Below are 72,089 nucleotides of genomic sequence, written 5' to 3'. Positions count from 1 at the left end.
TTTCAACCAGAATTCAACCGACTTGAATTCTGACAATGTTATGTGCAAAGTTCATTGTCCAATTATGTATATATTTTTTTCTGTTTTATTTTATTTTTATTATTTTATGAAATTTTATATCTAAAACTTATTTTATCTTGTTTGATATTTATAAAATTTCTTTATTAATGTGATATTTAAAACTTAAATTCAAATGCAAATATTTTGTCGTGTTACCTTCTTCTATGGATTCCTACAACTCTATGTTTTGTTAGTTTTCTTTTGAGAAATTTGTGTACTTATTTAGGCATTTGTTATTACAACACAAAACAAGGTTCTAACAGAATGTCCAAATAATATACAATTTTATTTTTCACAATATACAAATTATTTTTCTTTTTTCCTTCCTTTTAAACCAGAAGTGGTTCAAGATATTTACCTTGAGAAATAGAGATGCATTATGTATCCATCACTTTCTCTCTATAGTATGTGGTGATGGAGAGAAAGAAGAAAAAAAGAAAAAGATAAATATTTTAGGTTTCAAAAAGTCCAACTTGCTTTGGCTTAACATGCATGCCATCTCACTCACATGCATGTAACTTTCCACATATATATATACTGTTAAAAGTATTATTTCTTGTGGAAATTTCCAAGTCTTAATGTGTTATCAACATAACGTGTGGAATTCAAATTCATACCAAAAATCTCAAATTAAGATTTTCCAATATTATTTCACATCATATTATTTCTCTATAACGCGCGTATTAACTTAAAGTTGTTCATCTTACGTTAGTAGTATAAATAAGCAAGATGTCCTAATAAGTTAAACGGGCAATTGCCATGAGGAAGGGTGCTTATGCGCGTTGAAACTAATTACAAAGCCGAACCAACCTCATAAGCTAGATACATTAAAGTAACAGCTATTGTAATTGAGTCGGACACAATTTTAACAAGTTTGGACGACCTCATGTAATCAACAAAACTATGATTTTTATTGTATAATCCTTTTAAAGAAGTAATCAAGTATATAAAATGAATTTAGGGGCTGTTTGGTTCATTCATATCTGAATGAGTCAGATCTGAATGAGCCTCTGTCCCATTCAGCAACAACAATAAGTCTGAATGATTAAGACCTAATTTTAACCATTCAGATGTTTTTTTTTGTTTGGAAACAAACAGCCTGAAGTCTGAATGAATCAGATGTTTACATCTGAATGGTTCTATTCAGATATAAACAAACAGCCACTTAATATTAAAGTTTAATAAAACTAAATTCATTGATTATAACAGTTTTTTTCATATGAATTGATTGTGACAAAAGATTACGTTGTATTTTAGGTCTACTATATATGTATCTAAAAGGGGTCCATACATCTCTCTTGTTACATCACTATTTTATGGGAAATTTACCAAAATATATATAGTTCGCTAGGATTTTACTAGAATAGAAATGCTTACAAATCCTACATACATCTTTCATTCAGCTAATCAAAGATGAGTATTTTCGAGATCCGTCTAAACCAACACCTTTAACACTGAAAATCACAAAGTTCTCTAAGTGGAAGCATCGGGGAGGCGACACCTATCAAGATGCATGTTGAATTAGCCTGTAAGTCCACATCACTAGCCGATAGGTCCACATAAGCTTGCAAGCTATTCAGCCGACCATTCGTCCCAAATACATACTTAGCTGGCAGCTCAAAAAAATATTTTTAGGACTAGGTCGAAGGAGTCTAGAATGAGGCTACCATCTAGAGACTCTGCCTATTATATGAAGTAGGCTTAGCCGATGTGGAATTTATAAAAATGTTATACAAAGTTTTGTAGAAAAATATCATTTAAAGAAAAACTTGGAAATATGATGATAGTTGTATTGATATAAAGGCTAAACTCATCTTACAAACACACAGGCTTATCCTACATATAAATCAAGAGAAAATCAAGAGATACAATCAGAGGCGGTTTCAGAAAATTTTTGTACAGAGGGCACAATACTAATTGATGGAAAATAGGTTAAACAAAAAAATTTGATGATAAAATAACATAACTAATTTAATATTTAAATAAAATAAAGAAAAAGATACCCCGATTAACGTTGTTTTAGAGGATCTTATAAAAAAATTATATTAGGTTATTACACTAATTAAATACACATTCTAATAAAAATAGCCGAACAACCCGTATGCCATTACCCATCCCGCCCCCACCCCCACCCCCCCATCACCCTAAGGCTATGTGTAGTGGAGGGGCTACAAAATAGGTCGTTTTGTGTCATGTGACACCCAGTTAGCAAAATGTGAGTTTTTGTTTTAGGGGTGTAGTGGTGTTGTAGCCCCTATGTATGTATGTATGTATGTATGTATGTATGTATAACACTCACATATAAATATTAATAATAATAAAAGTAAAGGAAGAGAGAGCGAGAACCCCCCCCCAAAAAAAATCGCCGCAGGGGGGGGGGGGTTGTAGCCTCTTCTCGCCGGAAGTCGCCCTTTTTCGCCGCCCACTACGCACGACCTAATCAATCATCATTGATATGGTTTGGATTACTAACAAATGTGTTTTCAGTTATTAATTTTGTGGAAATAACTCATATGATAGGACTCCGTGACAGCAACCATGGGCGATTTTGTGCAAAACTTCTTTTTTGCAATTGTTTGTAGAAATAACTAGTAATCCCATTTGTTAATGAAGTTGGTGATCCACTTAAAAAAAACCTTTAAAAAACTAAGGGCGTGTTCGTTTCACGAAATTCAATGGAATTGGACGGAATGGGATTTTAAATCACACAGATTCCTGTGTTCGTTTCTCTATTAACCGGAATTGGAATGGAAAGAGAATCCCATCAAATCCCATTTTCATAGGATTTTAAAATCCCACCAGGAATGTTAAGGAATGTTTTAAACCTTAACCCATTATCATCTTCAACGGTCCACTACCATTGACTCTCTTTTCCACCGCCTCTCTCTACCACCATGCTCCGCCCCCGTTCTCTACTGCCGTGAACTACCGTCCTGCTCGTCTACCTCCACCGCCGTTCTCTACCGCCGTGAACCACCGTCCTGCTCGTCTACCTCCACCGCCGTGAACCACCGTCCTGCTCGTCTACCTCCACCGCCGTTCTCTACCGCCGTGAACCACCGTCCTGCTCGTCTACCTCCGCCGTCGTTCTTCTCCATCGGCGATCTCCTCCACCACAGGTTAGGGTTTTATGTGTGTGTTTAGTTACAACAATAACAGTGAAGATGAAGCATATATTATTATTATTATTATCAAACAACTACTCTGCCGTCACATATATTATTATAATAATAATTATTATTATTAATTTTTGTTTTGTTTTTAAATTCTTGTTTAATACTTTTTTTTAGTTTAATATATTTTTTTTATAAATATTTAATATATTTTTAGTTTTTTTATTATTTTTTTGTTTGATCTTTAAATAAATTTTTGATTTTTTAATTAATTTTATGATATTTATATTTTTAGATTTTTTTTAATTTTTCATTTTTTTTTTGTTATTTTATTAATTTTATGTTAGTAGATTGAAGGGGGATAAATAGAATGATGAAGATTCCAATTCCAATAACATATTAACCAACCAAACATATGATAGGGATTTTCAAACATTTCATTCCATTCCAATTCCAATTCAAATTCCATTAAATAAATTTCGTGAAACGAACGTGCCCTAAGAGTTTAAAAACTTTTGAGTTCATGTCTTCTAGATAACAGAACTTATCCGTTAAAAAAAAACTAGTATTCTCATTTACCCTTAAAAAGAACAAAAATAAAGAAGTAAAAGTAATATTTAATCAAAGAACAAAACAAAAGGGTCTAAAAAACCTTTCTTTTCTGTATCCTAACAACTAGATTAGCGGTACTCTAATATTTTTATCTTTTGATTTATTTTAAATAAGTTTCATTTTCTTTTTGTATGCTTCTGAGCTCTAACATTTCTCAAAAATCTGATGGGCACCTGCCTTAAAGTAGGATTAGACGGTTGGCACTTGCCTTAAACTTAGGATTTTGGGCTATATAATACACTAGTATTTTGTTTGTTTAGTAGCCCTTGAAGGTCACCAAAGTCCATTTTCATTTACTTATAAATACTGCTTCATCTTGTAATCGTTCTCGACAAAGGTATCTTTTCATTCGATTTGCAGATAATATAATCAATTAATTAAATAAAAGTGTGATAACTGACTTCGTTAAACTCGTGGCCAATATAATAATAATATCATATTTCTTATCGACTTATTAATTAGTATCATTTTGTTAATTCCGCCAACTGTTTATCATGCAATCCAGCACATAAATACATTATTAAGCTTGAATTTGTTTGATTCCAGTGTAACTATGGCGGAAGGAAAGAGTGCGATCGCCAAAGATGTTACTGAAGTAAGTCTATTTGCTTGCTGATTGTTTGATTTCAATTTCTCTGATTATTATATATAATATATTAGGAACCAGATCTTTGGTTATACCTGCTGTTGTTTAATCATAGTTAGTTAGTTAGTTAAATTAGGTTTTGTTTATAACTAATTTTGATTAGGTTTTGAATTCATTATTATTATATTTATTTATATACATGCAGTTGATTGGTAACACTCCTTTGGTTTATCTCAACAATGTTGTCGATGGATGTGTCGGCCGGATTGCGGCTAAACTGGAATCCATGGAACCCTGCTCCAGTGTGAAAGACAGGTGTGTTGTGTTTATCACTGGATTATTTTCATTACAGCTACTTGAATTTGACCTTTGACTTAAAGTCAAACTGTAGAACCGAGTTTATTGTCTATTAGAGCTGTTATGATTTGATTTACGGTTTATCTTTATGTGTGTTATTTAGTTATTGTTTTATATCTAGCTTGAATGTCATGATAGTTATTAATGTTTTGTTATATCATTTAATCTCTATTTAAAGAGATCTTGTTTTCAGTTGTTTAGTACACAAAATATTACTCAGCAGCAATACAGTTTTACAGATATTTTGAATTCTTGCAGGAGTATAATAATACAGATAACGTATAGTGTGGCTAGGGAAAAACATCACAAAAATTACTAAGATAACTAATAATAGTAGACTACCGTTAACAGAAGTAGTTAAAATAGTAGTAGTAGTAGTAGTAACATAGAAAAGAGGAAAGACAACTAACCACCTAGGAAGTAACCGTAAGGGTGATGATATGATATGAATTTGATTATGGTTGTGTGTACTTTGCGTGTGCAGGATTGGTTATAGCATGATCACAGAAGCTGAAAAAAAGGGGCTCATAACACCTGGAGTGGTATGTTAGAATATCATTCGTAGATTCTTGAACAACATTGTGCATTTATACTTTAGTCTTCATATTTCATTGTTACGATTGACATATTTTTGTTGTATGATTCGTACAGAGTGTCCTTATTGAACCAACAAGTGGCAACACGGGCATTGGGCTAGCCTTCATGGCTGCAGCCAAGGGCTACAAACTCATCATCACCATGCCTGCATCAATGAGTCTTGAGAGACGAATTGTTCTCCGTGCTTTTGGTGCTGAGTTGGTCCTTACTGACCCTGCTAAAGGAGTCAAAGGTGCTCTTCAGAAGGCCGAGGAGATAATAGCTAAAACACCAAACGCTTACATGCTTCAACAGTTTGAGAATCCTGCTAATCCAAAGGTACTTTCCTTTTATTATCATCATTATTATTGTTGCTGTTATATTTATGTTACAACTCTAGATTGACTTTTTTTTTTGAATCTTTTTAGATACATTATGAAACAACTGGACCTGAAATCTGGAAAGGTTCAGATGGGAAAATTGATGCTCTTGTGTCTGGCATTGGTACTGGCGGTACGATTACGGGTGCAGGGAAATATCTTAAAGAGCAAAACCCTAACATAAAGGTTTGATTTCCTATACTTGTAACCATAACCGAACTTTTGGTTAACCGGAGAATGATAACCGATATGTTTTGTCTAAGTCGGTTATGTTTAATCAATTTTACATGTTGGTTAGGTTATAGGTCGGTTAATGCAAAGCAGATTTGGTTTTGAAATGTTTGGGCCTGGCTAAAATGGCTTAAAATTTATGCAGTTGGGCCTGAAAGTATAGGCTTGAACATTTTAACCACTAAATGAATTGTAATAACGCAGTTGGGCTTGAATAATTTAAGTTTTACCATTTAACATTTGTATCATTCGGTTATACGTAATTACGTATTGGGTCATTTCGGTTAACGATGGATTTACTAAAACTTGGTTTGGGTCTGTTTTCAGTTATGGAAAATTTATAACCAAAGCCAACCGACTAATATCGGTTTCCAAACAAACACTAAACTGACCCATCGGTATTTTATTAGGTTCGGTTATATTGGTTAAATGCACAAACCATCACTACAAATAATATCTTATAGGCATTTAGGATATTTGTGGCGACGTTTGACTCGTTTGACCCATTTGCACTGTTTCAATTTTAGCTAACTTTTCGCATATACCTGTTCAACCCGATACCAATAAAATAAACTCTAATTAATTAATTGATTAAATTATTTTATTCATTTGTAATCAGCTTTATGGCCTTGAACCTTCTGAAAGTGCTGTTTTGTCTGGAGGAAAGCCAGGTAAGCTACGCTGATGGTTTCTTTTTCTTTTTTTTAACTTGTATTATATTAAAGGGCTTTCTAATGAATATTTTTTGTCTTATTTCTCATGTGTAAGGTCCACATAAGATCCAAGGGCTTGGTGCTGGATTCATCCCCGGTGTTTTAGAAGTCGATCTTATTGATGAAGTTATACAAGTATGACCCACCCCTAACTTCTTTTAAATACGCCTTTTTGGGTTTTTATTATTTTCTACAATTAGAATTTGTGCATTTGATGTCCTATGTTGATTGGTCTCACCTAATATGACGTTTTATGCATATTTGTTAAGATTTCAAGTGAAGAAGCCATTGAAACTGCAAAGCTTCTTGCCCTTAAAGAAGGATTACTTGTAAGTTAAAGTTACTTATAACATGAATCTCTGAAAATGTTAAATTGACCCATTTACTTTTGAATGGGTTACTTGGGTTATGTTTTATCTCTAACTGTTAAATAGGCAAATTAAAAGAATAGATTAATGGGACATGGGCCAAATAGAATGCATACAACTTCCTAGATCACTTTATGCAAAAGCTAGATTAATGTTGAAATAATATAGTTTTAGTATATATATGGAACATTAAAAAGTCTTACAAAAGTGTTCTGGTTCAACTCAACTCGGCTGGGCCATAATATACATGATTTTATCCTGATCCGTTATCTAACTGAGTCAATTTACCATTTCCATCCAACAGTGTCACCTTTTCATTCATGTTGCTATTCATGATTAAAGCTTATTTTCTAATTGATATTCTATTATTCTGAGACGGGCAGCCTTAGGGGTGTGCATGGGTTGGTTTTGGGCTCAAACTGAACCAATTCGGTAATTGGTCAGATTTCGGTTTCCATTTAGGCTTAAAATGTTTCGGCCTGAAAAAGTTGCCCCAAAATAATGAATTTGGGTCTAAAACTTTTGGACTAAAGTTTTTGTTAGCCACCTTGAATGAATTTAGGCATTAAACTTTTGGCCCAAATAACGAATCTTGGGCCATAAATCACAAAGTTTCAAAGAACCTTATTTTTCGATGTTTTTTTTTTCGGTTTGGTTCTTCAGTTTCGGTTTGTCTAATTGGTTTTTTGCTCACCTCTAATGGCCCGGGCTTTATCTGTTGCAGGTGGGGATATCATCTGGTGCTGCAGCCGCTGCTGCAATCAAGATTGCAAAGAGGCCCGAAAGTGCTGGAAAGCTCATTGTTGTAAGTTTCTTCATTATTTCAGTTTATTTAATTTTATATTTGCAATGTTATTTACGTGATGTGAACATGGAAACACGATCCATTTGAAGGATATTACATGAAAGATTATTGATTACATACTCAGGCTCTTGTAATAATATCATTTACATCGTTGCCAATTTGTCACGAAAATAGAGGTGACAAATTTCACGTGATTACGTGTGGTGTTTGCATGCAGCTAATGAGATTTTGATGTGCGTTAACTGCAGGCTGTATTCCCGAGTTTTGGGGAGCGATATCTGTCTTCTGTGCTGTTTGATTCGATACGGAAAGAGGCGGAGAATATGATTTTTGAGACTTGAACACAGTGGCTTTGTGTTTGAAGAGGAATTGTGTTAAGTTATTTGAAGTTAATTTGTGAGTTATGTTGTGTCTTTTTTCATGGGACACCTTGGTCTATTTTTTTCGTCCAGTTGTATGTTTCTTTGGAATGTTTGTCATATTAATATTAATATCTTTTTCTAGCATTGTTGGTAATTACAAATAATTCAATTCGTTTACTTGTTAACAATCTGGTTTAGTTGGTTTGACAAAAACTACATGTTGAATCACTAAATATGATTTTAAAAAGTGTAAACAAAACTGCCTTTTTGTAATTTCTTTTTAAAAAATGTTAGTAGTTTTTACTCTGTAGCATCATTTGAGGTAATCTAAAGTAGGATGATTCTAATTCATCATTTTCAGAAAGGAAAAATGGAATACATGTAAAAGATTGTCACTTTGCTGCTACTGATCACCATATATCTGCACATCATAAAGTGTAAATTAAATACAACTTGGTGTAAATTAACATTCCAACAAAAGTGAGTTACTTACATTAGCCTCACTAGCAGGATTCACATTCCACCAAGAAGAACGATCTTTCCAATGTTTTTGGTAAACATAGGATCAAGTTTAACAGCCTGCAATCAATTAAAAGACAAGTTCTAGAATCTAGATGCTTCCATAAGACAGTTACTTGCTTGTATGAATAATATATGAGTAAATAAGGTATGAATGAGACCAATGCAATGCTGGTAAGTGGCGCGCTTTATACCCCCACAACGGGCCATTACGGATGGTCTAAAGTTTAGCTTGCTCAACCAAATATTCTGCTGCTGACTTTTCTACTGGCTGAGGAAAGTTTTGGTTTCCGAGCCCGTCTACCCCGTGAACAAAGTCTGTAACTCGAAGCTTCATTGTTTTTTTTCACACATGGAGAAAAAAGAAATAACCATTTTACCCTTACAAACTTGTGAAATATCATATATATGAACTTAGAATATCCTATATGCCCTTAAAAACTAGTTAATATATCAGATTACCAATTTATATATACACAATTCATGAAACGACCATTTTGCCTATATTAACCTTAAAGGTTTCAAACTCTTTATATTTACCCATTAATAATATTTTTCTCAAAATCTGAGATTTACATGTTTCATAAAAAACAAGTCAATTATATCCTTCTCGTATTCTTCTATATTTTTTTTCAAGAATCTTAACTTATGTTTTAGTGTTTGGCTTTCATCGATAAACTTACGACTGTGTTAATATTACTGCGTTGTATATGATCGAGTTTAACTAAGTCATAAGCTTTTTGCTCTAAATGGTGTTTTCGGTCATGCAAAAAATAATTGAGGCCTAGTTTGTAAACTTAATTCAACATGTACATGATAGTTTATTATGAAAAGTTTAGTTGATATATAGTTTGATGTGGCTTCTGGTTGTACATGAAGCCTGCTTATTTTTGAGGTTATGAGAAGTTGTGTTGTGAAGTTTGCATAATAAAAAAGAAATGAAAATTGAAGAACAAGAAGTGTTATAGTTTCCCATCCCACATCGGTGAAATGAGAATAGGCAGGCTAGTAATGTGAGTTATATAAGGGGATGGTGTGTGTAATGTTAGGATTTAACTCGTCCTGTCAGGGTGAGAGGCGACCTATCTATGATCGTATGGAGACGGTGGGTCGTGCCGACGCCTAAGACAACGAACACAATCTTTTTTAAGGCGAGTGAGTCTGCTCTACTTTTAGTAGTCTTGCCCGTCAATTTTTGGAAGCCCTCTTCAATAAAGGGCCCCACAACTATAATATCAACTATGTTTAATGTTTTGACTTCTTAATTTTTGCCATTTAAAATATAGTTTATATTATTGTTTGGGGTAAAGTTAAAACACAGGGAGAAGCTTACTATTCACTACCATTTCAAATGGTAAGTGTTAAAGCTATTTTTTATTTTTTTGGTCTAGTTTTTAATTATGATTTCCATCGATAAATCCATACCTTAACCAATTAATTAAAAATGCTAGGATTTATTAAAACCAAAAATAAAAGTTAAAAATAGTTTTAACACTTGTCATTTCAGACGTGAGTGCAAAATGTGAAAAGACTCTGTTAGCCTAGATCATTGTGCACTATTGACATTAAAAATAGCACAAGTCAAAATTATAGGGGCATACTAGTTCTTGTTGAGGGATTCACCACTCAAATTTGCGGAAGAAATGTTGTGGGTTCCGCCATTTGAAATGACGGAACACATGATAAATGTCCTACTTCCGTTATTTCAAATGGGGGAATACCTTATTGTATTTCAAATGACGGGAGACCTTTAACATCTTCTCTCTCCTAAAAACCATTTCACTACATTTTCTCCCGTTTGCGAATTTTTTCCCTCTTTTTATACTATTTGTTTCTCATTATAGATTAAACCTTACAATGTGCTTATGTTTTTGTCGATGAAGAACATATTATTTTTTCGATTTATGATCTTTAATCATAAAAAGTATCAAAATTTAGTTAAAAATGAACATAGGAAAACTAAAATTAAGCCAACAAAAACATATAGTATACATTGATCAACAACAAAATCAGTAAAAACTATGCTAGCATCGGAGGCTTTGTACAATAAGAAACACTAGTGTTTCTGCAACTAGAAGTAGGATGAGAAAGCACAGGAAGCCCCAATTGACAAGTGAAAACAATTGCGGGATACGAACCATCAACCTTCATCTGGTTCAACATATCACTGTATATCTTCATCGTCCTCCTCGATGGCATCACCGCCATCCAAAAGCTCCTCCACTTGAGTTTACGTGTCACCAATAACCTAAAGCCCTTGAATCTTCTGTTCACTCTCTTCAACAATGGCTTCTTCCCCATTGTTAGCTTCTCGTAGCCCGTGTTTTGATATCTTTCGATCAGTTGCTGCAAGCCGGCCATATTATGTTATGTGAGTTAATCAAACATGCTTAAATAGTAAATACATACAACCACATGTTGGCCCAGGCGGATCAAACAATTAGATCAAACAAACTTATCAAACAAACTAACACGAGATATTGGGTGACAACCCACGACTCTTTTCATATAATCAAACGAACATAACAAACGAACTTCACGAACTTATCAAACGTACATGGAGATGAGACTCCTTGACTCTCTCTTAACTCTCTCTCAACTCTCACAAATAAAACTAATAATCTAGACCCTATATATAGACTTATTAAACTTGCTCACCAAGACATACATTTCCTAAACCTACTACAATTCAAATAACTAAATTATAACTTAACAAAATAAACCTTTAACTTTACTAATAATTCAAGATTAATCCTTCATTCACCCTCTTAATCTTGAATTTGTACCACCAAGGTCTTGAATTCCCCGTATCATTCTCAGCTCTTCAATTTTAATCATTGGTTCATCTATACCCTTTCTTTTCAGTTGTTTGTAACAAACCTGTTTAACAAGTTCTTTACATTCATCATTCAAACCATCCACATTGATCTCACATACCACTTCATTCTCCACGTTCTTCTTTCTCATTTTTCTTTTCTTTCTTTGCTCATCAAAACTTGCAGATGGGCTATTCATTCCTTCTTTATGAGACCCTGTTGGACCTTCCATTCTGGCAATTCTTCTCAACCTTTCATTCGGTTCTGACTTTTCATCAAAAAATGCTCGATTGTTGACTTTCACGCACGCTTCTAAATCTACAGACCTGTTAGCTGCACCATTCCTTTCATTCATTACAATATCCTTCCTCTTATCATCATCAGTAGCAGATTTCTTGCTTCCTTTCTGCTCACTTATCTTATCAATTCTCTCATCTTCAAGGTTGTTTGAGTCATAAAAACATACCTTAAGATTCTCCGTCTTCTCTTCTTCTTCTTCTTCTGAAGAAATTCTTTCTTTTTCTTCATTCAACCTTTCTTTACCTTCACTTCTCAAAACAACTTGCAAAGCTCTTCTATCTCTGCAGCTTCCAGAGCATCTTTCTTACGTGCTTGTTCTTCTTGAACAATAGCATCCAGTCTTTCCTTCTCAACGATCTTATCCAATCTTTCTTTCTCAGCGACTTCTTGAGCTGCTTTTTCATCTACTTTTTGTACATAATCAATTCCAATAAAAAGGAATCTTCAAAACACGCCATGCTTCCTTAGCATTCATGAGCATGCCAACTTGTACTAAGATGTCTTCCGGTAGGGTTTGACATATGAACCCCAATGCTGTGTACATCTCTTTCATCTACAACTACACCGACTGTAGGTTCAATAACTTCCCAAAAGCCATAGTCTTTCAAAAATCTCTCCATCTTGGTCAACCATACTTCGTAGTTCGATTTTGTCAATATTGGAAGTCCCCCAATCGTCATCGCGCCTTTCCTATCTTTACTTTATTAATAGAACGCTCTTTCAATTAAAATTGATTCTCAATCCAAAATCAATCTTCAGTAAATAAACCAAACAGTTCAAACTTATCTTTTCTTAATGCAATCACAAAGTGGACTACTACAACTTCACGTCCCTTTTTCCTTCCAAACAATCTGGATTTCAATTTTCTTTTATTGGCTTATTCCTTGCCAAACCCATTCACCAATTTTTAGTTTGAAATTAATTCCACTTTCATATAAAGCACTTCCACTTATTTATCTTCTGTAGGGGGCTAATAAAGTTATTTAGGTGTCGAATAAGACAAGAACACAATTGTTTTAATTCACACAATATCAATTGCAAAAAGCCTAATGGTGAACAACAGTGACGTTGTATATGTTTGCTAAAGACAAAAAAAACTTTTTCTTTCCAATTCTTTATCACACTCGATAGAGGGAAAAATAATAATACCCTAGCTAACGAATTTCCGATCAAACTAAAGGTCTACGACACAAACCTTTTCTCCGAGCGATCTGCCAGACGGCGGTGGAAGTTTCACGTGTATAATGAGCCGTAGCTCTGATACCAATTGTTGGCCCAGGCGGATCAAACAATCAGATCAAACAAACTTATCAAACAAACTAACACGAGATATTGGGTGACAACCCACGACTCTTTTCATATAATCAAACGAACATAACAAACGAACTTCACGAACTTATCAAACGTACATGGAGATGAGACTCCTTGACTCTCAACTCACTCTCAACTCTCTCTTTACTCTCACAAATAAAACTAATAATCTAGACCCTATATATAGACTTATTAAACTTGCCACCAAGACATACATTTCCTAAACCTAATACAATTCAAATAACTAAATTGTAACTTAACAAAATAAACCTTTAACTTTACTAATAATTCAAGATTAATCCTTCATTATGCATGGAGAGTATATATATATATATATATATATATATATATATAAGTTGCTTGAAATTTGAAAACATATGATTGGAGTAGGTTTGATTCCTTAATCACATGGCTAGCTAGCTAGGTAGCATATTAATTAGTTGGTTTGTAATTTGTTTGATTTGAATCGATGAAAACGAGTTCAAGATTTGTAGTTTACAATGGCTCCATTTTTGGAGTGTTTAGAGAACCTTACCTACTGCTTCTGGATGACTACTTGTTGTTTAGTGATTAGTTTATGAAGGGATGAATGTGGATTGCAAGTGGAAATGATTGGAAGCTATAAGCATGTGAGGAGAGAATCTCATAAGTCAAAAGTGGAAAGTGGAAGAATGTTGTTGACTGAGTTTGATCTCCACAAGAATTAGTATCAAATTTGGTGTAGATTTGCATCAACCATTTCCAACACAAATTGACATAAACTATATAAGTCTATATATATATATATATATATATATATATGCATGGTATTCCTTTTGTGAATATTTTATCACCTCTAGATTTAAATAAACTTTGATATAATGAGTTTGCGTCGATGTGGTTTACTGGTGAGAACCTCTTGCGTCCATTTTTGAAAAATAAGTAGTCTGTGTCCCTGTGGTTATCGGACGGGATCATTTTGCGTCCCTCTGTTATCTTACCGTTTGTTATTTCGTCGGGTGAAGAGGCACTCACGTCTTTTCACTCCTATATATATCAAAACCGTAACTCACTTATTCGTTAATCAATATTGTTACTATACTATGCTATTTGAATCTTTAATAATTTTAGTCGATGATGAATGAATTATTAAAATGTATTTGATGCATTTGATTATCAATAATCCTTTTTTATTTTTAATTCTTCTATATATAATAAAATACAGTTTTTAGAATTAGCTGACCACTCAAGTCTCAGTTAGACGTTTGTTTTCTTCTCTTTTTTATTTTTAAAATCCTAAATTCCATGTTCTTTCTCTTATTGGAGCAATATATTATTATATTTATATATTATTCAAAATAATGCATAAATGATAGGGAGTGTAAGGTCGCATGAAAATTAAAAAATGGTACATTCAAGTTGCGGATGATTGTGATAAGTTGGCTAAATTATAAAAAAATATTTGTCTCGTAATGTTGACTATAACAATCATCCAAATGTACATATCATTCACACTGCATTAGCTAAGATTTATTTGCCATTAAAAAAAAAGAAAAGAAAAATGTTATCTAAATAAATGAATTGAGAAAAGGGAAATGCATAAAACTTATCAACGGGATAATGCTAGCCATCTCCACTTTGGTGGGATGGTAAAGGCTTTGACCTTTGGGTGAGAGGTCCAGGGTTCGATTCCTGGCAATGGTGGTTTAATGTAAATAATATGAGGAAAGCATATAACATTCAAAAAAAAAAACGGGATAATGCTAACTTTAAATAACTATTAGAGTTCTTATAGCTCATTGTAATTAAGGTTTGTCGGAAAGTCCGTACATGTTACTGCCTTTTGTTGTTTAAAATTTATAGTATCATTTTTTTTTAGCTTTTTAGTTGTTCGAAAGTCTTATAATTAATTGAATCAATCAAATTCAATTATTCTCACTTTATTTCAAAGTATATACCAATCATGCGAAACTTATTTCCTTCTATTTCTATTTTTTGGAAGTGAGCTCGGGCTTTTCCAAGTTGTCCAATGGCCTCTTCACACACGTAAGGGTGGATTTGGTTCACAAAATGTTTTGGAAATGAAAAACTTGCATGGGAATTGGAATATGAAGGAATTGGATTTAGAATTTAACATTTCAATAATTATCACGCTACAACAAAATAAGTGGCGTAATAATTATTATTCTGGTTCAAAACTATAACGAAATAATAATTACTCTACTTATTTTATGTCAAAATCAATTTATATCATATTTCATCCATATATATATATATATATATATATATATATATATAAGTGTGTAAGTGCGGCGATTAGGTGGTGTCTTATATGTTTCAAGATCAAAACAATACATATAAACACAAAATATGATTTTTAATATGTATCATGATCAAAGCAACATGAACAAACACAAAATACAATTTACAGTTCTTAATATATTATTGGTTTGTTAAATATAAGGATACATATATTTATAAAGTGTAGAGAGAAAAGAAGCAAACGAGATTTTCAACTCCACTACTCAAAACCTAAATGCAGTATTTTGTCATTTCTTAACGATTTAACACTTAAAAGAGTTAAATCCTTGTGATTTTATAACAAAAGTTTCAAAGCATATGTTTCTATGGCTTAGCATGATGGTATCATCTTTTAGAGGTCTGAAGGTTGAGTACATTGTTGGACTTAATATAATTTATTTTTTGTGATATATCTTCGTAGAAAATGAACCATTAGGATTTCTACAACTAGAAGTAGGATGTGAAAGCACAGGAAGCCCCCATTGACAAGTGAAAACAATTGCGGGATATGAACCATCAACCTTCATGATCTGATTCAACATATCACTACATATCTTCATCGTCCTCCTCGATGGCATCACCGCCATCCAAAAACTCCTCCACTTGAGTTTACGTGTGACCATTAACCTAAAACCCTTCAACCTTCTCTTCACTCTCTTCAACAATGGCCTCTTCCTCACTATTAGCTTCTTGTAGCCTGTATTTGGACATCTTTCGATTAGTTCATGAAAACCCATATTCGTTAATCGATTGACTAGCTAGCTATTCGACTTATGTGGATTGATCAACTATTCAACCATGCTTGAATATATATATATACAACAACGTGCATGCATGGATAATATATAATCATGTAATTTGCTTGCAAAAATGCATATAAATTATATTTGAGTAGCTATAATTTGATTCCTTAATCACATGGCTAGCTAGCATCTTAATTAGTTGGAGTGTAATTTGTTCGGTTTAGACCGATGAATATGAGTTCAAGATTTGTAGTTTACAATGGCTCCATTTTTGGAGTGTTGAGAGAACCTTACCTATTGCTTCTGGATGATCACTTGTTGTTAGTGATTATAAGTCTATGAGGGGGATGAATATGGATCGCATGCATGTACGTAGTAATGATTAGGAGCTAGCTATCTAGGTGGAAGAATGTTGTTGACTGATCGAGTTCGGTCCACACAAGAATATCAAATTAGGTGTAGATTTGCATCAACCGTTTCCAACACAAATTGTCAAAAACTATACATGCATGGTTATATATATATATATATATACACACACGTTCAAGAAAACTGAATTGAAACATTTAAACTATCCAAATAATAATGCATAGCTACATTTTAACCAATAATAATCATAACTTTTGTTTTTGTCGCCAAAAGATATCCAGATAGCTAGTATATAAATTTTGCACTCACTAGTTATTTTGTTTACAGTTGATTTTGCTAGCACGTTTTTCTATTTTGTTCATAATCATTATTGTGAAATTAAGTGAAAATCACGTATAAGTCTATGATGATTATGCTATCAGGATTGCTCTTGACAAATAATAATAATAATAATAATAAGATTATCATTGATCAAGGTATAGTATAAATTACTATCAATAAATAGGTTATAGTTTGAATTATTAAAACCCAATTTACCATACATTTATAACCATTGGCTATTAATAAGTTTACTTGGATCAATAGTGAGCCATGTTTATGTTTTAAGTCGATGTATGTAGAATATATTCTACGTCTAGTTCTAGACCAGACAGGAGGATTAAAATTCGAACTAGTCAAATCTTGATGACTGTCAAATCTTGGATTAAATTTAAACATATTTATTTTTTTATAAGAAAATGAACATTATCAACAGATTATCAAGAAATTAAACATCCATCAAGGTAGAAAAAAATTATCTTGGGCAATGTGTTAGTAAACGTTCAAGGTAATTTGTCGCAAAAACGTCTATGAAGCTTAAAGAGATGTCAATAATCAGTCATTGGTAATTTCATCGGTGACCCCTCAGTCATTTTTGTTGGTATATCCATCAGAAATCACATTACAATGTCCTGGTTTCCGACAAAGTATCATCAACGTGTTACTAACTTGAACAAACTTCACTAATAAATCTATCCATCGGTGAAAGTTATTCGTTTTATAGTTATGGTGATGACTGACGAGCAGAACTGGTCAGGATTATATGGATTGAGTCCTTGATCATTAACATTTGCTTGGTTTTATAAAGGGCGGAGAATATGATAAATATTTTACCTTTCAAAAGCCAAACATGTTTAAGTTTATCCGTTGGTTTAAATACAAATAAATTTAAATAAGAACAAGAACAAATTAGTCAAGGGCATAACTTATAAAATACTCGTCAATCGTCATACGTACTTTTTTTTTCTCTGTTATCCAAAATCATTTGAAATAATCTTCAATTATTTTGGTCGATGATTAATGTATTTTATGCAAATGATTATTAATAATCAGTTCAAAATTTAATTGTTTTAAGAAGAAATAACAAATACAATCTTGAGACTTTGTTGACTGGCACACCAGTGACCCACGACTCCTCAATTAGACGTTTGTTTCTTCTCTTTTTTCATTTTTTTAACCCTAAATATTCCATGTTCTTCCAACTTGTTGGAGCAATATAAATATATTATTATGTAAAATAATGTATAGATGATAGAATGTAGGGTCATATTCACATGGGAATTGAAAAACGGTACATTCAACTTACGGAATCTTGTGATAAGTTGGCTTGGCTGACTAATAACACTAGTTTTGTCATCCTAACATAAATGACAAAATGCATTTTAATATATTGGGTTTTATTTATTTAATTAATTAGTTTGACGCAGAAAGATTTCATATAAGAGCATCCATAATGGGCTTCATATCCCTAGGTTTGAATCTATGTGACATTCATTGGACAAGCCTCATCACAAACTTCACAATTGTAGAAGAAGTTTGCTAAGTTGTAGTCCTCGGCTACAAACTTGTAATAGACAACAAAAGTGGGTCCCAATGTCTGATCCCTCTCTCACACACATATATATACATTATATACATATATAGTTTTAATATTTTTTAATGGGTTTGTAGAGGTTTGTTGTTGTAGAAAAAAGTAAGGTTTTTGAGAAAAGTTTAAAATTTGATGTGAAGATGATGTGTCGGTTTGTATGAGCTTATTGTTGTAGATGCTCCAAGTCTAAATAATGAGCCCAACACAATATGTATTTTTTTAACATAATACAATATGTATTAGTTAGTAATTTTGTGTTCTAGCCTCTAGCATTATGGAGGTGTGAATTTTTCACACATGAGAATCTAGCATGAAATTCATGATTTTATGTTTACTTTAAACGAGTTCGGATACTTTTAGCTAAATGGTTCAAGATGGGTTTAAAGGTTAGCCCGTTTAAGCCTTTTGTTTTATTATTATTATTATTATTATTATTATTATTATTATTATTATTTTCAGTTTTTTTAAAGTACTCATATAATATCTCCAACTATGTAGATTCTAAATTTTAGATTATTGATATGTAAAGAAGTAAAATAAGTTAATACGGGTTACGAATCTTGTTCATGTAAACCCATGAATACACTCAAGTGTTACGTGCAACAAGATTTTTGGGGGTGTCGGGTTCAACCCACTTAGCAGTGATGAGAAAGGAAGTAAAGAGAGATTTCAAACTTCACTTACAAAACCTAATTGTAGTACTGTCATTTCTTAAACATGTAACCGTACGTTGTATACTTGTATGGTTCTGATTTTAGAACAGAAGTTTCGTAACATATTTAAAGATTTCAAAGGTGTGAGGTCGAGTTTATGTTGCGGCACAGCTTGTTGTCCGTTTCCTTGCCACTTTATTGTAATCATTTGAAGTGACAATTATATTTTTATTGGCATAGTAAAAAATTGGATGATTCCGGTTTATCATATTTGGAAAGAAAAAATAGAATAAATGTGAAAGATTATTATTTTGCTGCTACTGCTTGATTATAAAACAAATATGAGAAGAAACTGTTTACATTTAAGAAACAAAGTACACGTTATTTAGCTTTGAAATACAAATTTGAGGACGTTACTGATCAATACATAAGGCGTTCCATAATCAATTTAACTACCCCAGTAGCATCCACAGTAACTGCCACCTTCACCGTCGGTTTGTTGCACCATTCAGTCTCTTCGTGAAACCTAACATAGTAGCAATAACAAATCAAAAACAAAACATCAGTATACACACGCTGCTTATGTCTTTGAATTATTAAGCACTAAATTATATTGTTATTTCAGACATTCCCTAATGAAATAAATCATCTTTCTGCACCAGTAACAAATTAAAAGTTAAAATTTGACCAAACTGTGTCTTTGATGCATACACCATAAACCACTTCGTTCATTTGAGAACCGTATAATGTTTTGAAGATAACCTAAGCAGCGGAAGAGAAAGTGTGACGGTTACTCAAACCGTCTTATGCCCCTCTGTGTGTGTAAAGTATATGCATATCACTAAAGAGTGGGTTTTGCCTAAGGGTAGGAAGCAATGAGAATGGTAGTCAGAATACGCAGCTGGTTCTATGGACAAGGGGTATTTGCGTCCATTTATAACTGTGTTGTTTTATCATATAGTGCTGCTTTACTAAATATAACACAATATTCACAATAATTGTAAAACAATACAGTTATAATGTTACAATCAGCGTTATAGGGATGCATTCATTTTAGAACCAAAAAAATGTTAAAAACTGCTAGAACCGCATAAAGCACTTGTACCTAATGCTTTAATGATATAATGAGATAGTGGGTAGGCGGTTAATCGGTTATGTAACCACCTTCTGCATAACACTTAAAGCAAAAGATACAAGTGTAATATGTGGCTCTCGCAGTTCTCAACATGTCTTTTGGTTCTCATTTGAATGTCTACCCACCGTTATAATGGTAAAAAAACACATTTATAAAAGATAAACTAACAAAATTCCGCAAGGTGTATTATATTTTGCAAAAAAAATGTTTTTTTAATATAACAATATCATACTCAAATTAAGCACAATTTTATGATGTAATTGATTTTAAAAAATAATGTCATATAAAAAAAGTTGTTTATGTTAATGAAAATGAAATACTTAACAGAAAATTAACAAGGTTTCCACCTTTTCTGTTTGTTGAAAAACAATGATAGGCCCCTTGTGATGCCAGTTGTCTGGACTCTGACAACACCTTCCGTGTATGTCATTAATGAAGGATTAACAGCTGCAAGAATCGTTGTCGGGTCATGAAGGTATACACCTACACGAATCAATAGCATAAGCAGCCGATTAACCAAACATCAAATGTCTTAAACACAAAATCAGAACTAAAACTTAAGGAAATAAACGTGTGCATGCTTAACAGTTCACATTTGTCAAAACACATACCGTTCATATTGTACGCTTCGCGATGATATGAAAAGTAAAATTCCAGAATCTTGCTCAAATACTTAGCAAATATTCCATCCGATTCTGCCAAGATGTCACGATCATGATCTACAACATATTGCACATGATGATTAAAATATCAGTATTAAACATGAGAATATGGGATGCATTCAAAACACACAAAAATGATTACCCTTAAGAATAACTTGATGAGTAACATTAAGCCCAATAGCCAAAATATCAGCACCACAAGTAAACACAATATCAGCAGCTTCTGGATCACCAAATATCTGCATATCATAACATGTAAATTAAATACAATTTAATGTAAATAAACATTCCTACAAAAGTGAGCTACTTACATTAGCCTCACTAGCTGGATTCACATTCCCGTTTACTAAAAATGCACCACCAAGAAGAACAATCTGTCCAATGTTTTTGGTGAACATAGGATCTAGTTCGACAGCCTGCGTCAATCAAAAAGACAAGTTCTAGATGCTTCCATGAAATAGTTTTTCTTGTATGAATAATACAAAAATTAATAAGGTTATGAACGAGACCAATGCAATGTTGGTAAGAGGGCCCAATGCCACCACAGTGATTTGACCAGGGTAAAGTTTAGCTTGCTCAACCAAATATTCTGCTGCTGACTTCTCTATTGGCTTTGACTTTGGCTGAGGGAAGTTTTGGTTTCCGAGCCCGTCCACTCCGTGAACAAAGTCTGCAACTCGAAGCTTCGTTGCTTTCTTCACACATGGAGATAAAATATAGAAATGACCATCTTATCCTTACAAACTTGTAAAATATCATATATACCCAATCTAAAGTTAGAATATCATATCTATGCCCTTAAAAACTAGTTAAAATATTAGATTTACGTATTTCTATATATACAATTCAAGAAATGATCAGTTTACACTTATTTTTCTAAAACTTCAAATAACACATGTACCCGTTTTAACCTTAAAAGTTTAAAACTTTACATTTACACATTAACAGTATTTTTCTTAAAATCTGAGATTTATCTATTTCATGAAAAACAAGTCAAATTCAACCTCCTCGTCTTCGTTTATAATCCTTTCGAGAATTTTAACTTGTGTTTTAATGTTTGGCTTTCTTCGATAAACTTACGAGCTTGTTAATATTACTACGTCTATAAACAAGTAACTGTACATGATCCTAACTAAGTCATAAGCTTTTTGCTCTAAATGGTCTTTTCAGTCATGCAAAAAATAGTTGAGGCCTAGTTTATAAACTTGATTCAACTTGTACATGATTAGCTTATTATGATAAATTATGAAAAGTTTATTTGATATATATGTTAATATGTAAAATTAATGAGAAGTAGTGTTGTGAAGTGTGCATAATAAAACAGAAATGAAAGAAGATGTACCATATAACTAAGATGAGATCCTTCTGCAACAGGGATATCTGTTCTTCCAGCAACCTCCAACTAAACATAATCAACAAAACGAGAAAATTATTAGATAATAATAATTCAAATTTCAGAAGCAAAAAATAATAATAATAATCAAAATGAGGTATTACCAAATGGAGTGCATTTCTAGTGGCAAGAGTGGTGTAAACATTGCCATAAACAGTTGTAAGGCCAATGACATTAACTTCAGGTGACCTTAATGCCAGAAATATTGCCATAGCATCATCTGATTGCACATAAACAGATCATCAATTAATTATTTGACCTAATGAATATTCATTTGATCTAATAATTGTAGTGAAGAATCAGTAACAGGACTAGTTAGTAAGTAATAACAGATTGAAATCAAGCAGATGGTGATGATGATCATATTATTATTATTATTATTATTCAACAGAGTCGTGTAATTAGGGATTACCGATGCCAGGATCCGTGTCTATGATGATCTTCTTTGGTTCCGCCATGAATTAGTATTAGTTAGTGTATCAGAAACTGAATCTGGGACCTAATTAACTGAAGAAAGAGTGATATGATTATCAAGCAGATGTATGTATGAAGTGACGGTGAATCCAAATGAAACAAACCGAATTTGGAATGAATGAAGGATAGTGCCTGGTGGGTGGGGTTAGCTGTAATCTACCCTGGCCCACGTTACCAAGGTATATCATATCGTATCGTATCGTATCGTATCGTATCGTATCGTATCGTATCGTCTATCATTCTATTGTAATCTAGTAAAGGTCTTTTTTACAAAAGGTCAACTTTAATATAAAGGTTAAGAGTGTCGTTTAAAACATGTGTATGTATGCAAGAAAGAAGCTGAATGTGACCACGTAACTCTCGCTTAATAAAGAATATGAGTTTTAACTTTTAAGTATTAGGTTAGACGGGATTTGATGGTGTTTCTAGATTGCACCGATAATAGCGGATGCATACGGACGCCCATTACACTCACAAACCGTTTCTTTCATTTTCCTTCACCTCGTCGACAAAATATCAGTAACTTTCAAATGATCAAAGCGGATTAAAAAAATATATCTGTATATGCAATTTTCGTTATGAAAAAAATAAAGAAAGTAAAGTTGTTGTATCTAGACTTTATTATTTTAAAAAATAAACAAACATTCTTTTAGGCTTGTGTTTAACTATTTCATTAGTTGAAATTTGGCTAACTATCATTATTATTTGGCTATATTATGTTTTTAATATTGAGTTTGAAAAACAAAGAGCCTTAAATAACTGATTGTGAGTTTTATTTACATATAATTAATTAAATGGCCTTCAGGCCAGCTCTGACTCTAACTAGGTTTTTTTATAAATTAAACAAAAACTAGTTGGTTTGTTAAGTCGATGACTGCAAAATACAATTTAGTTTTGATAGCTTGGCCAAGGAGTTTTAATATGGAATCATACCATTTTCAATATTTAAGTTTGAGGTGACACTTCCTCTTTATTCCATTTCTCTACAATAATTCGGAAATGATATCCACTAGTGTATCTTCAGGTATAAACTTGTATGTGTACCACATAATGGTACTCTTACCATAACACACTTTAGTTCAATCTTACTTCTGCTATCGTCATGGAAGTAAGAGATTTGAAACATAAAGAAAACATAACTTCAAATATCACCAATGTTGTAACACCCCAACTCGGCTGGCACATCGCTATCATGTCATTCATGCAAAAGAACACCAAAAGAAAATGTGTACGACTGATCGAATTTTACCTGGTTAACGGATATAGGGAAATAATATAGTTTTGTTTGGAAAAAGGTCAATCTTGTTAAAACTTGTTCCGACATTCTAAGGGTCACGTATTCTTTCATGTTTGAAACTCATATTATATTGAGTAAAAAATATATATTCTTATCAAATTTAAGCCATTCAATCGCATAAGTGATAAGACCATCATTCGATCCGTCCATCCTAAATTGACAACACCTCATTGCTCCATGATAATTTGTCAAAAATCCTTAAATAGAATAAAGTTACAAACTATAGAGTGAATTACACTACACGAATGATATTCTTTTTAAGTAAAATTTCGCTTTTAGTCGTAACTTTTGATAATTTATGCCCATGATTTTACCTGTGTACTCAAACCGTCACACCTTTCGTTATAGACCCGTTGAGTGAGTCAAGCTTCAATAATATCAGAGAAGAGAACGAAGACTTGCTAGTTATTTCTTTCTTGCTTTCGTACACAAAACACCATTATCCTAATTTTACCTACAATAGATAGATCATGGGAATGAAAGAAGGAAAGAACAAGTGCGGTAATCGTCCACGTAGGTTGAATGGAATGCTAACGTGTGCATTTAGGGACTCACGGAATGTGCACGTATTTCTTTTGAGAATTTAGATACATGGACATTTTCTTTCAATACCGTCTGGAAGTTGAAACTATCCCGATACTTAGTTGAGCCTTCTTATAACGGGATATCAACCGTCCATGTCCATATTGATTTTAACACTTCAAGTCTGACTCACCCTATGACACCATCAAGAAAGAAACCCACAACTGTGTGTAAACCTTCTTGAGTTAGATTTCAAATTTGAAACCTTAATATTCCAAGCCTTAACCATGACCCCCCATTTCATTAGACCAAAAGGTCAACCGCTAAGCATATGAAATTATCAAACTACCTTATCACTAAAAGGTTATTTTATAAATATATATATATATATATATATATATATATATATATATATATATATATATATATATATATATATATATATATATATATATATATAAAAGCTTTAATGTGCCCGTTATAGAAAACTCGACTATTTGGGTCTAACTTGTTTGGTTTTGTAAATGACCATCACAAAGTGACACTGATGTGTCCGTCTCGATGACCAAAAGGTGACGATTGAGGAAACATCCGGGACCATATATGTAGGTTACTATAAGTTAGAAGCAACAACGAAATTTTTAATTAGTCAAAATTACAATTTTTTTTTCTTTAAACATTGCAAAACTATGGAATGGATCATTTAAAAAATTTATTTTCATTCGTTCTTTATATGAAAAAAAAGTACCTTGTTTTTAGTCCTTTACAACAGTCTTCCAAAACTCCGTTAAACAATGTGTATATATAACTTATTTTCCTAAACATCGCATTGTAAGGTATCGATTGGTTTACAGAAATGACAGATGGAATGAAACAAACCATTATAAGGGAATGAGAAAAGGAGTGTTTGGTCAATGAGATAGAGTCAACAATTACACAACGAAACTCATTCCCTCTTATCCATCAAACTGTTTCAAACATACTTGGTTGATTCTTTATATTACCAGATGTCTTGGAGACTTATCTTTATGTAACCAGCTAATTATAGCTATGACAGAAACTGAACCAACAGATCACACTTACACAAACATAGGTTGGTTCAGCCAATTTGGTTGTTTAACTATTTGCTTCACTGTTCAGCATAAAGGTGTGCATGGTGAAGACCAATTTTTATTGGTCCACTAGTTTGGACTTTGGGTTGATTTTGGCCAACCATATATTGATTTTGGATCTGAAATACTGGGCTTGAGAAAGAGTGAATTTGAACCAAAAATTTCAGACTTGTAAATTTTGATTGTCCAACTTAATATTACACATTTGAGGCCTGGTTATTTTTGGTTTTACCACTGTTAAGTGTACCAAACAAGAAACAGCTTATCTGGAGATTCATTCTCGGTTTGCGGAGAGTCATTCTCGCCTTCTCGGATTAGGTTTGGTTTAATAAAGACGAGAAAGAGAAAACCGGTTATTAACCTCATGGAGATCGAAGATGAAGATATAGGAGGTTGTGAACGAACATCCCATACTCTCTTTTATTTGAGCCCGTTTAGTTTTCTTATTCTCATAGTTCGTATCTCTATTTATACAGCAATAATAAATCCTGGTTGCAGCCACTCGACGTTCCATGTAAAGTCCTGTGCACTGCATTTTACTTTTATGTAGTTATTCCTGAATCCCTGATTATTGATTTCATCTATTAATGCAAAACCATATATCATGTTCAGGTAACAAGAATTAATAACCATAAAATCATGTAATGCAAAACCAGTTAACCATCCAAGTAATCATATATACTGTAACCCCAAAGAAATCATATACCTCTTATTAGTTACCAATTAATAACTGTAAGGCTAAATCTCCATCATTCTGTATACTTCATTCAAAGCTTCAGTAGCCTCAATTCCATCATCATCAACCACAACATTATCATAATAATAATCATAATCTCTTGTATTCTTATCAATCTCCTCCACAAGCTTCACAAACCGATTAACATCATCTTTCGCCTTCTTCCTCCAATCGGCAGCCTCCTTCACTCTCCAATCAACTTCCATAGCCGCATCTTCCTCCGCTTTCTTCATCGACAGCATCGATATCTCCGCCGCCGCTACCAGCAGCCTCGCCGCCGTTACATCTATTATCCGGTTACTGTTAGGGTTAAACACAAGGCGGCTAGGGTTTACGCAGGTGGCGCAGCGTGTACTTCCGGTGAGTAACGGCGAGACGCAGGTTCGGTGGGAGGATGAGCCGCATTTTTGGCAGAAGACGGCGGTGTCTGGTGGTGAGCCGTGGTAGACGGTGAGGCATGACGGACAGAAGGATTCACGGTGGAGACGGAGGAGGCAGGTGGTGCAGAGGCGGCGGAAGGTGCCGTTGAGACGGACGGTGTGGAGGATTTTGTGATCGATGAACACGCATTGGCTGCAGGCGGTGGTGGTGGTGGTTGTTGCGGTGGTGGAGTTAACCTCCATCGTGATTTTCCGGTTAATAGTGAAACGTGATTTATTTGTGACAATTTTAGGGCTTATTATTAGGGAGAAGATTATTCAGAGATTACATTCTTTATAATCCTCACTTTATTTAGAAAACAATTAAAAATTAGTTATTAAAAAAATTAAAATAATATTCCCGATTCCAAGTTTCAACGGGGTTTTGACTTCTATTTTCATATTTTGTCATTTCGGATACGGTTGGAGTAGACAAGATCAACTCTCATACATAAAACAGTAGAACACACGTAAATTATTAAGATTTGCTTGGTGTCCAGGTCTTTTGAAAGCATGGAGCTAAAGCCATTGCCGGCGTCATTTTTTTCTTGATAACTCCATAATCGTGGCCTTCTCCTAATTCTCGGGTCGGGACGAGATTTTGTTGTTCCATGGAGTGATATTTTTGTAGAAAAGTATGAAAATATGATTAAAATATAGGAGAAGAAAGTGTATGTTTGGGGTAAAAAAGTTGGAAAGAAGTGTATTCATTTAGGCAGGGGATCTTCATACGCCATCGTGGATTTTTACACAACGCTTTTCACCTATATGGGTGGTATAGAAACTGAGTTGTTAAAGACCTATATGGATTGTATAAACTAAAAGTTGTTTTGTTTGTCCCTACCATACAATTTTCAGTCATCTGTGACTTATACAAGCCGTATATAAGCTTATACAGGCACCATGAGGGTGGTGTATTATAATCACATCCCTTAATTTATAGGGTGTTAAAAACTTTTTAAATTTTTTTATATTTATAAACGGTCATATGACTATTGACCAACGTGTATATCACAAAATTCTTTGGGTTCACTAACCCGAATTCCTTAACCGATTTCCCTACCCAAATGGTTGGTGGTTGTATTGCTGACCAACATGAGCGCCACCCCAACCTCTCGGTTTCTCATCTCTTAAAAAAAAACATTAAGATGCACATATGTATTGACGTATGTAGTGAATATGCTATGTAGAAGAAAAACTACTAATACCACATTTATTTTTTGTTAAAAGGTTACAACAAGCATTAACTTACAAAGATGGAAAAGTTATATATACAAACATGGACATGATCACATGACTCGTGCATGTCAACAGAAAAGAAACACTTAAATAGAACAATTTTAAAAATACACTTCACATACATTGACATGCAAATATGCATATAAGGTTAGCACCATCCTTCAAACAGAAAAAGAACAATATGCTCAGAAATGTTTCACGTTTATATTATCAGGATAAGAAACACTAGGACTAAGACTAATGTCTAAATTAGAGTGCGTTTATCTTCTTCTCTCAACATGAAGTATTCTTCTTTCGGTCATCTTTGTAGTTGTTGTGCTTCTTGGACATGTCTAAAAATGCTTTAGATTATTAATTAATTGGTTTCTTCTTGTCTCACTATATTACAAGCTTTAAGACCACACGTTGTGATTGTACGTGATCCCACTAACCAAATATACGAAAAAAATACATGTATTAATAGTATGAACAACTAAATGAATAATAAAAAAAAGTTCGACGACAAAGAGAAACCAAAAATATACATGCATCTTATTATCGGTATTGTATAAGTTATTAAGTTTGATGTACATGACCATCATCAATCGTAGTGCCAATTGCCAAAACAATCCGATGCATATGATTGACTAATTTCACTTAGTCAACTACATAATATAAGAGCATTAGAGCATATCGGTCATAAGTCATAACTAACCAATGCTACTCGTGAATTTATAAGGCCATAACACCAATGGTACCATCAAAAGAAGAAGAATGCTTCATGTTTTTTTTTTCTTTAATATAATTAACAAACAATAAAATGTTTTTTATATAATTAAAATTTATGTTACACCATGTCGTTTATTTGATATTGACTAGAAGGTTCTATGGTAGAACTCGCATATACAAATAAACCATCTATGAATTAAATTAGTGTTGTAAAGCACAAGATTTTTGACCATCATCAAGGTTCTATGATTAATCTCACATAATACTAATTAAACGATTTTTATTTTTTAGTATTGCCATTTGATTTATATTTCTATTAACTATGACAGTTACTAAAAATTAGTTTTAAGTCCTTTCTCCTTTTTGTAACAAAAAAAAAGTATGTGAATGTGTCATTATATATTCATTTAAATATCAAGTACCTGGACATAAATAAAAGCATACGAACCCATCATTATCAATTAGTTTGATATTGATACGATTACGCAACCTTGGTTTCCAAAAGACGTCTCTCTTCGTTAGTGACAAAATGGGTCACTTTCTGGCCTTCTATTAATTTTAGTATTTCACTCTAAATTTATATGATATCGAGCTATTGTATACAAGTACACTATTAAAAAATCATAAAATATTCGAAGTCTTAAAAAATCATCCTCATATATATAATCTATTCTACTCTTCTTAAAAAATCAATTCGATTTTTCTTAAAAGGTTCAAAATTTCATAATAAATCATGTATTTACATTATAATGAATTAAATGTTCCTTTAAACAAAATTTATTTGATCAATTTAAAATATAAAACCTATATTTTATAAAAAAAATTAATATAAATTCCATCCATTTGTTGAAAAAGGCATAGATACTTATTATAGGGCTATTATTTAAATGAAAGTATTTAAGCATGTGTACTTAGATTTATTTATAAATAAGCATTTCAAAATAAACCTTGTATTAAAATTTTAATGTACTTAAGTACATAGTATAAAATTGAGCAAACATGATATTGTTACTACGAAGCTAGTTGTTCAAAATTATAGATGTCACAAAAGAGATTAAATATTTCTCTTGGAGAACATACACAATTGACCTTAATTATTCAACCTTTAAATCATAAGAAAGTACGTATCTTCTTTAGTTTAATAATTTGAAAAGCTTAAGTTTTATACTCGTTTTAAACCTCTAAATCTATTAAAACACTTATGGTAAACCGAACTATCAGCAAATAACATGTTACTTCTTACATTATCTTCCAACTAATCAGCGTTTTAAACGAAACAACCTGTTTAATATTGACCTACTTAGAAACAACTATTTCTAAGATTATTACATCTAAACTTCAATAATTGAATGGGTTTAAAGAGCATAAAAACTAAAGACTTTGTAGGATAAGGCCTAATATTATATTTAGATGGAAATAACACGTTGACAAAGAAGCGAACATGATTAATCCAATTTGGCAAGATTAGAGTGGAAGAGGCATGTGAACCCCACGTGCATTTTTAATATAGCACAACCCATCCTCATGGTCCCATTAAAGTGGAAACATTCAATGATAACATTAGTGGTTCATGCACCATGCACCACTCGCTATTATTCCAAACTTATAACATCGATTCTAAAAGCCTTTAATATCAAGTTATGTTAAAGGGTCTTGATGGTCTTTGTACTTTGAGAAATGATCGGGATTAATATATAATCGAGAGGTCCAGAAATCAACCGAACATTAAGATCGAGACGAATAATGGTGATTATTAGTTAAATGTTAAGTGATATGTTGAATTTTATATGAACTTAGTTAAGTTTTATGTATCGAGTTTGGTATGTTGATCCTTTAGTTTTGATGTTTGTAAGCAAACGAATTGCGCAAGTGGCGAGTTAGTTAATGTTGAATAGACCGAGTTCGAACTACTGCTCTTTTGTCTTAATGTCTTGAACTTTAACCAGCTACATAGATTAAAGAATTTTCACTCAAAAACTGATTATTTGAAATAGTCGGTTTTCAACATTTGACCAAAAACCAATTTGGGTTATTAACATATATTCAAAAACCCGGTAAGTTGACATTTGTACTTCTATTTGAATGATTTTATTTTATTTTTTAAATTATTATAACTAATTATAAGTGTATTTTTAATTTAAATGTTTGGCATGTTTTGACTATTTATCTAACTATTTGTTAGTAAAAAGTGTGTTTGGAAAATGTGAGAAATTATTCGATATTAGATTAAAAACATTTAGTTTTTTTATTTGTATATATATGGTGATAAACTAATAATTGAAATATTACTTATTAGTCAATATCAATTCACGCAAACAATTTAGTCAATTACAATCTTAACTTTCATTTTTCATTATCAAAGGTATTCTAACCCACATAATTATTATAAACAAATTTTTCACTAAACAGTTGTGAATTTTAGTTTATTTACAATTTACCGGCCAAATGACCATATGCAAGAAATACATTCCTTTATCAAAAGAACTTAAATTTTGGACCATCTCAAATCTCCATAGCGTGCAACACTAGCAGACAAAACAACATAGAAAATGACTAAAAACCAAAATACTATGAACCACAAACCACAACTAAAACAAAAAAACTGAAAGCGACTTGGGTTGGGTTAATTGAGTTGGAATTTATACGATTTTTGTTTCGCTATTTGGAACACCGGTCGAGAATAATAAATTAGCATGGTGAATTGATGTAAGATAAGTGGGACCCACTTGGATTGCACCACATCCATTTCTAGTTGTAAACCAGGTCCACGTGGCAAGAGACCATGCCTAATAATATGGCGCGGTGGCCCCAAAACTTTGTCGAATCCAAAAATCTGGCAAGTGCGTCGTGACCAAGCAGTATGCCACGTGTCCTCATCTCCATCCACCAAGGTCTAAGTTTCGTCTAAAAAGGAAAAAGATTTAAAGAAAAGAAAAACTATTTGATACTATTAAATTATTAATCCTTCTTATTTGTTTTTTATGTTGTTTTTTTCTTGGTTTTAAACCTATGCACATTATATGAATTCAACTATACAAATACATTGAATTAGAATATATCTTTTTCATGGAAATGTCACATAGTCAATTTGGAATATTATATATGAAAATACATTTTTCGAGTTTTGTCTTTCATAAAAAAAAATAAAATAAAATAGGTAGAAAAAAGGGAAAAAAAATGAAAATGGTTATGATTTGGTGATGATAGTTGCCATGTTCCAAAATTGAAACAGATGTTTGATAATTAGTGGTAAAAAAAACTATTATAGTGATTCAAGTTATGAGTTATTAACTGGTTAATTTATTCTAGTGATTTGATTAATGATATTCTAAGTTTCATTTTTGTTACCAATGACAACCATATATATTACGGATAAATAACTTCATCTCCCACCAATGAAAATTTTAATGATTTTTACTGCGAAGTACGATAGTAAATGTTTTCTCTAGAAAGGATAAAGTTTAAAAGAAAATAAAACTATTTAATTTTTGTGTAAATTTGTTGATATTATATGAATTCATTTACGCATACATTGAATTAGGAAAAAAGAATAAAGTTTAAAAGAAAATAAATTATATTTAATTTTTATTTAAATTTAGTTATATTATATGAATTCATTTACATATACATTGAATTAGAATATTTCTTTTTCATGATAGTGTCACATAGTCTAAAATTATAAATGCAAAATCTAGGAATACTTAATACGAAAAATAAAAGTTAGTGATTATAGTCGTGTCGTGTCCCAAATTACGGGGGTACTATATTAACATATTAAATAATATTGAAAATGATATGGATTTAGTGATTATGAGTACTGTATTAGCATATCGAATGTCAATAGTTCTGAATATTATTAATCAATATAGATTTAGAATATGTGTTATTGCATGTAATAATCCTTAATAGAAATTTGAGTGTCTATAGATGATCGTATGAATAAATTTTCTTGTGAACAAAAGCATATCATAGTTTTCATTCAATTGATCCAACAATATATATATTTTTATGTAACGATTTTATAATTAATTGAAGAGTTTATGATAGAAAGTTAGAAACTAATAGAGTTTAAGAAAAAAAAGTTAATAAGTTAATTTTGCCTCCTTATAACTTTTCGTTAAGTTAATAAGTTACAAAAGTGTAACTTATGGAACTTTTCCTCTCACAATATAAGCAATCCCAAACACCTTATTACTTTTCAAAAAGTTTATAAGTTATAAGTTGGTGAAAATAAGCAATCCTAAACACCCGGGTAACGACAAAATTGTCTTGGTGAGCACTTTCTTTTCCACTTCAAACCAAAAGTTACAATTGACACAAATAGAATCTGAATAAAGTTTTATGGTTATTGTGATTTGAAATTCCCAACAGAACAAATAAATAATAATACCAAACAACAAAAGATATTTTTTTTAGTATTTACAGATTTTATCAAAATTTGATTATCAATATTTATAACAATTCAAAAAAAAAGGGAACTTATCAAGAAATGAATAAACATAAGTATAAGATTTTGTATAAAGAAAAATTGTTATATATAATTCATATAACAAATGTAATTATGAAGTTTAAAAATTTGATAGTAAATTATTATTTACAATAGGAAAATTAAAAAATAAAAGTCTTTAAAAGTAGATTTTAAAATACATTGAATTGAATATTGATTTAATTTGAAATTGATTAAGAATTAAATAATTAACATACAAGGGTTTGTCAAGGTTAACTTGATCCCTTCCAACTTTCGCCACATGTCTCATCGGCAAGAGCATGAATCCCATGGATCTCACTAATGAGTTTGGGATTGTCATAGTTTAAATCCGATACACAATATATGTGTTGGTCTTCGATTGTTGCAAACCAGAAATACATTTATGTTGGAATTTGATCCTCATGTTTGAAAGTTCTAGTCACAAAGTATTACAATTAACAACTATGTTTTACAAAATCATCCAAGGAATGAGTCAAATTTACATATTTGTAGTATTTTGGTGAAAATATATTCCATAGCTCTTGAAAATCACCAAATTGTACTTTTAAGAAACAAGATACATTATATATCATTTTCAGCTCAAATAATTCTATTTTATCGAAATAATAAATATCCTTAGCTCACAATTGATACGTTTAAATAAATATACAAGTCATGAAAAATACAATTACTTCATTTAATCAAAAACCAAGTATATTATATTTACTTGTACAAGTTGGTATTTAATAATTTCTAGCACATGAATTTTTAGCAAGTGTTCAAAACTTCAAATCTGTTCATATCCCATGTCACGTATGCATATAAAACTAACAGTGTATTAAATAGGTGCATAAAACATACACATGGCATTTCCAACATGTAAAATTTAGTATTGCAATACAACTAAGATATAACATTATTCTCAAGTGAGTTTGTTGACTTACGACTTATATGCACTATATAACATTCAATATCATGTCATCTATCATCGAATAGCAACATTAACAATATAAAAACAAAATTTTCAACTGAAAATACACCCATAATGAATAAACACAATCTTCCTAAGATCTAACGTTCTGTTTGAACAGGACATTAGCATTCAATTTCACGCTTTCATCTAGTATAAAGTTAACGGTACTAAAGCAAAATTCTTAAATGAAAACAAACTCAAATACGACAATCACAATGTTCCTAACTTCATCGTCAACAAGAGGTTCTTTCACCTTTACATGACCTCACGTTTAGCTGGTGAAGAAGCGTGACAGCTGTCGAACCTTGTCGATTTCAAATACGAAAGTCGGTTCACACAAACTAGAGGCCATTTCAGACTCGTAATCATTTTCATAGATATCGATGGTTAGGGAGAGGGAGAGGGGGTTGTGGGCCCACACATAGATACTCTAAAGATTAAGAAGAAAAAAACAAAATTGTGAAAATTTTTTGGAAACTTTATATAAAGGTTACAAATAAGGAATGGATGCAACAATTGTGTTGCAACTTAATTGTGTGACTCTTCTCTTTATTATTATTATTCCTCCATTTTCCACAAATTCTTTCTACTCAAAACTCCAATACCCCATTTTTCAAGAAATTAATTAACACCCAACCCGACCCGGAAAACAACCGGGTCTTCAAGACCATAACTTCATTTCCATCACAACCCCTGAAATTGTGAAGACATACATTATCTTTATTTGGGGATTTTTGTTTTACAGAGGTTGGTTTCTTTATTCATTAATCAATATATAATTTAATAGTTTCATGGTTGGATTTGTTGTGGGCCTGTTTACTTATGTTTGACTAATGACTGATGATTAGAATAAGCTTAATTAGATTGAGTTTCAGCTTTAGGGCAACATTAAAGAATTGGTTTGACTCTTAAAGTGTTAATACTAGGATTATTATTATACTTATTATTATTATTGTTTATATATTTATGGCTGCTCCAGATAATATTTTGTCAGATAAAGACATTACAATATAGGAAGAAATCATATAATGATATAAAAATTGTCAATACAGACATGTATGGACACGGATAAAATAATTTATACTTGTCAGGAAGCAGATTTGAAGGCTATCTGTGTATGAGTACTGAGAGAAATCTTGCTAATTTTGATCCAAAGATGCCACTTTCAGAGTTGTATGCATCTGTTGATGAAAAGAATGAATCATCCCAACAAAAACCAAATGATATTTCATATATGTAAGTTTCTTGATTTCTATTTATTTACTTTTTTTTTAATAAAGTTGTAATCTTTATTGAGTTTATGTTCATGGGTGCGTTGGTTCTTTGATAATCGCAGACCGAACAATGAGTTTGTAGAGTTAATATGGGAAAAAGGTCAGGTCTTGACGCAAGGTCAGTCAAGTAAAGCTAAAAAGACACCAGTTTCAAGTAACTTTCAGTTTCAAACATCAAGAATTCAAGAAAAAGATGGGATTTTGGATGTGATTGGATCAAATCAAGATGATGATATAGTACCTTGGTTGAATTATCCACTTGATGATTATTGCTCCGATCTGTTACCCGAGTTATCCGGTGTCACTGCTCACGAACCCGCCATGCATAATAACCTGAATGTAATCGAAAAGAAAGTTAATAAAGATCCAGGTTCAAGAACCAGCCACTTGTTTTCATTTTCAGATCCAACGGTCAGATCAGGAGTTTCAGATATAGGAAATAATAGTGTTAGAAGTAAACCCGTGTTGAATTTTTCTCATTTTTCTAGACCGGCTGCTAAAGTTATGGCTAAGTCTAATGCTCAGAAAGAAATTGGTCAACCGAGTTCGGATGTGGTCAAAATAGGGTCAAACCCGTCTGCAAGTAAGCCAGTAGACGAGCCCGTGCCGCCACCTTGTGTTGACTTTAACAAGTCAACCAATGATGTGAATGGAGGTAAAGAAACTGTAAAGTGTAATGAGCCAATTGGTGCAGCTTCTTCTGTTTGCTCGGGTAATAGTGTTGACCGAGCGTCGAATGATTTGACCAAAAATTATAAGAGAAGATCGCGTGATATGGAAGATTTTGAATGTCAAAGTCAAGTATGTTGAAAGCATATTTTTAATTTTTTTATATGTTATTTTATTGTTAAGTTTATTGATTATAAATAGTGTTTTTACTAGGATGATGAAGAAGAATCTTTGGGCACTAAAACCGCACGCGCTTCTCGCAGTGGTTCAGGTTCTAAGCGAAGCCGAGCTGCTGAGGTTCATAACTTATCTGAAAGGGTGAGCAAATTCCTATAATTCTTCCTAAACTGCAATATTTTTACTATAAATAACTATTATGATAATCATGGTTAAAAGTTTAAAACTAGAATGTCTACTTGTTTTACCTGCTTGACTTGTTCCATTTTAGTTAATTTTTTGTTTGACTGGTCAAACACACGTCCCAAATCAAACTATTCATAAGTAAACGGGTATAAATTATTACTTTCATTTTGAAAAATGTATCAATAATTGTTTTTTAAATGTTGAAACAGAGGCGAAGAGATAGGATAAACGAAAAGATGCGTGAACTACAAGAACTCATACCAAATTGCAACAAGGTACACAACGTAATTATTAATTACATTTTATCCGATACAATTGGTTAAAGCAGGCTATTTGTGGGGTCCAGTGAGTTTACCTGTAATGGGTTCCCATGATCACCATTTTTTTATGGTGTTTTAAAACTGAATCTTGGTTTTTGAATTACAAGGTGGATAAAGCATCAATGCTTGATGAGGCGATTGAGTATTTAAAGACACTTCAACTTCAAGTACAGGTACAATGTTCAAACTTTCTCTAAACTTTATATGGCTAATAAAAGCTAACATTCTTTCTGAATATAATTTGGCATATAAAAGTCTTTGTACATGTAAACAAAAGAAAAAAAAGGTTCCTCAATCCGATTTTGCTATATTAATGTCCCTACACTTGTCTAGAATGCATGTACTTGCGAAAAGTATTTAAAATCGTGACATCTTACCTCTTAAATTTGCCAAAATTTGATGAAGTGACATTAAAGAGTAACGAGTCATTATTTTAAATATTATTATTTGTAAATACTTTTACATGTACATGCATTAGAGACAAGTGTAGGGATTGTTCAGATAACAAACTAGCTTGATGGACTTTTTCGTGTGTTTTTGACATGAATTTTATATGCCAAAATTATGTTGACTGAGTTTTCGTTGAAAGATGAGGAAATATGTTGGATTTTAATGATATTCATCATACGCTTTAAATTTTGTTTAAATTATTTATTGATTTACTTTTACAACCATTGCAGATTATGTCAATGGGAGCTGGATTATGCATGCCGTCAATGATGTTCCAGACCGGAATGCAACAAATGCATCCTCCTCATTTCTCCCCCATGGGCAATATTGGAATGGGAATGAATTACGGAATGGGAATGGGAATGAATTATGGAATGGGAATGGAGATGAATGGGAGCCCGCATATGTTCCCGTTTTCTTCTACGCAAGGGTCACGACACACGGTCCCTTCACCGTCTGTATACGGGCATCCGAGTCAAGGTATGCCCATGTTACCTCAACCGCCTATGCCCGGGATACCTTATTATCCTAATGTTCGACAAGTCAATGTTCCAGATGTGGGTCCTGGCTCCAATGATCCAATGACGCATATATCTAGTGAGGTACTACTTATTTACAGTCTTATGTAGTTAATTGTACTTGTTGACATTCACATTACCCGATCTTAAACTCACCTCAAACACCAACTTGTAATTTCAAATTTTATGTTTTCAATAGTTTCAAGTTTTTAACAGCTTCAACATACCGGTTATATATATATATATATAGGGTAAGGATCCTAAGAGAACCCTTTGCAAATTGAGAACTTTGAGAACCATTTTGGACCACTAAAAACACCTTTGAAAAAAATATTTAAAAAAATCATAAAACAAAAAATAACAAAAATTTTAAAAAAGTAAAAAAACCAAAATTCTTATATTTCATTCCGGTTTCATTAAAAAAAATAAAAATAATAAAAAAACGTCGTATTATACACATATGTATAATTTTATTTAATCTTTAGTTACGTAATATACACATATGTACAGTGTCATTTATCTTAAATTATACACATGTGTATAAAAAAATCATGTAAATGTACATATATGTATATATTATACATATGTGTATATAATTTGGCTAAACCGAGGGTTTTTTTTATGAAACCGGGATGTTAAAATAAGAATTTTGGTTTTTTTACTTTTTTCATTTTTGTGTTTTATTTTATTTTATGATTTATTTTATTTTTGGGTTTTTTGTGGTAAAAAATGGTTCTCATGGTTCTCAATTTCAAAAAAGTTCTCTCATGATCCTGATCATATATATATATAGTTTCGATGCGTGCACATGGGCATGAAATTGATTTTCTGGTAATTGGACTTGTATCACCTAATACCATACCTGTTTCAAACCCGTGAAACTATTACATTCAATCCCATGTCTGTCTTGGATATTTCTGGTTTTCCTCCCATCCCTAAAAAATACGGTGTAAATGAGTCGAGCCCGAGCTCAGCTCGGCTCTTTTAACTTATGAGGGCTTGAGCTCAGCTCGTTTCTAGCTCTATTTCTAAAGCTCAAGCTTGGCTCGTTAATAGTTTTGAATCTCGAGGGCGGCTCGGCTTGGCTCTTTAATTATTTATTAATTATAAACTTTATATATAAAATATTATATAATTAGTTATTTTTATCTTAATTTTATGTATAATGGTATATACTATGTAGATATATATTTAACTAAATATACAATTTATACCAAGTAGGCTCTGTGTACCATTCTATAATATTATTATTCATGAAATTAATAAAAATCCATCATCAATGCCAGTCTCAAGATGCTAACAAGAGCCTCAACCAGTCAACTTCTGCCGACACAAAAGATCAACTTTAAGAAGGTGGAGGCGGTAAGTTAGCTAGTCTCTATATAATTTGTGTTATAAGCATTAGTTTAACTTTTTAAAGTTGATTTAATTGTGATTGTTTTGATAAATGTAGGTGTTGTAAAACCTTTTGTATTGAAGAAACCATGACTACATAAAGAGCCGGAAAGTGTTGACTTTCTTGCATTGACTAATATGGAAGCATCAACATTCATTACTATCCGCATGGTGATTACCGTCTCGGGATGAGATGTATTTGGTCATTTTCAGTTGTGAATCATCCCATGACAGTAATTATTTGGTGTTAGTACAGTTGAAAGGGTCTCTTATAAAGTATTAATGTGATAACAAACTGCAAATTTAATGTAACAGTAATTGTATTTTTCATGCCTTGCCTCTTGTATGTTTCACAATGTTTGTGCTTATATTCGGACCGAAAACCACCAACATAACTGGTCTGCTTGAGTGTACATGAGTAGTTCATTTGGGCCGGCTAGTTATTACGTTTAATATTGATTGTTTTACATGTAAATTTTAAATACTATTTTATGAAATAAAATCTAAAATGTTATTTATTTATTTAAAAAAATTATTTTGCATTATACCAAATTAAATTTCATTTTCATCACTTAAATTTAAATAACAGATTTTAAGATTTCGTTTAAGATTAAAGTTTTTCAATTCTATAAGGACAAGTATGCAAGCATCCTTACGGGGTTGGTGTGTCTAGCGGGTATAATATTCAGGGGAGGCTCGGAGGGTGTGCGAGCCGCACCATCGACCGGGGTACATAAGGTTCGGGGGCACAAAGTTCTTTATACGGACATATTACATATATATGTTTTTTTGTGTTAAATATAAGGTTATTAGCAATGATTTATGAGATAACTGCATGCTCGGAATTGTTTCTGCTTATAATAAACCGGTCGATAAAAGTTGTATCCATGTATGCTAGCGAATAAATTTTTTTTGTTAAGGCATACGCCTTTTTATTTTTGCTCGGCCGAGGTATTTAAACTCTCGGAGACGGCCCTGCGGGTATTGTCATGGAACAACACGCCAGTCTGGTGCCTCAAATTCCCACCGTGCGTGGAGCGATTAGCAATTGTTAAAAATCTTTTTGCTAACATTCCAATATGAAGTTTACTGAAATGCTATTGTACGTATTTAAGATAAAAGTATTTTTTTGGTCTCGTAAATGGATTTCAAACGAGTTTGGATCAACAACTTTGATGCAACACATTTACGCTCTTTAACTACCTGCGACGAAGACTAGATATTTCATTTTTCATTGTATTAGTAATTGTGTTAAAACTACTAAATACAAATTTGTAAGGTAATTGTTTTAAGATTATTTATATTATCTGTATTATAGTAAAAGAAAGGGGTAAAGAGCAGGCAACATAGAAGAAAGCTCCCTCAGTCACTGTAAATGCACAGATTCTTCAAAATGCACTATTATAACTCTTGGGACAAATTTCTTTATAGATATGTTGGTAAAAATATATAAAATACGTACTCAATATAATTGTTTTTCTATGGTCACATGTAGGTAGAATCGAAGCGTATGCTTTGAGACTATTTGAAATTGAAGGTTGTTCGAATTAGCTTTTGAAATATTTTTCCATGTAAAGCTTTTTGCTTGCTATTCACACAATTAATCATAATGTGGTTTTACAACTAATCATAAAGATATTGGTTTTGATATGTTTGTAAAATGATTATGGACATTGGAAAGGACTGCACGGATTATAATACTATATAGCATGCATGAACAATATCCAAGAACGAAATATGAGCTAGCTAGGATGATTACTTTGCAACGTGGAAAGGTATTCTCCATGCAACCTAGCTAGTCAGTTGTAATTAATACGTACAGTTATATTCATTTGGTGTCTATGGAAATCAAGATTAGATTTCACAAGACCCCAAAAGATGTTCAGCGGATTCCTCTTGTAATTAAGCCGCACAAGGACAAAAGGAGCATCAAGTTGAGTGAGTTGTGTGTTACGTTTCGATATAGCCACCCGTGCATGTTGGGATCCTTTCCAAAACAGCCTGCCAATTAAAAATACCGGGTTCGTGTATAGTGTTCCCCAAGTTCAGGTTGCCATGGTCGAGAGCATAGCGAAAGGATCTAACTAACCGAGAAGTGCCATTTTCTTCATCCAAATCCCATCTCCGTTTGTCACACATAACAGAAGTACTTCAAAGTGGTTCGTCGGCAACAAAACAATCGATCCATAGTCTAGTTCCAAATCCATCTCCGACATAAACATGAATCAAGTGGTTCATGTTCAAGTTATGAGATTTTATATAGTTAATATAAGAATGCTCCCCAACACTGATTTGATCAATGCTAAACAACCTCCTATATATGGATAAGTTTCTGGCTTTCCATATATATAGTTAATAGATCATTTTTCAAAAGTATCGATCACCGGCCCCTAATTGTAAACTCGGTTCATATTATAAACACCAATCGATAAACCTAGATATGTTAATGGGAAGCTTACACATCAATATCTTTGCAAATCAAAAACAATAAAAATAAATCATAGGCCCCAATAACTTAACGTAAATACATATATAAAAAAAATCATAGTAAAGCGATCGACAAGTCGATAAATGTAATAACGATAAAAAAAGCAATACCATTGTAGCATAATTATATGTTTTTTTAATTTTGATTTATATTATTTTTTTTTTAAATTATAAAGATTTTATTTCTACTGATGAAACATAGATATTACATCAATATAGCAGGTAGGCGGGCAACAAGCTGCGCCGCCACCCCTTTCTGAATTGCAAACCCTAACCTGCTAAAGACATACCCCTGCCCCTTTGGAGTCGACACATTGCTATGCACAACCTTTTGGACCCTGGTTAGAAAACGGATAGCTTCCGGTGCCAAGGAGCCAAATGTATCAAAAGCCAGAGGGACAAAAACATGTTGGTTCTCTTCGCAGGCTTTAGCATGTTTCTCCACCTTCTTCGTTTCAGCCCTTTTTATTGCTTGCCCGGCTACAAACCCATTATCCCTCAAACCAGCTAAGGGAGATACCCCTGTGAGGTCAACACAAGCGTGTTTTCCCCCGGCCCAACCAAAGACGAGCAAATCTGCCGGTCGTAGAGTGGATCTCCCTTCCGTGGGGTCTGTAAGGAAGTTTACGGGGGCTTCCTTTTTAGCTGATATCCCAGCTCGCCTTAAGATGTCCCAAAGAACGTCCCGCACCCAATCATGTCGGTATTTGAACCCAGGCATCTCCTTACAATGAACCGCATGCTCTCCGAATTTATCCAGGCAGGCCTTACGGCAGATCGGACATGTTTCGTCTTCGGGGTACATTGGGACCATCAAACGGTACTTAAGAATGGCCCTATACTCGACCGCAGACATGCTTTGGCCCAAGCCATCAATCGGGATAACGGTCAGAAAATCTTGGGCATGAGGACCTTGTAAGCATTCAAAAACCGCCTTCTGTCGGGGGGACAATCCAAAAACTTCTCCCAGGCTCTGAGCGATTTTTCCAAAAAGGGCATTCGCCAAAGTTTTTTGAGGCTTTGGTGGGGCGGTGTCCATATTAGAGAAACCGCCAATGTCAAAGTAAAATATATTATTTGGGCTATTTCACCACTTCAGATTTAAGCCAGTATACTTTTGACGGGCTGATACATAGTTTCAGACTTTCAGCTTAAAAAACTTTGAGCCCCTTTAGGTTATAGGCCCTATGCAGCTGTTTAGCCTGTATAGGCCCAAAACCGACCCTTGATCCCATTTCCTGTCATAGTGTTTTCTTTTTAATATTTATTTCCCTATAAATTATCTCACGTGTCTACGTGTCAACATATAATTGGTTTCTTAAATTCAAGGATGAATAGTAAATCGCTATATTTGGGGGTTGAATTTAACTTTCTCCAAAATTATTGGGACGTGGCATAGACTATTCACTATAGAGATGGGAATGGAATGAAGTGGCGTTTTGAAGTAATTTTCTTTTAACTTAAAAGATGAGGATATTGTCATCCAATACTATGATTACTAAATGTTATCAAACACACACTTGATGTTTACGTACACCGGGAGAGTTTATGATCATCAATCATCCGCAAATGCCAAAAACATTTTACTTTTATATTCTCACACAAACTTTATCAGCATGTTTACGGAATGTTCCAATATGCATTATCCCATTACATTGGCCGGATATCATAGTACAACCCCCCGTGGTGATTAAATTTTATTGGGATGTTATTTATATTGTGTTACTAACAAGGTTGTTTGTTTAAAATGATAGAACCAATAATATGGTTGTTTGCTTCTATTTTGATTGTATATTTAAAAGTGTAAATATATTATTTTTTATACAAATTCTAATATCTAAATCATTTAGTACCTAATCAAATTTCGAAACTTCTAAATTTTTATTAATTGATACTATACTAACATCTCGATTATGTCATCAATTATTGAAGGGTGCAACTAGCCTTACAGTCCAAGGACATAGCGTCATGTTAAAACTTGAAATTTTTAAGGTCTCAAGTATGATACACTGATACCTGATTTAAAAGAAAGAGGAGGGGGGGGGGGGTCTCGTAATGGTGAGTTTCCTTCTTAATTGTGCTTCTAGGTAAGTCAAATCTAGAGTATCAAAATCAGTATAGCCGCGTGACATCTCCTGTTAGAAAGGCTCACTCGGATATTACATATATTGTTTAAAAAAAGTTACTGTTGGATACGCAATTTCAAAAGACGCATAAACTTGTGAAACAAAATTCAAATTAACATCAAATCACCTTATTCAATTTTTATTTTTTCCTTCTCTAAGGCTATATGTAGTGAGCGCCGGTTAGGGGCGATTTTGGGCGACAAAGGGCGCAAACACCGCCCCCTGGGCGATATTTGGGCGATTTGAGACGGGGGCGGGATGAACTTATCGCCTGGAAGAAGAAGAAGAAGTTTATTATTATTATATTATATATTATTATTATATTACTATTGTGTATATATGTATATGTATATGTATATGTATATGTGTTGTGTGTGTGTATATATATATGTATATGTATATGTATATATGTTGTGTGTGATATATATATGTATGTATGTATATGTATATATGTTGTGTGTGTGTATATATATGTATATGCAAAATGAATCCTAGAAACAACCCGAACCAACCGAACCACCCATTCTCTCCTTTCGGTCAACACCATGGTTAGCAAAACCAACCGAACGTGAACTTACAATGGAACCCGATGAACCTAAACCAACCGAGCTATCCGTTTCAGTTTCCCGACCCGAACCTAAACATGTTCGCCAACCGAGCTATATGTTTTTTTTATATTTTTAGTTGTGCATTTTGTTTTTTTGTATTTCTTTTTAATTTTAATGCATTTTTATTTAATTATTTGAATAAATTGGTTTTTATTTAATTAGTTTAATTATAAAAAGAAAATAATAAAAAAAGACATTGTGGCCCAACTTGTAACCCCTACATCATTACACCCCAAAAACAAATTTGCACTCCATACTAACTGGGCGTCACGTGTCACAATTCGCCCCCAATTGTAGCCCCTCCACTACACATGGCCTAAAGGTGGTGTGGTCCCTAACTTCCATAAAAAATTTTTTATTAAATGCTATTAATAGTTTTCTATAATAAGAAAAATTAAATTTATTAAATATTACCAAAATACACAATATAAAATGCATTTCAATGATATAATAAGATTAACAATGAAAAAACATAAAACAATATTAAAACTAAATCCATTTCCAACGACTCGAGATTTCCACCATCAAATCTCGCATATCTTCATCGATACATTGGTGAATGTTAATATTTCTTAACATATTCTTCCGCTTCGATTTCGTTTGGTAGAAAACACTATCCGTTGCTCCTTACACAACATAATCGAAGACTCGTCTAAATAACTATCCGATCTTTGTTGGTTTTAGGTGTCTTGGTCTTCATAAAAACATGTACACAATCCTTTGCCTTCGCCACTTCTTCTTGATAGTTCCATGCCCTTGGCCTTCTGCTACTCGATTCAGGATCGAGATATCCTTATTCCATGTTGTGAACTTTTTAGAGAGAAATACATGAAAAATATATGTAAAAAATGGTTGAAAAGATTGGTACTTATAATAGTTTAATAAGGAGATGTTTGGGTTTCCTTATTTTACCTCATAATTTTTTGTCAAAAATTAATAACTCAGAATATCCTGATTTATTAATTTGTAACTCACAATATTCCGACTTATCAAACAACTTAAGTTAAAAAGGAGCCTAAGTAAGTAATCTCGAACACCTCCTAACATATTTAAACTATTTCTGTATTTTTTTAAATAGCATTGTGAAACGCGAGTACACAAAGCCGCAAGGCTTTTCCATTTTCCCAATACCGCATAGGGGACATCGTTCCCCTCGATGAGTTTCCGTCACATTATCAACCTTTTCCTGATCCCAACTCGACACCCACTACCCTTACATTATAAGTCAGTGAAAGCAAAATTCAAGGAGTTAAAAAATAAAGTTATAGCTCTAAATCAGTAACAAATCTAATCTTTTATGTTCATATTGCTACAAACAAACTATTCATATGTTAACAAAAGAATTTTTTGCAGATAATCAGTATATAGAATAAAAACCAAGATTGCAAAGATTGCATATAATGTGGTTGTATAAAACTTAACACAAAATCCATAAACAAAAGATTGAAACAAATCAAATTCTCAACCTATTCATTCTTCCAAGCATAAAGTGTCAAACAAAAACTAGACCAACTCTGCGAACTCGACCACGTAGCCATGGACCGATCACCCCCAAACGCGCCACTTTTCTCAAAACCCGAACACGTTTGAAACATGAAAACCGCGCTCCCAGTCGAGGACCCAAACAACCAATTATGCACATCCCAATACACCTCAACAGGAAACCCATCAACCGAAATAGTGCAATTCCCCCTAAACTTCCACACCAAATGTTGCACTTGCATCACTACCTTCGAGTCAACTCGAACCACGAGCCGAGGGTTATCACTATCCGTAACCCTCGGCTCGCAGACATCACACTCGATCCTAACGTCATGGATCGGACCGTTATCCTTAAACTGAACCTTAGTACCAAACACATTCTTCCCAAAAACATGTTCTCTTTTCAACAACCTCATTGAACTCGAACAACATTTTGTCTTCTTCATAATATCTTTCCTCAGATCCCCAATTAACAAAACAAGCTCTTCCTTAAACACAAGACCCACATAGAACCCGTCAACGGGTTCCTGGCCGGATCCGAACCGGGCATTAGTAAGATCCCAAAACAGATCAATTGTGACGAAATCAAGTTCAAGTTTCTTGGAACCTTTTCTTTTGGAGAAGATTGAAGGCTTGACATCGGTTCTTGAGAGAGTTTTATGTGACAGATCTTCAATTTCGACAGTAAAGCAATGACCCACAAGATTCTTGCTCCAAGTGACGATTATTAATCTTGACTTGCCAAGTATTTTGGTCTGGTAAACATTAGTGACGAGGTTTTGGGCTTTAGCGACGGTTGTTGTTGTTAATGATAATGCACTTGTGCATGATGCATCTGCTACTTGAACTCCGTTTTCACCGAAACAAGAAGGAAAATCTTTCATTTTTTTGGGGATTTTGTGAAGGAAATCTAGGAATGGATTTTAAAACAATTTGGAGACAATGGAATTGGGAAAAGAATAAAATAATAATATTATGATGATAATAATAAAAGCTTTTGTCAGAGGAAATGAAATGAGAATGGAGTGGGGTGAGTTTCTTTCTTTCGTGTATGTCACGTCCTGTTTCCGACTTTTAAAACCTGGTCGTGACAACCCACAAATTCGCTGGCTGGTCCCAATGCTTTTCATATGGAATAAAAAGTGTGTGTGGTGAGCTACTATATTTGAATCATTGTGTTCTTTTCTAGTTGTGACATGAATAGTGTTAATGGTTTGGTTTTGAATTGTGAAACTTTTTTTAATTTTTTTTATTGTCTATTGGTTGGTTTAGTCGTGTTGAAACCTTATCTTGGGCTTTTGTTTATTTTAAATTGCTCACATTTCAGAGTAGTACTTGGACCTTGTCTATAGCTTAGTTATGGGTAGCATTTTAGTAGGCAAGATTTTTGTTATTGGAATGTTATTATTGGAATATACGTTTTATATTTATCAAGTTTATAAATTTGTAATCATACAACAATTATGCAAATGTTTGATAAATTGCTAGAGTATTGTTGAGTAGCAAATGTTGTTTCAGAAATTTGTTGGCTTTGAAACTTTTAACGCAGCAAAAACACTTGCCAACTACTGCCACTCTAGTTTACCGTGACAATGTTAACGCGATATATTTTTCTGGCAATCCAATATGCACATCGCGAACAAAGCATATTGAAATGAATATTCATGGCTTTCGAGAAAAGGTCACTTATGGTCCGGTTTGAGTGCTTCACGTGCCTTCTAGTCGTAACAATTACAGTTAGATGATTTCCATGGCCTACTCAACATCTGATCAATTTCCTTCTCGACTTCCGCACCGGGGGGGGGGGGGTATTATATTTATCTAGTACATATCTTAAAATTCAAAATAGTCATCCTATCCAAATCTAGATTAGGTCGTCTTTGTTTATACTTTGTTTTGTTATAAAGGCTCAATAAGTTTAAACCATGAAACCAAACAAAACTAAACCACACTTTCACTTAAATTAAACCTATGAAAACTTTTGTGAAGATTATGTGTTGATAGAAACTGATTTATTCTTAATCTTCTTTTTTTTAAGATTTAGTTGAAAGTACATATATTATATTATTGCATGGGTGTAACATGTCAAATCAGGGTGTAGAGATAATGTTTTTTAGACTTCTACTTTGGGCGTTCGTTTGATCACAGGGAGGCACATTATTAATGTGGGACTCATGGAAACAATTGCTGGTGAGCATTCACCAGTGCAGTTGGCAAATGGACACGGTTGATATGAGTCATATGACCAACGATTAAGGGCCACAAGGTGATGTTTAAAAGGAAAGGCTATGGCTGGTTCTATTAAATGTCATCTCATCTAGATAACTTTTTTGGATAATATTCGCAAACTTAATTCAACGCTGAAAAGTTGTAGTAAGGAACATAATATTGATAAAAAACGAATCTTGTTATTGGCATTCATCGGTTGCACGAGTAAATCCAAAAAAGATAGAATTAAATGTGTTGTTGAAGGTGATGAGAATACTTTTTTCACGTCTACATCAAGTCATCAAGATATAGTTTTGGTTAAACAATTGGTTAGTGGAATTATGTTGAAGAACTTATTGCTTAAAGAATTAGGAAATATTAAAAGTGTGACCTTGAACTTTTTAAAAGAAGATTCAAAGAGTTAACTTTACGTTTGTGAGATGATGGTTTACTGTTTAGGAAACTTGGGGAGGATGATTTTATGATTCTAGAGTTACCAATCACCTTGAGTAGATATGGAATGCATGTGATGTGGAGTTGTTTGTCCGACCAAAATAAACTTCAATATTTTAACGAATATTAAAAAAACGTTCAATCTTTCTAAACTTTGATGTATGAATATGGAGTTTTCTACCGTTAGAAAAACTGGATATAAATAATCCAAACTATAGATTGTTGTAAAAAAATAATATAACACTTCAAATTAATAACTTAGTTATTACCATAAAAGAAAAAAAAATGCAACATATGTACTTTTTTTCTTACAAAAGTCTCGACCTTTATTTTTATAATATTAAAGTCTTTTAACATCTTAAAATTTAGCAAAATTGTGAAAAAAAATAACAATATTTAAAACAATTTGGAAGTAATGCATCAAAATTGTTTTAAGAAAACTAAGGATAAAAGCTCACAGTTTTATTAAAAATTTAATATTTAGTGTGACTAACATTTAAAAAGTTTGTTGACTATATCTTTTGAAAAAAAAACCGTAAAACTTGTTAGAATTTTTATATGGTATTTGTCCTTAATAATACGCAGAAATCTTACAATATTAATAAAAGAAAATGTTGAAACTTAGGTGTTAAGCCTACATATCTCCTAATTCCTAATCTCTAATCTCATTCATTCTAGCTATTCATGGGTCATGGGTCAAAACCATTTTGTCAAGTGGGTTATAACATAGTGTGGATTTTATTCATTATTGAATTAAGTTTCATTTTCATACTTGAGGTTTGACAAATTACACAACTTTAATACTTTTTTTAAAATTTCTTGACGTTTCCATTAAAACCATGCTATTTTAGTACTTTTTGTTAACCACCCGTTTGTTTTTTCCATTAATTCTACATTAAATTAATTTATAAGTATTTTGAGAATCACAATTGAAATAAATGATCTAAATTATTTTTATTATTTGACAAATCCCGTGTAATACACGAGTTCAAAAGCTAGTTATATATATATTAAAAACTATATGGTGGTTAACTCACAAAATTTACTATTCACGAAATAAGCCAATCACTTTGTTACAAATTACTTTGAGGTAGTAATTTTGAAATTTGATTTTTATTATTATATTTTATGATTTTCATGTTCAATGCATTTGCAAAAATAGACTTTTATAATTAACAATTGACATGTTTTATTTTTGAAAATATTATGTTTTTAAAATTTTGTATACACAATTGTGACGTGACTATTTATATTTACATTTCAGTATAAATTTTATTCGAAACCAATTTGGGTCAAAGATAATAGATTTTTAACTATTTTTTCATATAGTAATGCTACTCTAAATTTTGAGTACAAACGTTAATGTTTTTGTGTACGTCTCAATAAAATATTTATTTAATACTAAGCTCACACAATGCGCGACCAAAACAAATGGTTATATATATATATATATAAATGGGTTCAAATAAAAAGAAGTTGTTTTCTAAGAATGGTAAGAACCAATAGAATTTTAACATTTGGCATTACATCCTATGGTGAAAGAACAATTTTAGGAAACTATGTCGGTTATAATGGTGAAAGAGTAATTGTAGGAAACTATGACGGTTTTTTGTAATTTTAAATCTCAACCATTGATTAATCTGATCCAATGGCTGTGATTTATTCCTAATCTTCCTAGGAAACTACTTGTTTTTAGGATAACACTCCCATATATATATATTTATACTTTCTTCACGACAACTTAATTTTATATAAGCATTTTCTTATTTCTATATACGTTTTAATATAAATTTATTAAAACCAGACCTGTCATAACGCGCGTACAAACGTTAATAACTTTATGTCTTAACGTGTATCAACGCTCTCGCAGCAACGAACGGCCGTTTACTAGTTCTTATTTAAATTGTGTTGATACTAATTTTAATCAAAATTTTTGAGTATTAATTAGAATTAAGTCAAAAGTAGGTAGTTGAGCCGTTGAGGTTAGAATTGAAAGTACACAACCCTTTTGTTAAAGTCCAAATTATAGCACATGAAGTCAGGGACTTGAATTTCTATTCAGATAAAGTTTAATTCCTGGGATATGTAAATGGTTGCCCACATTTGGCCCGGTCTTTGCAAATAAAGAGAAAGTAGAGAGACATTAAAGTGTGTGTGGACCTAAAGCAAGCAATAAGGCTTATGTAGTGGAGAGGTTACAATTGGGGATGAATTGTGATTTGTGACACGTGACGTCCAGTCAGCATGGAGTGGAAATTTGTTTTTGGTGTGTAATGATGTAGGGCTACAAGTTGGGCCTACAGTTTCTTTTTTTATTATTTTCTTTTTATAATAAACTAAACAAATAAAAACCAATTTATTTAAATAATTAAATAAAAATGCATTAAAATTAAAAAGAAATACAAAAAATTAAAAAACATAACTAATAATGCATTAAAATTATAAAAAAATACATAACTAAAAATATTAAAAAACATAACTAAATAAATTACTAATATCCATAATATTCGCGCATTTTTTTCATTCGTTGTTGTTGCAATAATGCGGCCTCCTCGTGTAACCCGGTCGCTTTGAGGGATTTGTATTCTTCACTCATTTCCCGCAATTCCAACATTTGGGTAATCCTTTCGTGTTGTTTGTCGGTTTCTCTCATGGCCTCGTTGAGTTCCTCGACACACTTTTTTTTGTTTTTTGACGATTTCTCTCATGGTAGCGGCGAGTTCCACGAGTGTCGGTTGGTTCGGTTTGTTTGTAGGATTCATTTTGCTAAATTTTTTGAAGAATTTGGGTATGAATTGTGTATGAAATGGAGAAGAAGGTGTATGTTTATATATATATATATTAGGGGGCCGTTATTGTACAAATACAAAATCCATACTAAACGTGCGAATAAAAGAATTTCACGGTGGCAATTACGTAAATAAGTTGAAATCTCTTTTTTCACTCAAACCCCCAAATTCACTGTCTAAATCCAAAATTCATTTCATCAAACCCCCAAACGATTCTCTCAAAATCTACAATCATCAATCAAATTCACCGTTCATACGCTACATCATCTGCTAACAATGGCGATTGAAGGTAAATTTCATTATTCAGATCACTTGTGTGCGTGTTGTTTGTTATACTCGTATACCTAGGGCTTGGATCGAGAAAAATTGATTTCAAATCTCTCATGTTTAATGTAATTTCAACATATACATACAAATACAAATGATGAAACACTAGTTTATAGTGAACGAATAACAAAAAGAATCAAGATAGACCTTTGCTTCGAACCAAAATAGATAACTAGTCTGTTTATTGCTTTTATTATTTTGTCAAGTAGTGTAATTATCATAGTTGAATCCAACGAGTCTACTTAATTTCTTTGTTACTTTGTTTACTGGTTATAGTGTAATTAAATAGAGTAATTAACTTAGTATGTGTATAATATGTCTGTTTATGCTTTTGTAATATGTTCTTAGACTTTAGTGTAATTATCTTGACAATTAGAGTAATTATCAAAGTTACAGTATTTGTTTCGTACATAGTGTAATTAGTGTGAATAAGTAGAGTAATTATTCATATGTTTATAATCAGTTGTTTGTAATGTTAATTTCCCTGTTTATAGATTTTGTAATCTGTTCTAAGGTTGTAGTGTAGTTATTTTCACAACTAGAGTAATTATCCAAGTTATAATAGTTGTTTCGTACATAGTGTAATTAGTTTGTATAAGTAGAGTAATTATCATCATGTTTCTAAGTAGTTGTTTGCAATGTTAATTTGTATGTTTATAGTGTTAGTAATTTGTTCTATGGTTGTAGTGTAATTATTTTCACAGCTAGAGTAATTATCAAAGCTTTAATAGTTGTTTCGTATATAGTGTAATTAGTATGTATAAGTAGAGTAATTATTAATATATTTCTAATGAGTTAATGCATTTTCTACACATTCAAACAGATTCAGATGCTAAAGCACCGGGTTATAGTGAACGAAGAAGCAAAAAATTCCATGATAGACCACCAGGTAATTACTCTATCTGTTTCTTTAATAACTTTTTCAAAGTAGTGTAATTATCATACTGTAACCATCAAAACTGGTTATAGTGTAATTACATAGAGTAATTAGTTGTTTTTTTTTGTGTGCAACTTATCTGTTTATGAATAGAGTAATTTTCATAGTAGTTACATAGAGTAATTAGTTATAGTGTAATTACATAGAGTAATTAGTTTTCATAGTAGTAATAACAAAACTGGTTATAGTGTAATTACATAGAGTAATTAGTTGTTTTTTTGGTGTTAGGCTGTAGTGTAATTATTTTTCATGAATAGAGTAATTTTCATAGTTGTTTGTAGTTGTTGCGTATATAGCGTATTTAGTATCCATGAGTAGAGTAATTATTAACATGTGTTCTAATTGGCTGTTTTTGGTATGCAACTTGTCTGTTTAAGGCTTTTGGAATATGGTGTTAGGCTGTAGTGTAATTATTTTTCATGAATAGAGTAATTTTCATAGTTGTTTGTAGTTGTTGCGTATATAGTATATTTAGTATCCATGAGTAGAGTAATTATTAACATGTGTTCTAATTGGCTGTTTTTGATGTGCAACTTGTCTGTTTAAGGCTTTTGGAATATGGTGTTAGGCTGTAGTGTAATTATTTTTCATGAATAGTGTAATTTTCATAGTTGTTGCATATATAGTGTATTTAGTATCCTTGAGTAGAGTAATTATTAACATGTGTTCTAAGGGCTGTTTTTTGTGTTAATTAAATAGTGAAAAGGAGGAGGAGTGAAAGAATATACGTGAAAATGGCTTGTAGGTTTTCCAATGATGAATCGTCACCTATTGTTTTAGGTGATGATGGAAAAGAAGCTACGGATACAAAGATTAGAGTGCCAAAAAGGTTGTTGATAAAGAAAAGAAGGTTGAGAATGATGTAGTGATTAAGAAACAGAAGCAAAAGAAAGAGAAGGATGTGGGGAAGAAACGGAAGCAGGTTGAGGTTGACTCAGGTGATGATTTTGAATCACCTAACAAACGGTCTAAGAGAAATATTCCAAAGCCAATCCCTAGGAAGCCATTTATAAATTTTGAAAACAAGAGACTTAAGTTGCGTTGCAACCCGGGCAAGTTTGTTGATGTAATAAAGTCATTATCTGAAAAACAAGTTGAAGCTGTCAAAGAAATGGGATTTGAGAGCATACTATCCTTCAACATAGTTGCTACCCCTACACGTTTAACATATTGGCTACTCGTGAATTATGATGAAGACAGAAATGAGCTCAATATAGGAAATCGTATAATCAAAATAACACCTTCTCTTGTAAAGGATTGCATGGGGATTCGATGGGGTGTTTAACAGTTTTTGAAAAGAACAAACCAAGAAAAGGTGTTGATGTTAGAACGGATGAGTTCAAAAACCAATTTGAAGAAACTAGGATAAGTGTTTATAAAGTGATGAAGAGAGTTGAAAAAACTTCAGAAGGTTGACGTCTTTTCAATACAAACTTTCTTGTCATATTTACAACCATGTTGGGATTAATAACCAAGTCTTCAACCGTTAATCAAGGAATCATTAGGTGGATTGAAAATGATTCAGAAATATGCGATATGAATTGGTGTGAATACATGATTGAATTGTTAAATAGAAAAAAAAGAGCATGGAAGGGTGTTAATGATCAATATAGTGGGCCAATATCATTATTGCTGGTATGGTATTATACTAGAAGTAACTACTAATATACATAATGTTTATTTTTAATACAAACTTTCTTTTCATTAAAAATGTTTATTTATGGATGACAGTTATTGTTTGCACATGAGTATCAAAAAGGGCAGGGGATTAAAGTTCAGACACCTGCAATAATGTATATCACAACAACAACTGTGAATGCAATAGAATAAACACTTTTTAAAGATGAAGGAAAAGACGGAAATGAAGTGGAAAACGAGATTGAAGTGGAAAACGAGAATGAAGTGGAACATGAGAATGAAGTGGAAAATGAGATTGAAGATGGAACTTATAATGAAAATGAAGGTACATTATTTGTACATAACTACACTATCATTTAACATGTTAATGAGTGTTGTTTCACTTAATAAACAAAAAGTTAATTTTGTATATGGTGATTACCACTCCTTAAACCTGGGATTTCAAGTTGGAACAAGCACCCAAGAATATATTGATGGCTGGATTACTACATCAATGGAATTAAAATTAACAGGTGTCTCAGCCTACTTGGGCTCAAACTACAGAAAGCGGTGCAATCAGAGTTGTACAAAAGAAGAAAAGGTAATAGTTACACTAACTAATTTTATAATTACGAGTGAAAATATATTTATAATTACATTTAATTTTGTAGACATGGATAAAGAAACTGAACAAAAATCTTGGAGAATTCAAGAAGATAGTTGGTGATATAAATGAAATGGTCAAACAAGGAGAATCTAACTATTTGGGGAACAATGAGATCAAAGAAATGTGCAACAACTCGAAGAACGAAGTTGTTTGGAAAGAAGTTTTTGAAACTGAGAATGTTGAAGATGATATGAATGTGATTAGTTTGAATGATGATGGTGAAGCAGTGGAAGGTATGAAAACAACTAATATGTGTTGATTCGCATAATTACTCTACAAAATTAAACATACAATTTTGATAATGTAGAAGGAACAAATGTTCAAGATCCTTCCAAGGAGGCTAGAACTGTTAAAGATGGTGGCGGAAACATTGATACTGTTACTATGAATGCTGAGCATGGTGGAGCATTGGAAGGTATGAAAACATTGATATTGTTGCTACTAATGTGTTTTGATTAAAATAATTACTCTACAAAATAAAAAATACACGATTTTGATAATGTCGAAGGTACAAATGTTCAAGATCCTCCCGAGGAGGCGGGAACTGTTAATGATGGCAGCGGAGATGTAGGAGGGAACATCAATACTGTTGCTTTGAATGTTGAGCATGGTGGAGCATTGGAAGGTATGAAACAACTAATATATTTACAATCAAGTTTACAATCTGACAACTTGCAAACTTGACAAAATGGAAATAAAAAATAATACTTACAGCATAAAGTACCGCCCAAAACTCGGATTCGGTTAAACTCCAATCTGTTGACTCGTTCATGAAAAACGCTGTCGATACTAGAAAAATAACACCAAAAACTAAAGATAGGAATATGCTGTAACTGATAAACTTGCAGAATTGAGCTGCTGGTGTTGCTGCAAAAAAAGCGGTTTTAACCGGTTTTTCTATATACATTATTGGTTAACCGGTTATTTAACTGATTTTTTCCTAAACCGGTTTAGGAAAAAACCGGTTATATAACCGAACCAGTCATATAAACTCAAAACCGGTATAAAATCGGTCTAACCGGTTTCTGACCGAACCGGTTACAAAAAAACCGGTTTTCCACCATAACCGGTTTCGTTTTTTTTTCGGTTTCAGTTACATAATCGGTTTTTTTGTACATCTCTAGTCGAAGGTACAAATGTTCAAGATCCTCTCGAGGAGGCGGGAACTGTTAAAGATGGTGGTAAATCTAAACAATATTTGAGGCGGAATCTAAAGCTAAATAATAAAAAAAGATGCCCGGAATGCGGGAGCAAACAGTGAAGATGGTGGTGGGAGTAACGAAAATGCATGCGGAAAAACAGGTATGTTGAGATAATTACTCTAGTTTAATATCAATAACTTTTATCAAACTAAAATATATGTAATTAATAAAGTCGAAGGTAGGAATGCTCAAGATGGTGCTAGCAAGGAAAGGAAAAGTGTTGATGGTTGTGCAAAGACAGGTATAAAATTATTATACCTGACCGAACCGGTTACAAAAAAACCGGTTTTCCACCATAACCGGTTCCGTTTTTTTTTCGGTTTCAGTTACATAATTAGTTTTTTTGTACATCTCTAGTCGAAGGTACAAATGTTCAAGATCCTCCCGAGAAGGCGAAAACTGTTAAAGATGGTGGTAAATCTAAACAATATTTGAGGCGGAATCTAAAGCTTAATAAAAAAAAGATGCCGGGAATGCGGGAGCAAACGGTGAAGATGGTGGTGGGAGTAACGAAAATGCATGCGGAAAAACAGGTATGTTAAGATAATTACTCTAGTTTAATATCAATAACTTTTATAAAACTAAAATATATGTAATTAATAAAGTCGAAGGTAGGAATGTTCAAGATGGTGCTAGCAAGGAAAGGAAAAGTGTTGATGGTTGTGCAAAGACAGGTATAAAATTATTATACCTGACCGAACCGGTTACAAAAAAACCGGTTTTCCACCATAACCGGTTCCGTTTTTTTTCGGTTTCAGTTACATAATTAGTTTTTTTGTACATCTCTAGTCGAAGGTACAAATGTTCAAGATCCTCCCGAGAAGGCGAAAACTGTTAAAGATGGTGGTAAATCTAAACAATATTTGAGGCGGAATCTAAAGCTTAATAAAAAAAAGATGCCGAAAATGCGGGAGCAAACGGTGAAGATGGTGGTGGGAGTAACGAAAATGCATGCGGAAAAACTGGTATGTTAAGATAATTACTCTAGTTTAATATCAATAACTTTTATAAAACTAAAATATATGTAATTAATAAAGTCGAAGGTAGGAATGTTCAAGATGGTGCTAGCAAGGAAAGGAAAAGTGTTGATGGTTGTGCAACGACATGTATATAATTATTACTCTACTTTTATAATATGTAATTCATCTGTGACTTTAAAACCCAGGGGATAAAAATTCCGGGTTTATTAAATGGGCTGCTGAAAAGGATCCATGGAATCTAGTAGCCAAAAAATCCCCTTGTATGTATCACTATACAATGATTATTACTCTACTCTATAAACTAATTACTCTACAACTGAATTATGTTATTAGGTGACAAAAAATTGGAAGCTGATATAGAGTCGATGTTAACAAATATGCCATTTCTTCAAACAACAAACATTGAATCAGAGACGACTCCAGAGGGAAAAGCAATTCAGAAAAGAATATCGAAACTAACCTCAGCATTTAAATCTCCATATGTTAAACGCCATGTTGAATTGGGGCCAAAGCTCTCAGAAGATGAAATACTTATATCAAACTATATATTTGCTCCTATAGAAGAAAAGTAAGTACTCTCTACAAATTAATTAATTTTGGCCTTTTGTTTTGTTCATCTATCTAATATTTTAAAAACACAGTGCATTGGTCTATGAGTCTGAGTATCTATCAGTTGGAATGAAAGTGATGTTTGAGAGCTTACATGGAAGTGTTAAAGTTGCTACAAACCTTATAGATGTCTGGATAGAATTACTCAACAGTGAAGAAAGTAAACGAGGCAGATTCTCAGTAAAAAGGCTTTTTTTCACAACATCAATGTTGGTATGTGATCAAACTACTACTACAATTGAAACAATTTGAAGTGCAAAAATAATTACTCTATTTATATCAATAATTACTCTATTTAAAATTGCAGCCTGCCGATCATTATGATGAGCAGATTAATGGTGAAAGTAGACTGAAGTTCTTTAAAAGCAATATGGATGAAGTTATTCGAAAAAATAAAGTGGCAAGCTTAAATGGAATGGACATGCTGTTTATACCAATAGTGATATCTGATCACTATTATGTATTGGTTTTCCACATGATCGTAGGAAAGATTGAACTGATTGATTACAGTAAAACGGGTGAAAACTTCAAGATATACCAAACATCATGGTAATACTTATTACATATATTTTAAATTATATTGATTACCAAAGATAAAGTCTAATATATTTTGAAAATATTGCAGAGAAATACATTCTGCAACTACTTACAATCTAAGAGAAACAAACTTCATATCAAGTTAAGAGTTGCAGAAATCAAAAGAAAGAAGATGTCGTGGAGGACCGAAATAAACAAGATCGACTGTGGTGTTTATTTAATGCGGCATATGGAGACATATAAAGGTGAAAATGCATGGGTTTGTGGGTTCTCAAATGATGAAAAAGCTCAACAAAAGCAAATCAATGAATTGAGGCATAAGTTTTTGTCAAAGATGCTCTTATCCGACATAAACAAAGCAAAGGACGAACTCGTGAGTAAAGCTTTAAAATTTGAAGGCGTTGATCCAACGGAACGTGAGAAATTGAATGAGAATTGCTTGGAAAAGATACTGGATAGGCAAGGAAAGTTTGTATGAATTTGAAGAAGACTTTTTTTTGTGTTTTGTTTTGTTTTTCTGTCTGGAAAAATTTAGACGTCGCAGGTTGAATTTAGATGTGATGACATTGTCTTGAAGCATGTAATGCTTTTATTACACTAGAATTTTGAGGCAGGTAAAATTACTCTAGTTGTATGCTTTTATTACTCTTTTATTATACTAGAATTATGAAGCATGTAAAATTACTCTAGTTGTTTGCTTTTATTACTCTAGTTATGTGATTGCATGTGATGGTTGACTTATAAAATTGTTTGTCCAAATATCAAATTATGTTATAACAATAACAGTACAGGTTAAAATGTTTATTCTACTAGTCATCACAACAATTACACTAGTTAATAAAAGAAAGTTATATTGCAAACAATTACCATGTTAGAAAAAAAACCTATAATTGCAGTATTTTTTTTCATTCTTTCAAGTATTCGTCATACCTTTTATTACACTTTGTAAAATCTAAAGAACAATATAGTATATATCCAATATAAAACTATGGTCCATGCAGATGTTTAGGAGGATAAACAAGCATTTTCTTACATGTTCGAATATCATGACCTCCCTCACCGCACACCGAGCAAACTCTTGACCGTTTCCTAGCACGAATGGCTGCTATTTCTTTTAATGACTTAAATCTTTTGTGAGAACCGCGCCCTTTATTTCTAATACCAGTTGGAACTCGAATAGTAGACGTTGACAGTTGATCATATCCAAGAAGAGAAGCCAACATATCATTTTTCTTCAAAATCGGTTTAGCTTGAGAACCCTCTTCTGCCTTTTCCCTCATGCCATTAATTTGATCTCTAACTTTGCTTAACGTTTCTATGTCCGTGAATAACATATTACATATATTTTCAGTTGCAAACATTATGTCACGGACAATCTCATTAGCCTTATCAATGTTGCCATTAGCAACATCTTTATCAAAAATCGAACACTTGCTTTTATTTGAAACTGCATCCCTCATCCAACGCCTCAAAATATACTTCTTTGGAATCTCATCAATCTCAAAAACGCTAAACGCAAAAAAAACATGCCGACACAACAGACCATATTGCTCAAACCTTTTGCAGCTACATGAAGCAGAAAAATCATTATCAGCAAAAATGACGGATACCTATGAAATGATAAACATTTAGTTAAAAAAAAGCTTCAATAACATAATTACTCTAATTTTAGAAATAATTACTCTACTTACAAAATTATGGTTTTATTTCAAGAGTATGTACACTACCAAAAAAAAAATCTGATATATCGTAATGAACATCATAATTACTCTAATTATACTCATAATTACTCTACAATTAAAGAAACAAAAATAATCTTATCTGTCACAATTAACATCATAATTTCTCTACTTATAAAATATAATTACTCTACAATAAAGACAACAAAATATTATTCATAAGAAATACACTAAAAAAGTACCTGAAGGAAACCTTTTCCAAAAGCTTCTCTATCTTTAACATAGATTTTTGCATTCAGTCCATCTTCCACAATGCCAACGGGATGACATCTGTTAATACTACAATATATTTCTTCTTGAACATCCCAAAAATTGTATGGGTGTATCTCTTAAGAGCACCAGCCTCAAATTCTGATTCAGTACATTCACCAGGTTTCGTATTCATCGTGTCATGATCATTTTTTCGATGAGCATATCTTTGAGTTTCAAGCGCCATATCAAAATGACTAAAAAACTCGACAAGAGTTAGTTGTGAGTTCGACAAGACCAAAGAATTGGTTTTCACTCTCAGACCTTGATGTAGTACGCATAAGATGCTGGAATCCACATTGATCTTAAACAGAACATAGTAGATATCCAAGAATTATCAATAAGACCAAATTCATTCACTATTTCATGCCATGTCATCTCAAACTCATCAGGTTCAATGGAATCTGTCCAAACTATGTTACAAATACGACGCTTAAAGTCCTCATTGTTACACAATATGGGCCCAACCTGAAAACAAAAGAAAGATTTAAGATCATGATAGAATATAGTTTGTAATATGAAACTAAAAAAATGCTTAAAAAGATAATTACTCTACTTAAAACATTGTAGTTTTATTTCAAAATCTTTACACTAAATCTAAACTCTACAACCTACAATTATTCTAATTACACGAAATAATTACTCAAGTTGAGTTTTTAATCACAGTATAAAGTTATGAGCAATCTCACAAACTAAAAACAAAAAAAATAATTACTCTGCTTAGAAAAATAATTACTCTATTCAGAAATTTAGCAATAATACTAACCTTATCAGCTACTTTCTTCATTATATGCCACATGCATAATCTGTGCCTGCTCTCAGTAAAAACGGATTCAATAGCTTACTTCATGGCGGGATCTTGATCGGTAACAACCTTTGGTTAACGCCCAAATGCTTTCAAAAAACATGTTAGTAACCACATATAGGATTCAATTGTCTCCTTTGCAATAAGACCAGCTCCAAGATTAACATTGCGAAAATGATTATCAATTCCGGTGAACGGAACGAAAACCATCTTGTATCTGTGGACAAAAAGAATCAAAATAAAAGGAAATGTAAAATGTTTGACTATTAAAAAAAATAAATAAATAAAAAGAAAGAAAACCTTACTTATTGGTATTGAATGTTGCATCGAAGGATATTACATCACTAAAAGTCAAATAATTCTTTTTACAAAGTTCGTCTGCCCAGAATAATCCAGTTAGACAACCACTCTCATCCACAGTATAGTCAAAAGAAAAATCATGAAGATACTCTTTCTTGTTTAATAACCGTTGAACAATCATTTCGGCATCAAATTCTCCAATATAGCAATTTATATTTTTTTAAAATTCTTGCATTCCGCAGCAGTTACACCAACATCATCAAAACCACCATATTCTGTCCTAAAAATATTAAATGATTTAACAGGACCTAGATTTAGTGTGGATAAAGAATATAACCTCTTTTGTTGCATAACTGTCAAATTTCGTGATGAAGGGAGAAAGTGCATATCTTCTTGGGAAATTAAAGTGTGATTATGTTCTTCAATAAACTTGTTTATCTTATATGATTTGCCACCATCAGTAGTACATAATGCAATTTGTGCTAGACAACCAGTTCGGATAGAAGGCCTATTCCTATACTTCTTTTGTTTTTTTCCTTAGATGAAATTCTTCTAAGAGAATCAAATTTCTTTTGTGGCTTAGATCCCTCTTTTGAACATATAAAATACTTATACTGTATAAAACCATTCTTTTCAGTTTGAGAAACTTTACGTACTGAAAAACCGCCTTTATTAGCATATTCTACATAAAACTGATATGAAGCATCCAAAGATGGAAAAATCATGCCTTCAACTGGTTTTAATGAAGAAGATACAGCAGGTTTGAACTTTATCCCAACCATTATATCTTTTGTTATGTTATCTACATTAAGATCAGACAGACGTATAATTACTCTACAAAGTTAAAATATCTACAACAAGATCAAACATATAATTACACTACGTATGATTAAATAATTACTCTATTTAGGATTAAACAATTACACTACTTATGCAAATAACTATTCTACTTATGATAGAGTAATTACTCTACTTGTGAACATAATTAACTGGATAATTCAATGAATTAAATAGCTCGATAATCAATACACTAATTACATGAATAATCGAAGCTGATTGAAACCGAATGAAGAACTACATACCTTCAATTTCAGTGTCCATGTCTTCAGCCATTGAAGAAGTCGATTAATCGAATCCACAATAAGATTTGAGAGATTAAGAACACTTTATGTATTTATATCGCTAACATTAACCCTAGGCAGCTACACCACAATGGAATTGTAATATGTTTTTGAATTGGATTGAATTGAATTGATCAGCGCTCTGAAGAAATAGTTTGTTTGATTAATTACGAAATTGCCACCGTCTAATTCTTTGATTCGTACGTTTAGTACGGGTTTTTAATTTGTATTTGATCCATTCCCTATATATATATATATATTGTTTAATTTTTTTTTGACCATTACAACGGTCAAATTAATATAATAATATTATTATTAAAACCCCATTGGCGATAAAAGAACCCTGCCCCCGCCCCTTTTCGCCCACATATCGCCGGGGGGGGGGGGTGTTCTCCCCCCTCTTCGCCGAATCTCACGCCCCATTACACACAGCCTAAGAGAAAATCCATAAGATTGAGGTGCAAAAGAGTAAATTAAGCTTTGATTTTATTTTGGTCAATTCGACATAGAATTGAATTTTATGAGAAATTGTGTTATGACTACCGTTACTGAATTTGCTTTTTTTTTAAATTTATTTACAACAATTTCACTCCACCATAAAATCTATCAAACCTTGCATTTGCTAGGATACTACCATTAACATTGATTTGATAGAAATTCTAAATTTTTATTTATAAAAAATATTTTGGTGCATCAACATCTAATCTAAGTATCTAAGTATCTAATGTTAAGATAGTTAATGAAACTTTTTGGTGCATCATATCAATATCTAATTCTATTGTTTAGATTTTCTTCGTCGTTTATGTTTCCTTCTTTCAATGATTTTTTCCCCGATGAAAACATACTCGATCTAGTGGCACAAGCTAGTAAGTGTATTTTTAATACAGAATAAGTGAGTCTAAAAAATAACACTCTAAACCCAAACAAAATCAACTCAAATACGACTTATTAGTTATTGATACAACCTCGGTCAATTTAGCCAATCATGAACAAACTGAGTGAAACAAGAAAAAAATTATGTAGTTTACATGGAATCTTCATCGCTCAAAATACTGACTACTCCCCATCAACCGGTTCAGTTTTATGCACACTATATCAGCCGGTAGAAGCACCCAATATGATTATGCAAAATCTCAAAGTGTTTGTGACATGAACAACGCATCTTGATTCTTAACGCCCCGTCATCAAGTCGATTGAATCCAACACATTCCTCTTCATCTTCATTAAGTCTTTTGAAACCTACACATTCTTCTCCACCTTCGTCGGGCTCCTGGATTGGCTGTGAAATTAACACATGAACAAACCCTTTGAATTAATATTGTATTGAATGTTAGAATCTTAAAAGGAAAAAAGGAATAGAAAGCCATTTTAACCTGCTATTCGTGTAAACTTGTATGTATGAATATATACACAAAATCCACTGAGTTTTGGGAAAAAAAATTATTCGTTCAAATGCAATTTGTTTTGCCCAAATAGTTTAAATTTGTAGAACTTTAATGAGAAAATTCTCAAACTCTAAAAGGTTTTCTATATATACACTTCATAACTTTTGGACAATTAATAAAAAACAAGTGAAAGTGAATTATTACTTTCATGAACATATTCCATGCATTAACTATTTCTTACATATCATTATATTAATAATCAAAACTACAAAAATTAACCATTAATTATTTAACAAAAATACTGTAAAACATATTATAAGAATTTTACCTTAGAGGGGTTATCATCTCCAACATTTTCTTGTTCATCTTCATCTAATTCAGATTCACGCATAAGATCCCGAAACCTTTGTTCGATCTCAGTAACTACTTCTTCCATTTTCCTCAATCTCTGCATGCATGCAAAAAAAAAAAAACCCATCATTTTTTTAATAAATAAAACCCTAACAACATGAAACTACAATAAACCTCCAATAATAATAATAATAATAATATTCAAGAACTCGTGTGTAACCAACCTTAACTTTGGGACCTTCTTCTCGATTCGAAGACTCCGGAACCGTGTTTCTTGAACTTGCGGGTGCCCACACCTTTCGTCTTCTTGTTGTCCGGCGAGGTGGGTTTCTTCTTGTTGGGTGTTCTTGATACGTGGAGTCTGATTTAGTTCGGCGAATCGGGTTGTTGGTCTCAACGGTGGTGGGTTTAGTGGCGGATGCTACCGCATGTCGAATCTTGATAATGGCACGGTCAATAGCGGCGGTGAGTTCTGATTCTTGGGTGGTGCATGAGTTAATATTGTTAGAGGTGGTTTTGGGTGACGTTGGAGATGGTTGTGGTTGTGGTTGTGGGAGTGGTAAAGAGATGAATCCGGTACTGGAGGATATGGGTGGTTGGCGGTGGTGTGGGTTTGTAAATACGGTGGTGGTGGTGGTGGGTGGCAAGAAGCCACCGGAATCTTGATCGGTGCTCATTTTTGCTGATGGATGTACGTGATTTCAGTTGAAAGGGTTTGAATCAGAGCTATAAGATGATATGAGAATTGTGTTGACTTTATATAAGCTAGTTTGTTGGTGAATTGAATTACCAAAATGGTCCCTCTACTAATTCATTTTTTGGTAAATGTGGTACCTTGTGGAAATATTTTTACATTAAGAGTACTCACGAACGTCGTCGTTAAGTGTTTTTTCGAATGTCAGAAAAATGATACGGATTGACTAATGTAAATGCTTATCTCGAAACATTGATTCAAATGACATGGATTTTGTTAATTGGAACTTCAAACACCTGAATTGAAACACTGTTTCATCCTTTGGATCACCGTTTCAATATCAGGTTTACATCAGTCGACTCGTATTATTCTTTCGGTCAAAAGCCTTAAAACTTCAGTTTGAAATTCGAAAAAAAAAACTTAACGACGTTAAGTGTTTTTTAACGGATGTCCATTGGGAGTAAATAGAGGCGGAAGGTTGGATTGTTGGAATGAATTTTTAATGGTAAAATTATTATCGACCAATACACAAATGATGAGATTATTTATTTCAATTTATCAAAAAATAAGAGCTTCGAATATCTCAGTGCGATATTTGAGCTTATTAGCCTACCTTTGAGAACCCAAATCTATCACTTTGTTACTCTCTCTTAAATTTACAGGTTGTTGATGTCTAATTCATCGACAAAACCTCTTAGACCATCGGGTACACAAAAACCGCAAAGTTGCGCTGCCGCCTAGGAACACCACACCATAATTTGTCACACAACCGCTTTCATTTATCTAAATTTTTGTTAACGTTTATGATACATTCTATTAAAAATATAGTTATATTTAAAATAAAATATTTTTTAGTTGGCATGAGTTTGGAGTGGTAATTTCTATTTCATCTACGGACGACCACGTTGATTGCTATATATATATATATGAGGGTTATTTTGAGAACCATGGTGAGTTTTAAGAACTTTAAGAACTCAATTTTGAACCACACATTTAATTAAATGATTTAAAATATGTGGCTGATATTAAATTTAATTAAAAAATGAAGCAGGATAGAGAATAAGTATTTTTGATAATTACACAAGTTTAAACGTTAGTTACACATGTGTAAAAAGTCGATTCGGTGTGTAAAAAAATACTGTAATTTTTTGTACATCACTTACACTTACGTATTACACATGTGTAAAAAAAATTCGAAAAAAAAATTGTTACGTTGAGTTCTTTCGAGTTCTTAAAACTCATAGTGGTTCTCAAAAGAAATCAATCATATATATATATATATATATATATATATATATATATATATATATATATATATATATATATATATATGGGTTAGTATCATTTGAGAACTTAAAAAATGTTAAGACTTCTAGGAACTCATAAGAAACAAACATTTTTTTAATTTTTTTCATATATTAACATTGTTTAAAACTAGTTTTACCATATTTTATATATAAATTTGTTATTACATATATAAATCACAAGTTTACATATGTGTAAAATTTATGTGATAACAAATTTACATATATGCAGAAAAAAGTTTAGATATGTGTAAAAACTAAATTTTATAATTGTAATCGTAATTATAGATATAAAAAACGATAAAACTACACTCAAATAACACTAACATACAAAAAAATTTGTAAAAAACGTAATTTTCAAGGGTTTCTTCAAGTTCTTAATTAATTTAAGAGTTTTGTAATGATACTAATCCTATATATATATATATATATATATATATATATATATATATATATATATAAAAGAGTTCAAATAAAAAACAAGTTTTTTGTGAGAAGTGTGAGAAGAGCTTTAAAATAAAACAAACCACCTAAATATGACACTATACAATGTAAATATGAAACAATACAATTATTTAGAAACCACCAATCTCAACCACTAGATCATAGATCCAATGGCCTATATCTATTCTTATTCTTCTCACAAAAATATCATTTTTTACATTAACCCTACCCTATATATATATATATACATATATATATATATATATATAGAAACATGATCAAATACATTTTATTCTTAACATGAAAACGGTGAGAACCAATTTGTTGTTACGATTAGGTTTATTTTTATAGGTGTTTGCTACTATTTTTTGTTCGTATTTGCTAATTTTCGATTATGAGACGTTATAAGTATTTGCTTATTTATATTTTGTTGTTATTATTAGATGTTTTCTTTTGCTGTTATAAGTATTTGTTGGTATATGCTGTTATTATTTTATTCTTAATTTTGATTCTTTTGTTGTAATTTTTAGGTTCTTTTCTTTGTCATTATAAGTCATTTTTTATGTAGGTTGGTATTGTAGTTGGTATTGTTTCTTACGTTCGCATTTTTAAATAAATTGGCATTATTTCCTACGTACTCATGTTAAGATCAAAATGTATATGAATCTTCCCCTATATATATATTTGTGTTTTATATTTGCTTTTTATGCTTGTTCTTTACTTTTTTAACTATGCAATTTTTAAAAAGTAGTAACATTATTTTAATAGGTAATTGTTTTAAAATTAATAATAGTATTTGTATAAAAGATAGAATAAAAAAAGAGTTCGTGAAGAATGATTTCTCAATAACTGTTATTGGCTCCAACCGGTTTTGCTTCGGTTAACAGAGTAGGATTTGTGCCTCTCGACCACACTTAAATTATCCCATTTTTGTAAGCCCAATATAGAGATTTTGCTAAGACTTTATTGTCTGGCCTGACTTGTGTCTCACTAATAAGTTATACCAACATCTTATCTTGCATAACGCGGCCCATTTGAATAAAACATAAAGCCATTCTTTACAAGCCCAGCTTTCATTGTTAGCATTTACCATAGTAATTATCGGCCCACAAATGTAACAGTATTATTAACAAAGGTATGGTTAGTTAGAGGTGCACAAAAAAAACCCGATCCCGGAACCGGACCAGAAATAAAAACCCGGAATTGGTTTTTTTTAATACCCGAACCCGTACCCGACCCTACCCGTAGGGTATGGATAAGGTATGCATTTTGGCACTAAAACCAGAACCCAAACCGGACTCGATTTGTACCCGGTAATACCCGAAAACCCGAACCGGTTTCATACCCGGAACCGGATTTTCCAATACCCAAAACCGGGTATTTCAAATACCCGATGTATACCCGAAAAATACCCCTAAAAAGTGCAAGCTTTTAAAAATCTAATCTATACCCGAAAAGTACCCGGAAAAAAACCCGAAAAAACCCGTAAATAGGGTTTTTTCAATACATGATAATAGGGTATTGAAATACCCGGTTTTAGAATACCCGGTTCTATACCCGACCCGACCCGATGCATAAGGTATGGTTTTAGAGACAATACCCGACCCAAACCCGACCTGATTATACCAATACTCGGGCGTACCCGTACCCGGTCATACCCGAACCCGGGTATTCAAAAAACCCGATTTGTGCACCTCTATGGTTAGTAGAAAATTCATAATATGCTTTACAAAGGGGCTAGTAGCACAATCTAATCACCAATTCCGGCTTAAAGTCACCTCTTGCGTATCAACTTTTCACTCATGAATTATTAATAAAGGTATGGTTAGCAGAAAATTTTCCATCTACACGTGACATGGATTCATATTGTATTAGGTTTCCTCTTGTGATGCGTGATTCTCAACACAATAAACTCTTGTTTAACGCATAAAATTATACTTCGGGTTTTCTCCCACCAAATTTTCATTCTTTCGGTAAAACATGTAATGTAAATATAATTTAGCAATGTCGTTATTTTGTCAAAATCGATTGTTAATAGTTAGGTTAAAATAACTTATAGGCAATATCAACTTAACATCAAGCGAAAATGTCTTGTCAGTACCACAATGTACGAAATTAAATGTTGTTGGCACTTGCTTAGAATGATAGTTAATCTTGAGTTGTGATTACAATAAGATAGCATATGATGTAATGAAGATGCTATGTAATGAAAGAGTTTGTGCTCTGGTCCACAGCTTTTTCAGGATGTATATTGTACTCTTATTTAACTTCTAACTTTGATAATCATTATACTGAATGAATATATGAGTCTTCTGCATATAAATTTATGTGCAACTACGTACAAGAAAGTATATCAGATGTAGAAAATACGAAACACTTAAGGTTTATCTTCATTTCAGCATATAAAACTTAATTGTAATACACGAACAAAAAAGAATACGACTATTGATTTGTGTTTGTGAAGAGGTATGTACCCGCCTCAACACCAAGCAAGGCGGGTCAACCCGCAAGATAAAGACATTATGAAGGCACAAAGCCAAAACCCAGGCGCATGGCGCATACAAAACATGCTCAGGCATCATATGCTCGCGCATCACATATGCGCGCGGCGCATATCGCATGCTCTTGCACATCACATATGCTCGCGCGTCACATATGCGCGTGGCGCACCAGCGCGCGGCGCATATCACACGCTCGTGCATATCACACCTGCGCATGAAATATCTGCGCGTCAGAATAAAAAGAAGACTTCGCGCATCCTCAGGATGGGCGCATATCACACGTGCACATAATCAACCTCGTCCTTATCCAAATCAGGGTTAGGGCAACCTTGATTGTGCACGTCAGACAATCTTCTAGAAGGCATCTTTTTAAGGAGTAAGAATATGCTGATGTTGACAGCTGCCAAATGAAAGGTCGACAACTCAGCATGACACATGTGCTACCACATGATTACAACCAACAAGAAAGCGCCAGGTGTCCCAGAGGACACATGGCGCAGTGCGGTTGGAGGAGGCCAACGAGGCTGAGCCCAACCAGTGGAAACCCTAGCACTATAAATACAGCATCAACTCCACTTTGATGACACATTCATTCACACTCAATCATTGACAGTTACAAGTAGTGATATCACATTCAATCATATTGAATTATATTCACTCACAGTCAGTTACAGGAAACACACAGTCACATCATCAAGGGTATTCAGCGATTCAGCGATACTCTGGAGATTGACTTACCTACAAACATTATTATCTTCTCCAAAAGATACTGATTCTCACGCCGGAGGGTTACCCCAAAGAGGACCCCTCTGTCCCTTTCTGAGGGGTAAGTAACGGCGCTGTTCATTTTGTAGGTGGAAGAACTCGGATCCAGAAGAACCATCGGTGAAATAGTTTAATCACACCCGAGGAAGGTAGATCTGCTACCAGTGAGTAGATCCACGTTTCTTCATTGGCGCCATCCACTGTTACAAACGGCAATCAGATCTCATCCAGATCTAAAAAATTCAATCACCATGGTTTCTGGAGTTCGTAACGTTGATCAAGCTCTGGAGGATATTGAACGTGAGGGTGTTAACGACGGACAGCAGTTTCTGAGGGTTCCGCGTGATTCTACGCGTACCACCAGCAACCGTCCCTTCGTCACAACCCCTCACGGCCAGACTGAAACTCCTCCAGACGATCACACGTTACAAAATATGGCCGGCGCGAAGCTGAAGGGACCAATGGGTCCAGAAGATGAAGCAGACGATCCGAATGAATGGCTCATAAATGAGCAGCGGCGTCTGATGGAAAAGTACACTGAAATGATCAAACAGAAGAAGCTAGCCGACCAAGCACAAAGGCAAGCGATGGAGAAGCAGCCCACAAAAAGGCCGCGCGCGCCGGAAGAAGGGCATTCTGTTCACACTGCACACACAGAGTTCAGTGATGAAGAGGTGCATAGCATGAGAAAGACAAGGGATACTCATGCAGGAGGCTCGCAGCTCCGCGCGCCTGTGAACATGGCGCCAGGAGCCAGAGCAGATCCGGATCTGCACATGCCATACAGCCCACCGGTCAGAGGGCAAGTGGACGTAACCACACCCTACAGACCAGCCATCCTGGTAAAACACTCAAAGTTTACTGCGCGCATCGCGCAGGCTCCCATCCAGCACAAGACCAAGATGCCAAGTGGTCTGGGGAAATATGATGGCACGACAGATCCAGATGACTTTTTGCAAGGTTTCTATAACACGGGAAACCTAGAGAGCTGGACGATGCCAACATGGTGTCATATGTTTGCCCGCTGCCTCACGGGCGCAGCGCGAGTATGGTTCGAGAGCTTGCCGACAGGGCAAATTGATGGGTTCGAGGAACTATTAGAAAAGTTCCAGGCCCACTTCGTACAGCAGCGCAGGCACACGCGCGATCCTGATGACATCATGCACTGCATCCGCAGGAATGATGAAACGATTGAAGATTACATCACTCGTTTCAATCAGGAGTCCCTGGCAATCGGGGGCATAACTGAGCAGCTCATGCGCGTGGCCTTTATACAAGGCGCGCGCAGTGATCAGTTACGACGAGCTCTCGTAAGCAAAGATGGTATGCCCACCACGTGGGCCAAGTTAATGGAGGCATCGCGAGTTTTCGCGAAAAATGAGAAACAGATTGCCCAAGATAGGGCAAGAGAAAGAGCGCATCAGGCTGAATCACCGCGCAGCAAAGAGAAGAGGGCCAAACAGAACTCTGTATGGTCCAGGTTGCAGCCAACAAGTTTTTCTTCCGCGGAAAAACAAGCGCAACCTAGCTCACCCCAGCCCCAAAAGGATGCTCGTAAACACGGGGAGGGTGACAAGAGGGAGGGCGGCAGAGATCCTAGCAGACCTCTGCCAAGAATATGGACTCCCCTCACTAAAACACCTTCACAGGTGTTAAGTACTGAGAATGTCCAATTCAAGCCTCCCAAGCAACTACACTACAAGGGGCCGCAAAACAGTGGTAAATATTGTGAATTTCACAGGTCCCCGGGCCACAACACCGACGCATGCCATCATTTAAAGGATGCGATCGAGAAGGATGTAAAGTCTGGCAGGCTGGCTCACTTGGTAAAAAACCAAAGAATAGAAGATGAGCAACCGGAGGGAGCCTCTGCCAGCAAGAAGTACAAGAGAATCTGTGTGGCTGAAGGGGGACGACAAGGGCAGACGTCAAGAAAGAGAAGCGCGCAAATTCACGGAGATTGGCGCGAGCAGCAAGTCATCTTCCCAAGAATCAGGGGAGGCCCTTCAATAAGCAGTCCTCTCGTTATTACCACACACATTGCTCATTACGAAGTGTCAAAGGTCCTGGTGGACACTGGAAGCGAATCTGACATTATGTATGAGCAGTGTTTCAGAAAGTTAGACCCGGCAGACCAAGCTCGGCTCGAAATTGTGAACGCACCAATCTGTGGTGTCTCAAATGAAATCATACATCCCCTAGGCCAGATTCA

General features: G+C 33.1%; 6 protein-coding genes across 6 annotated transcripts; 2 read left to right on the top strand and 4 right to left on the bottom strand.

Moving 5' to 3' along the window:
- The first annotated feature begins 4,177 nt into the window (after window positions 1-4,177).
- LOC143633993 (cysteine synthase-like) lies at window positions 4,178-8,269 on the top strand. The gene is made up of 10 exons (XM_077102192.1): window positions 4,178-4,380; window positions 4,577-4,686; window positions 5,213-5,270; window positions 5,380-5,643; window positions 5,733-5,870; window positions 6,535-6,586; window positions 6,684-6,763; window positions 6,898-6,957; window positions 7,721-7,801; window positions 8,050-8,269. Exons 1-10 carry the CDS (start codon window positions 4,339-4,341, stop codon window positions 8,140-8,142), a joined length of 978 nt encoding a protein of 325 aa, XP_076958307.1. The 5' UTR covers window positions 4,178-4,338; the 3' UTR covers window positions 8,143-8,269.
- An 11,112-nt stretch (window positions 8,270-19,381) lies between these two features.
- LOC143631273 (putative uridine nucleosidase 2) lies at window positions 19,382-22,780 on the bottom strand. The gene is made up of 9 exons (XM_077100087.1): window positions 22,666-22,780; window positions 22,358-22,473; window positions 22,203-22,262; window positions 21,370-21,555; window positions 21,172-21,276; window positions 21,003-21,099; window positions 20,810-20,917; window positions 20,546-20,681; window positions 19,382-19,589 (listed from the first exon to the last, which is right to left on the bottom strand). The coding sequence occupies exons 1-9, from the start codon at window positions 22,709-22,711 to the stop codon at window positions 19,484-19,486; spliced, it is 960 nt and encodes a 319-aa protein (XP_076956202.1). The 5' UTR covers window positions 22,712-22,780; the 3' UTR covers window positions 19,382-19,483.
- A 3,616-nt stretch (window positions 22,781-26,396) lies between these two features.
- Window positions 26,397-27,017, bottom strand: LOC143632771 (uncharacterized). Its single transcript, XM_077101202.1, has one exon. It carries the CDS (start codon window positions 27,015-27,017, stop codon window positions 26,397-26,399), a length of 621 nt encoding a protein of 206 aa, XP_076957317.1.
- Window positions 27,018-34,770: 7,753 nt separating this feature from the next.
- LOC143631262 (transcription factor PIF3-like) lies at window positions 34,771-39,159 on the top strand. The gene is made up of 8 exons (XM_077100081.1): window positions 34,771-34,948; window positions 35,300-35,437; window positions 35,538-36,276; window positions 36,358-36,462; window positions 36,717-36,782; window positions 36,935-37,000; window positions 37,508-37,879; window positions 39,082-39,159. The coding sequence occupies exons 2-8, from the start codon at window positions 35,319-35,321 to the stop codon at window positions 39,142-39,144; spliced, it is 1,530 nt and encodes a 509-aa protein (XP_076956196.1). The 5' UTR covers window positions 34,771-34,948; window positions 35,300-35,318; the 3' UTR covers window positions 39,145-39,159.
- Window positions 39,160-45,550: 6,391 nt separating this feature from the next.
- LOC143631253 (uncharacterized) lies at window positions 45,551-47,122 on the bottom strand. Its single transcript, XM_077100073.1, has one exon. The coding sequence runs from the start codon at window positions 46,775-46,777 to the stop codon at window positions 45,878-45,880; it is 900 nt and encodes a 299-aa protein (XP_076956188.1). The 5' UTR covers window positions 46,778-47,122; the 3' UTR covers window positions 45,551-45,877.
- Window positions 47,123-59,205: 12,083 nt separating this feature from the next.
- LOC143632760 (uncharacterized) lies at window positions 59,206-62,425 on the bottom strand. The gene is made up of 6 exons (XM_077101190.1): window positions 62,395-62,425; window positions 61,928-62,114; window positions 61,125-61,229; window positions 60,974-61,019; window positions 60,472-60,675; window positions 59,206-59,829 (listed from the first exon to the last, which is right to left on the bottom strand). The coding sequence occupies exons 1-6, from the start codon at window positions 62,423-62,425 to the stop codon at window positions 59,206-59,208; spliced, it is 1,197 nt and encodes a 398-aa protein (XP_076957305.1).
- Between the last annotated feature and the right edge of the window lie 9,664 nt (window positions 62,426-72,089).

This window comes from Bidens hawaiensis, unplaced genomic scaffold (assembly GCF_021521415.1).
Source record: "Bidens hawaiensis isolate Kalapana, Puna unplaced genomic scaffold, B.hawaiensis_p1.1 tig00000512_1, whole genome shotgun sequence".
In the NCBI taxonomy this organism is placed as follows: Eukaryota; Viridiplantae; Streptophyta; class Magnoliopsida; order Asterales; family Asteraceae; genus Bidens; species Bidens hawaiensis.
The sequence above is the reverse complement of the archived record's forward strand: the minus strand, read 5'-3'. Positions and strand labels throughout refer to the sequence as shown.

Bases quoted from the DNA above. Each gene is read 5' to 3' on its own strand.
- LOC143633993 (XM_077102192.1), top strand. From the start codon at position 4,339: ATGGCGGAAGGAAAGAGTGCGATCGCCAAAGATGTTACTGAA. The intron at 6,764-6,897 runs GTATGACCCACC...ATATTTGTTAAG, and splicing joins TTATTGATGAAGTTATACAA to ATTTCAAGTGAAGAAGCCAT. The intron at 6,958-7,720 runs GTAAGTTAAAGT...TATCTGTTGCAG, and splicing joins CCCTTAAAGAAGGATTACTT to GTGGGGATATCATCTGGTGC.
- LOC143632771 (XM_077101202.1), bottom strand. From the start codon at position 27,017: ATGGAGGTTAACTCCACCACCGCAACAACCACCACCACCACCGCCTGC.
- LOC143631253 (XM_077100073.1), bottom strand. From the start codon at position 46,777: ATGAAAGATTTTCCTTCTTGTTTCGGTGAAAACGGAGTTCAAGTAGCA.
- LOC143631273 (XM_077100087.1), bottom strand. From the start codon at position 22,711: ATGGCGGAACCAAAGAAGATCATCATAGACACGGATCCTGGCATCG. The intron at 20,682-20,809 runs GTATGTGTTTTG...TGATTCGTGTAG, and splicing joins CGAAGCGTACAATATGAACG to GTGTATACCTTCATGACCCG. The intron at 19,590-20,545 runs GTGGAAACCTTG...CTACTATGTTAG, and splicing joins TTTTTCAACAAACAGAAAAG to GTTTCACGAAGAGACTGAAT.
- LOC143632760 (XM_077101190.1), bottom strand. From the start codon at position 62,425: ATGGCTGAAGACATGGACACTGAAATTGAAG. The intron at 61,230-61,927 runs GTATAAGTATTT...TTTTGTCCACAG, and splicing joins GAAAAGAATGGTTTTATACA to ATACAAGATGGTTTTCGTTC. The intron at 60,676-60,973 runs GTTAGTATTATT...TTTTGTTTTCAG, and splicing joins TGAAGAAAGTAGCTGATAAG to GTTGGGCCCATATTGTGTAA.
- LOC143631262 (XM_077100081.1), top strand. From the start codon at position 35,319: ATGAGTACTGAGAGAAATCTTGCTAATTTTGATCCAAAGATGCCACTT. The intron at 36,277-36,357 runs GTATGTTGAAAG...TGTTTTTACTAG, and splicing joins ATTTTGAATGTCAAAGTCAA to GATGATGAAGAAGAATCTTT. The intron at 37,880-39,081 runs GTACTACTTATT...CATCAATGCCAG, and splicing joins TGACGCATATATCTAGTGAG to TCTCAAGATGCTAACAAGAG.